General features: G+C 34.6%; 1 long non-coding RNA gene across 1 annotated transcript; it reads left to right on the forward strand.

The window, feature by feature from the left end:
* Window positions 1-21,335: 21,335 nt before the first annotated feature.
* On the forward strand, window positions 21,336-43,096 carry LOC124091386 (uncharacterized). Its single transcript, XR_006851346.2, has 3 exons — window positions 21,336-21,490; window positions 38,616-38,737; window positions 42,019-43,096. It is a non-coding gene; the product is annotated as an uncharacterized LOC124091386 (long non-coding RNA).
* The last annotated feature ends 28,993 nt before the right edge of the window (window positions 43,097-72,089 follow it).

The following is a 72,089-nucleotide window of genomic DNA, read 5'->3' on the forward strand; positions in this document are numbered from 1 at the left end:
CTCCAAGGAGACATTCATTTATTGTTGTTTTACCTAGTGTGACTAATGGAATCATTCCATGGTTAGTTTCAATAGACAGGAAAATGATATATATATATATATATATATATATATATATATATATTTACTGTCTTGGATTATTTAAATAGATAAAGGAATTTCTATTTCCTGTATTAATTCACTAAAATTTGTTTTTATTGTTCAACTTAGTGTCAATTTAGCAGGCCCCACCAAAATCGTCACTCAAACTAAATGGAACATGATAGAAGCACTCTTCTCATAGCCAGCAATCTGTGTCCCTACAATCTCTCTTCTGTTTAGAACTTGTAGCATTTCTTTTTTTTCTGGCCACCATGTCTATTGCAAAGGACATAACCTTTAACAGTTTTAAAGTTTGACAACTTCATTTGAATAAATAAGAATGTCATGTTAAAATGTTGTCATTTACTTAAAAACTGAAGTTATATCTCATCAGAATGAAAAAAAGAACTTTCAAGTGATTTCTATTTGCAAAAAAGCAACTGGAAAATGATACAAAATATTTTTTAAAAATATTTTTTTAGTTGTTGATGGACCTTTATTTTATTCATTTATTTATATGTGGTGCTGAGAATCAAACACAGTGCCTCATATATATGAGGCAAGTGCTCTACCACTGAGCCACAACCCCATCCCACAAAATGGGCATTAATCCATATGTTCATGCCCATGAAAACTGACAACAGTTCTTATGGTAAAAATAACAACTTTTCAAATTATTTTGAATTAAACTCCATTGCATTATATTCTTATATAAAAAAATTGATCACCTTTTGACAATAGTTTCCAAAGTGCACTCCCCCACCTCCTTTGGTACTGGGTATTGAACCAGGGGTGCTTAACCACTGAGCCACATCCCAAACCCTTTTTTGACACTTTTTTTAAAAAAAGACAGTCTGGCTGCGCTGTTTAGAGCCTCACTGAGTTGCTGAGGCAGGCTTTGAACTCTCAATCCTTCTGCCTCAACCTCCAGAGCTGCTGGGATTACAGGTAAGCATCACCACATCCAGCTCCAAAGTGCATTCTTAATGCTAACCAATAATAGAAAGTGGGAAAATAAAAAAAGATGAAAACAAAAACTTGAAACAATAAAGGATTTCACCATAAATATTTAAAAAAAGAGAATCTCATATAACATTGTTGGTGGCATTTTGTAATATATATTTATCATTTGGAAACTTTATTTAAACAAATATTTCCCTAGTTTGATTATGAGATCATGATTCTCTTTTGGAGGTAATATTTAATAATATTTTCATTAAATATTTTACAAAACATTTGCAGAAAAATTTTCAATTTTTCTATGTACACTAAAGGAAAAGAAAATTATATTGAAATATACCTAAGAAGTCTAACAGAAACTGAGAATATTAAAACGAATACAAAAACATGTATTTCAAAACACACTGATACAAGGATTTTTTTCTGCACCAGGGGCTGTGTAAGATCCGCCTTTCCAGATTATCTATTACTAGAATTGATCATATTTTAAAGAAATCATATTGACTTTTTGGAAAAGTATATTAAAGGTCACCTGACATTTGAAAAGCTTTGTCCACAATCAATTTAGATACCTTATTGAGTCATCTGAGACACAATCTAAAGGAAAGAAATTAATATTAAGAATATACCATGTGCCTCACACTACTTGAGCACTTGATAGTATTTTTTACCTTAAAAAATCAACCACCTTCTCCACTTCCTGGACACATCCACGTGACATGACTATTGTGTCTTCCCAAATGCTTGCAGTGTTGGGGGTTACATTCTAACAGTAAATATACACATACTTTATGAGAATTGCCAGGAGAGGTACAAAGTGCTCAATAATGTGAGGGTCAAGGGCGGTACTTAAGACCAGCATGTGTGATATGTGATAAATTTAAAGGTGAAGGAATGTTAGATTGTGAGGAATTTCAGTTGTGAGCAAGCTTGAAAGCTCTCTAGGGCTTCTGATATGATGTTGAAAAGTTATGATAAGGGAGACATGCTTGCCTTGCTCCTGATCCTAGGGAAAAGCTTAAAGTTTCTCACCATTGAATGTACCTTACTCTAGGGTTTTTCTAGATTTTTTTTTATCAAGATGAGGATGTTCCCCTCTATTCCTAGTCTACTGAGAGAGTTTTTATTGTGAATGGATGCTGAATGTTGTCAATTGCTTTTTTCTGCCTCTATTGATATGATCATGGAAGTTTACTCTTTTACTTTGTCATAGTGATGGATTATATGACTTCATTTTCTAATGTTGAACAAGTCTTGTATACCTGGAATAAATCCCATTTGGTTGTAGTGTATAATTATTCTCACAGGTTGTCAAATTCTGTTTGTTGAGGATGTGTGCATCCATACTCATGAGAAATATTGTTTGCCATTTTCTTTTGTTGTAATGTCTTTGTGTGGGTTTGGAATTAGGGTAATACTGGCCTCACAGCATGAGCTAGGAAGCACTCCCATTTTGAGGACTTCACAGAGAGTACTGATAGAGCTTGTGACATTTGATGTACCAGCTACTACCCCTTCTCTTCCTTTCCTTTCCCAAGGTGAGGAAAGAGTGACCAGGGCCAGGATAGCTAGTTAGCTCAGTTCTATATTCTATGTCATCTGCCTTTCTCATCCCTACATATTTCCATTTGGAAGCAGTGGGAAAGTTTCCAGACATGCATTCTACCACTGCGGTTTGGGCTACATTTGCTCTTCTGGAAGAGATCACTTCCTTTAATGTTTGGTAATACTCACTAGTGCTTGACCGAACCTGGATCTGGGGTTTTCTGTCCTAGAAGGTTATTAATTATTCATTTAATATACTTAATAGATTTAAGCCAATACAGATTGTTCATTCTTCTCTTGGTGGAGTTTTGACTGATTGTGTCTTTCAAGGAACTGGTCCCTTTTGTCTGTTAAAGTTCACAGTATCCATAATGATGTACCCTCTTTCATTTACGATATTAGTGATTTGTGACTTTTTGTTTGTTTGTTTTTTAATTAGCCTATTGAAAAGATTTTATTGTTTGGTTATTCAGAGAACCAGATTTTGTTTCTCTATTAATTTCCTGTTTTCAATTTCATAAACTAACTTCTACTCTAATTTTTACTATTTACTCTTTAGTTTTTTCCCTGCTTACTTTGAATTTAATTTGTGCTTTATTTTCTCATTTCTGGAGGTAGAAATTTAGATCATTGATATTCGATCTTTTTTATCTTCTAATATATGCATTTACAGAGCCTCTAAGCAGTGTGCATTTTCTTTGCATTCCACAGATTTTGATAAGTTACATTTTCATTTTGATTTATTTCAAACTATTTTTAACTTCTTAAAATTTCTTCTTCGATGCATGTGTTGCTGGGAGGTTTAGTGTTTTACCCCCAATACTTTCATATTGTTCAGCTCTATTTCTATTCTTGATTTCTAGTTTAATTCCATACGCTTTAAGAGCAGTATTGCATAATTTCTATTCTTGTAAATGTGGTAAGGTGTATCTTATGGACAGAATATGGTCTACCTTGGTCAATGCTCCAGTTGAATTCTGAGAAGATTGTGTAATCTACTGTTCTCAGAGGAACTGGTCTACAGATGTGCACTTCATCCATGTTGAGTTCAGCTACCCTCATTGCTCTCTGACTGCGGAGCCTGTCCATTCTGATGGGGGAGGGGGTGTTCCTGTTTCCAACGGCAATAGTGGATTTGTCTATTTCTCCTTTTGGTTTTATCAGTTTTTGCCTCACACATCTTTTTGGCTCCAATGTTAGCCCATATATTTGAAGAATTATCATGTTTCCTTAGATTAATCATCCCTTTATCATCTTGTAATGCCCTCCGGATCTCTGATAATTTCCTTTACTCTGTAGTCTTTCTGATATTTGACAATGTTAGCCTGGTAGATCATTCTCTGCCTTTTTGCTTTTAACTGATATTTGTCAAACATACGAAGGGGGAAGGTTCTTACAAAGAGTTTATATTCGCATATTGTTTTGGTAATCCACTTGCAATCTCTGTCTTTAATTGGAATTTTAGATCTTGAGGTTTAAAGTGATTGCAGGAATAGTTGGATTAACACCTTAAAGAACCATCAAGGCTTGCCATTGGAGAAAATGCCCGTTTATTGAGGAACAGCTCTCCATATTTATAGAGCCAGGGGCGGTTTGACAGTTATAACAGTTTAATGGTTGAATGGTTTGACAGTTGGCTGGGGTGCTTTCTGATTGGTGGGTAAGGATCAGGTGAGCCAGCAGGGCTAGTCTGATTGGTGGGGAAGGATCATGTGAGCCAGCAGGGCTCACCATTGGACGGCAGGATCATGTGAGCCAGCAGGGCTCACCATTGGATGGCTCTTCTTGGGGGATGGGGAAGTTAGTCTTTGGAGCCAGGTGACTCCCAACAATACCTATTGTACTTATTACTATTTTCTATTTGCTGCCCTTCTTATGTCCTTATTTTTGTCTTCAACACTTTCTGACTTTCATGGTTAATTGAGTCTTTTTATATGCCCTTGCTTTTTCTACTCTCTCAGCATAAGAATTATATTTCTTTTTATTTTTTATTGTATTTTTTAACTTTTCTAAATGGTTGCCTTAGTATATGCAATATATATTTACAGCTAATCTAAATTTGCTTCTAAATAACTCTATATACCACTTCATGGATAGTGTATGTACCATATAATAACAAAACATTCCTAATTCCTTCTCCCTATTCCTATATTATCATTGTCATTTATTTCAACTACATGAAGAATGTACAAATATATGTGTATCAAATCCAATCTATAATATGTAAATAAAATCAAATATATTATTGTTATTATTATTTTGATAAAACTGTTAACTGTTAGATTACTTAAGTCTTTTAGTTTACCTTTATTTATTTCTCCTCTCATCCTCTTCCTTCGTTCATGTAGATTAGAGTCAATTACTAATTTTATCAGATGATTTTTCTCCTCTCTGAAGAACTTCTTCCAACATTTTTTCTGAGGCAGGTCTTCTGGCAACAAATCCCCTCAATACATGTTGGTCTAAGAAAGTCTTTAACCCTCACTTTTAAAGGATAATTGCACAGAGTAGAGAATTCTAGGCCAGTGGGGATTTTTCTCTCAACACTGTTAAGTATTTCACGTGACTCTCCTCTGGTTTGCACTGTTTCTGAGGAGAAGTCAGACATAATTTTTATTTAAAAATACAGCATTTTTTTTTATTATTGGAGGTTTGAATACCACATTCTTAGCTGTAATTTCTTTTTATTTCTTGCACTTGTTCTCCTTTGTGTTCTCTGAGCTTGCTGGGTCCATTTTCTGGAGTCTATCATTAATAAGAAAATTTTCAGCATTATTGCTTCAAATTTTGCATTGAATTCTTTTTCCCTCTCCTTTTGATATTCCAATTACATAAATGTTTTATCTTTTGTAGTTCTTGGATATTATGTTTTATTTTATTAGGTCTTTTAAGCTACCTTTTAGCTTTAGAAATTCTTACTTTCGTATGTTGAAGATCAGTTTATTCTTTCCTCAGCTTTATCCAGTCTACCAATACTCCTGTCAAGGAACCTTTCATTTCTGTAACAATGTCTTTGCTCTCTAGCATTTTTTAATTCTTTCTCTCTTAAATTATCCATCTGTTCTTTCATGTTATCTAATCTTTTTTATTAAAGTCCTTAGCAAACTAATCATCACTTTGTTTTATTTTTATTTCAATTGCTAATTTGATCATTCCAACATTTCTATTATAATTAACTCTGGTTCTGATGTTTGTTTAGTCTTTTCAAATTCGATTTCTTTGCTTTTTAGTAAGTCTTGTTTTTTTTTTTTTTTTTTGTGTGTGTGTGTAGAAAGGTAGGCATGATATACTGGATGAAAGAAACAGCTAAAAATAGTCCTTCAGTAATGAGGTGGTAAGGTGTGGGGTAGGAGTATGCTGTAATCCTAAATGAACCTTTTAATGAGTCTGACCCCTGGAAAGTGAACTTCACAAGTGTTTCCCCTACTCCTTTAGCCAATAGGGATAGGACATTTGAATGGGGCTGGAGTTGTGTGCTCCCTTTCCTGCAGTTTAAAAGGGAGTGTAGTTGGGTATTTCTCTTCCCTCAGCTGTGTTAGGCTATGATAAAACCCCAGTGAATTAGGCTCTGGAGAAATGTTTCTCCTGAGGGTTGACCTTGTAGGAGAAAGAGAGCGCTCTAGAATGTTTCAAAATCCTGACTTTTCCTTTTCCCAGGCCAGAAGCATGAGGGGATCTTTCTCCTATTCTTACTGTGAAGACTGGATAAACTCCTGGAAATAAAACCCACACCACAAGTTCCCACCCTTTGCCCATTTTCTTACTGAGTTGTTTTCTTTTTTTCTGAAATTTTCATTTTTTTATGTTATAAATATAACATGAAATTTATGTTATATTTAAAATTTAGCAGATAAATGTTTTGCCCCTATTTCCTCTCATTCTATTGGTTTGTCTTTTCATGCTGTTGGGGAGAAAAATATCTTTCCCTTCTACTCATCTTAGGCTTATTGACTGGTGCTCCTCAGACAAAAATCAGAGAAACAAGGGAAATATGACAAAATTCTTTATTGTAAGTTTTGTTTGACACAGGAGGCTCCATGAGGAAATAAAGACCCTAAGAAGCAGTTGAACCTGAGTGTTTACATGCTAGATGTGAGGAAGTGTGAAGACTTATAGGAAGAATTATAGGACAAAAGAGTATGCAACAATTTTTGTAAATGTCAGGGGTCGGGGGTTGGGAGCGGGGCAAGGCCTATTCTGCCAGATTCTTCTCAGAGTTCTTGTATCCCCAGAGGTAGTAACGAATGCTTCTTTCCTCCACACTTAGGGGGAAAAGTGTACATTCAGGGTCTTATGATGCCTAGCTTCAAGGGAAGGGCAGAAAATCCTTCCTGCATATTTCCATAAATTCCTTCACCTTAAATATCAATATGCCAAGATACCATATTTTTGGAAGATATCATGAATGCCCCCAGGGCTCCAATGAAGTCTTCCAAAGTGCAGAAATGTTTAATTTTAATGAAGTTACAGTGAGTAAGACACCACAATGTTGATGTAAATATAGACAAATCGATAAATGGAACAGAATAGAGTCACACATGATTGGACCATTGATTTTTAAAAATTAAATGTTAATATTGTTGTATACATTTCTAGTTTAAAACATGGTATTTTGATGTACTTAGTGAAAGAATTACTACTGTCAAGCAAATTTACACAAATATCTTTTCATGTAGTCACCATTTTTCTTGTTTTATTTTTATTTTTTTTCAATAAAATTTCCAGTGTAGATTTAAGTATATAGTATGATGTTTGGGATATGTGTAGATAATAAAACCTTACTATCTTGAGGTAAATTAATATTTTTATTATCTCACATATTTAATATTTTTTGTGCATGTGACAAGAGAAGCTAAAGTCCACCCATTCACAGGACTCCCCAAATACCATACAATGTACTACAGTACAATTACCCATGGTCCTCTGGCTGTATGTCAGATATCTAGACTTGTTCATTCTACATGTTAGCTACTTTGTATCCTCTGATCTACATCTCCCCGTTTCCTCTTCCTATTCTCCTCCTATCTCGGGTAACCGCTATTGTTTTAATTTCTATCTATATCTTTGAGTTTTTTAAAAGACTTCCCATATAAATGATATCCTGCAGTATTTTCCTTTCCATGTTTGACTTATTTCAATTAGCATAAAGTTCCCCAAGTTCATTCATATAGTGGTTATAGCTACATGGATAAACAGATATAAATACACATCATCATCATCATCATCATCATAATAATCATAATAATTTAAGCAATAATGTGATACAATACAACTTATATAACATTGTAAAATACTTATAAATGAACATATAATTCTGAGTATATGTATTACAGCATTATAAGAACACAACATAGCTACAATCTTTTATCACTGAATAGTAACCTCAGGAAAGCTTTTGGAATGTTTTTCAGGAGCTCCAGTTGTCTTTAATATATAGTTTACATTTTTTTAATAAAATAGGACAGTTAAACTTTCTAAAACTGGATGGTAGATTCACAGATTTTTAAAATATTGCATAGTACAAGCATAGAAAAATAACATGATATTAAATATTTAATACAATTTAATTGCCATTGCTCAAGAAATTAACTGACATGCTTAATTATGTTCATAATAAAAATATAATTATAATATTCATAATTATGGTTTTGATAATTGCAGAGTAAATTATAGCATAATAGAGATGGAAATAAACTCATAAGTTATTTAGCTCAATTTCTTTCTTTTTTAGATGTTGTAACTAAATCCCTGGGGCTAAATGGACATACCAAAGACCAGCAGTCTACCTAGAAGAACACACAGTATTTTAATTATGACATTTGATGGCATTAAGAAAATAGTGATAAATCTTTCAATTGGTGAGGAAAGACTTCTCTGCTAACACTTTTATCTTGTAAGTTCATAACTGACTTTTGGTTCGTATTTTACCCCCACCAGTAAATAATCATTGAATTCTGGGTATGTTTTTAACTCCTCAATATCCTGTATTTTGTAACTTAAAAATAATAATTCATGACATTAGATTGGATTTCATGAGTATTGTAAAGGTAAATATAATTAGTCTAATGTAGCAAGTACTTCCAGAAAGGAAGGTTGTATTTTTATAAATTTTTTTTTAGTTGTAGATAGACAGAATGCCTTTATTTTATTTTTATGTGGTGCTGAGGATCAAACCCAATGCCTCACACATGCTAGGCAAGTGCTCTACCACTGAGCTACAACCCCAGCCCATGGTTTTATAGAAGGAAATTGGAATAGGAGAATAAGATACTTTCATTCCACATTTTCATCTTTTGTAAATGACTTGTAGTGATTGGTCAGTGTTGTTTTCATTGTATAAAACAACATCTCTTCATTTGCTGACATAAGTTGAAAAATATGCTCTGGATAGAATGTGGAAGAGTTTCTAAATCTCTTTACCAAAACAAAACTCAAAAAAAAAAAAAAAAAAAAAGGGAAAGAAAAGTTTTGTAGCAGAGATAGAATTAGAGCCTCTATTTTTTGAGTTCAGTTTAGCCCTGAATATGGACTTTGAGCCTATGTTCATTTCGCTCCTATAACTTATGAGTTTGCAGTAATGCAGAAGCACTGCTGAAATAAGGACAACATAGCATTGTAAATGACAAATTGGAAATAAAAGATGCAAGCTTGTTCAATATTACTGTTTCTTTCAGCTGTAATAATTCCTTGTAAATGAGTCATACATGACCATTCACTTTGAGATCTTGACTTCTTTTTGTCGTTCGGAATAAAAACAAAATTAAAAGAAGAGATTGGCACTTATTAAGAAGTTGCTCTTCAACCTATTTCAGTCATATTTCTTGAGAATTTCTTATGTGTGTTGTACTGCAAGAAAGTAAAATGAGAATGTGATTCTGTATCCTTTCACAGGCTGATGCATAAACACAGGACCTAGACTGCCATGGAGTGGGCATAGGATTTCTCCTGAGATGTTTACATTCTAAGAGAAAAAAACAAAATGTTTCCAAGGATCGGTATGTCATGAAATATAACTATTTAGAAAAATTACAGGTAGCTAACTTTTAACTTAAAAAAAAGGAAAGAAAGAAACCTGAATCTGCCCCTGAGAAGCTTAAAAAATCTCTGAAAATACTTTAAAGAAAAAATTATAAAAAATTTTGCAAGAAATTATCCTATGCCAAGTTTATTCATTGCTAAGAAAGTAATGTGCTTTTATGTGGTTTAATATTCAGAACAATACGGTAAGGTACATAATACTTCTCTCATTTTATAAAGAAGGAACCTAAAGCTCAGGGAGTTTAAATATATTTGTGAAGTTTAATGTCTTATCTAAAAGTAAAGGCCAATGAGTGGAAGAACTAAGATCTCAATATTGAGATCTAACTAAATCCTCAGTACCTCTTTTTCCCATGTCACTTTTTTTCTCCCAGAACACAGTGGCTTTCTTACTGAGTGTTCATCTATACACTCTTTCATAAGAGTAGTCAAATATCAAAAGTGTTAACTCATATAGAGCTAAAAGTTTAAGAGGTAAAATGTCTTTTTGTATGTGTTGTGGTTATATTTATGATATGCCTAGAACTTCTTTTAGATCTAAAATATGTGCCTTACTGTTATGGTGCAAGTTTAGAACACAGGTAAATAAATATGTTATGAGGGTCAATGACCCTTTGGGAAAAATTACTACCTCTGATACAACCCTTCTTACCTTAGCCCTTAATTCTCATAAAAACTCTTTGTTTTCTCCTTGCTGAACATTCTCTTGCCAGATTTCATAGGAGCAATGAGCATAGCTATTGAATTCCAAATTTTTTAGAAAAAATCTGAACCTTCCAGGCAAATAAGTTTCATAGTAAATTAAATTTGTAATAAGGTCATAAGATACTTTCATAAGACATTAATATGAATTAATTATTCCAGGAGTTTTTAAATTAAACATATGTTTACTTGAAAATTAGGATGTTCATATGCTGGAAACAAATTCAATACAATCAAATTTTATTTATTTTTAAAATGCATAAATCTCAGAAAATTCAAAACTTCCAACATTTATTATTTTTGACCCTGAAGCTTTTTATTTGAATCATGTCTGAATTTCATTTCATATTTGATTCTTTGTACCTGACATGGCAGAATTCAGTAAATCTTTATGAATAATTATGTATTTAATAAGTACAATGGAGATGCCATGCACGTTGTAATGCACCAAATCAGGAAAGAAAGATCTCCTTGTAACTTTACTGAAGTACAGAAATTCATGGGTAACTTAACTAGGGTTTGTTAAAGCAAACACACTGCTTTGTTCCTTGTGACCTAGTGTAGTCTCTGGCATGAAGTGAGGGCTGTATAACTGGCCAGTAGGCAATTCTGAGAGGTCTGTCCAGGGTGCTCTATGGAAATCTATGTTTTCATTTTTTAAACAATTCCACTGTATGTAATACTGTAGAAATGAAACTTTGCTTTCAGAACATTCCTTGGCTGATGGCTGGGGATGTGGCTCGGTGGTAGAGTGTTCTTCTGGCATATGTGAGGCCCCAGGTTCAAGGCCTAGCATTTTGGGGGAAAAAATAAGGGGAAAAAAGAATATTCCTTAGTTGATGGGCTTCCACTTTTACCCTCCTCCATTTTTAAAAAAAAATAGTCATATATAAATAATGAAATAATGTTAATTATTTCACTTTTAGTTTCCAATACTAGAATTGTTCTAAGTAATTTCTGATACCATGAAAAGAAATGATAGTATCTTATTAACAATCTAAGTCATTTAAGATTTTTAAAATTAAAAACATCTATATGTATATTCATGTGTATTTTATGTATGCACACATATGCATATCTTTTGTAATATATATTCTGAAATATATTAGAACAGTGATTCTGAGACTGAGAGTTCAACATCTAACAGGCATTACACTGCTCAGCTACAGTCTGGTGCATCCCTAGAAATCCATAAGAGCTGCAGGAGGAGAGATCAGTTTCCTAGGATCCCCAATCTCAAAGGATATGCTGCCTCTGGTTGAAGATCAGCTTTAGGTAAAGAGTCAAGATCAGGATCTTGTTCATGTCTGAGGTTCAGTACAGGTTAATGGGCAAGTTTAATGTCAAGTTAATAGCCAAGGCCAGTTCAAGGGCAAGTTCAGGTTTAAGTTCAGATTCCACTACCCAGAATCCTTGTGGGTCTCAGCTCCCAGCACCCTCTGTAGTCAACGCTATGCTGGTAGAATGGACTATACTACCCAGAATCACCCCCATTGACCCTGGCAGTCTTGTGACATCAGATCCTAGAGGTCACTGAGGAATTTGCTTCTGAGCCACTGATTTTCCTTACCTTGACAGTGGCCACAATGGTGCTAGTATTTCAATTTCATAAAACTATATTCAACTTTTTAAAACCCATGGTCCTAAATAGGGCTGTCCCTGGAAAAGTCATCTCCTTTCGAAGACTATACTTCCCAGAGACTTTCATGGTGACTTCTATTTTCAGCCTATGGCCCAGCACTTGGACACATGGATAACATGTCAGGAAAGCTCTTTTGAGTATGTGGCTGCACATGGCCATCTTAGTCCTGGCTTGTTCATGTTTATGCTGTGCCTGGTCCCCCAGTGACTGCAGCACTTGGAGTGGTTGAGTGCGGAGGTTAGAGTCTTAGCAAAGTGGTTTCCTTCACTCCTTTTGCTTGTCTGCTGAACTTCCTTTTCTGGTGATTTCAAAGATAAATACAACAAGATATCAGTTAAAGCAGTGGGAACAGATTTTGTTTAGTAATTACTGACAGGAGAGGAAAGATCTGACTTCCATTCTGATTGCTCAGAGTTCGCAAAAGAAGACAGCCTGCTGCTCTTTGGGCCACTCACAGAGTTAACCAGAATGCACATCACCAGAAACATTCAAACTGCAAGCCAAGAAATCTGTTGGATTATCACCATCATCATTGAACCCAGCATCAAGAAATTACAGTGGGCTTCATTTGAGACCCAGAACCTAGAACCTGGGTTTCCAACTACAGTTGGAACTACAGTTCCAACTACATTTTTATTCTTTTTATAGAAATTCCTCCTCATTAATGCCTGATTGCTAGCACTATCCTGAAAATATCTTCTATTACCAAGACCCAACAGATGAACTGGTCTTTGATAAACAAAAGCAACCAAATGAGAAAATTAACATATTATTCAAAGGAAAAAAAAAAGATCTCTTCTTTTACAAGAGGGGAAAATGACAAAGATTCTCTGTTTATCCTCTCCTAGGCCTGTTTCTGACTTCTTTAAAAAAATCCTTGTTAGTGAAGAACCCTGCTACATCAATTTAATAAGAATATGTTTCTCCCTAATACTTGATCACCCTATTTTTTTTGATCATGTTCCACAAGACTTTCTTCCCATGCTTATAAAAACTGTTCCTAAGTAGCAAAGTTATAAATATTTCTGATTTTCATACATATCTGACAGTTACATAAGCATTTTTATCCTTTCTCTGTATCTCTCTTTATTAAAAAAAAAGTCTCTCTCCACATCAGGGAACAACAGAGACAGATATATAAGAAAGGAATATATCAAGGTATGTAAGAAAGTACTATATCACATCTCCTATGTTTACTCCCAATACTGGTGAATAAATTCTGAAGAATAAGCATTTGTTTTTGCTGTATGTGCATTACATACATACATAAGCCATATGAAGGTATAATTTCTATATGTTAAAATGAGAAGTATACTTAAGTTCATGTGGTCCAACCAATAGAGCACAGATCTCTTTCCAAGGGTGTTCTATAATGATAAAATTGTTTCATCTTTTTTCTTGTTCATGGAACTATACTCATTATATACTGAGTTTTTTAGAGTTACAAAGCTGATTAGTGTTCTTTTTCCTGGTTTGGTTATCTCAATCATAAAAGGCATGATGTTCCTGAGCAAGTGAATTATTAAAATAAATAAATAAATAAAAATAAACTACAAATGTAGGTTATTATACAACGAGGAACAGGTAAAGGGACTGGGCTGGTCAGGTCCTTTAGTACCCAAGGTTAATTTCTCTTATAACAACTTCATGTCTATTAGCTTCCTAGTCTCTCAAAATATTCATGTTTACCTCTCTCCATATCTCAGTGTTTGTTAGAGCAATGAATGTTTAGGAAAAGAATTTAAGTGGTCTATCAGTTTGCACTGTTAGGGCCTTTTTGCAAACGCAAGTTAAGATATTGCGTGTGCATATGTTGTTAAAATAAATGAAATTCTTCATTTAAATGAAATTCTTAAGATGTTTTATCATAGCACTTCTTATATTTTTCATCTATTATTATAAATCAGGCATATTAATGTTTATGCCAAAATCTAAGTATGATGCCAGTCAGCCCCATCATGCACACACACACACACACACACACAATTTTATATGTCTCCTTTGTGGTACCTGTTACACTTCTAATTAAATACTTATTTTTAAAAATATTTTAAAGTTTCTATATAGTAAATTTTCTGAGAGAAAAAAATATGCATCCATTAATATACTTATATATTAATTATTAATTATTGTTTGTCACTTCAGATATAGAACCTATTACAGTGCCAGGCACATAATAGGTGCTTTTACTTTTGGGCAAAATGACTGAATAATTGAATTAGAATAATATAATTAAAAAATGCAAAAACCATATGATTATGATTTTTTGGACAGATGACAATATGGACCTGTGACTTAAACAATGAAATTGTTGTTCAACAAGCCGCTAGCCGTTCAAACCTCACTAATACCATTTATCAGTCTGATAAGAGAAAGCATGATTCTAAATATCACTTGTAGATATCTTTTGTAAATGTGCATAATAGTACTACCTATAACATATCATAGGATCATCAGTAGAATTCATTGTAATTATGAACAGTGCCAATTTTTTTGAGCAGGTAAAATCCAGAGAAAAATTTACACAAAGTTAATAATCATAAGGGAAAAGGTACAGCTAACTCATCACTAAAGGAATGCAAATTTAAGAAAAAATGTCATTTTTATTCATCAAATTGGTAAAGATTAACGTGGTTGATACAGTCTACCACTGGTAAGGATGTGGTAAAATGTTTACACTCGTATACCCTTCATGGCAACAAAGATTAGTGCATATTTAAGAGAAACTTGCCATATCTTAATATTTCAAAGTTTCTATCCAGTGATTCAGCAAACACAATCCAGACATTTTTCCTATTAACTTATTAGCACAAGCAAAGAGTCATGCTTATGCCAGTTTATTTATTGTAACATTTTATAAAATGAAAGACTGAAAACATTTTCCACACTTTTCTAATACTTAAGAAAATTTCAAAGGTTCACGTTAAATGGAAGTCAGTTAGTATAATTGAACTAATATACTCTCATGTGTATTGAAGGGCAAGATCTTGGGAATGAGAGAGGATTTTATTTTTCTAAACTCCCTGTATGTGCTTCCTCCTTACATTAAACAATGCTGATAGATTTATTATTATAGATAATTGATCATTCTTTATTGAACTTTTTAAATCATAAAATGTATTCTCCTTACAGAGAAATGTGCAAACCAGAAAAACAGTAAAAGATTTCATGGGTTGAAGCACAGAATCTTTTGTCAGTTACAATTTTCTATTTTGAACATAAACCTCACAGTGAAACCATATACTTTAATAATCCTAGAAGGAGATGTGCAAATCAATACAACCTCCTCTCTCACTCAGGTAAAAGTTTAAGGAAAACACAGATGAATCATACATTTCTGTATAATCTGTGCTTTTGTCAAAAGGGTGCCATGACTCATTTATGACTTTCCATAGTTTTAAAACTAGTGTTTTTAACCATAGAAGATCTACTTCATGGTCCTTTTATGATGACTCTTGAATCAATAATATACTCTTTAGTTTATGTATGAGTGGTTTGGTAGAAATAAACCAAATACAGTTTTGGCCCTTGCTATAACTTCATAAAACAAACTCCTGTATGCAGGAGGGGAGAGATTATAAAATCAAGTGAGTGCCCTTGAATGTCTGTACTGTGTGAGATGCCACAGAGACCCTTCAATCCTCATAACTCCCTATGAGATCAACCAACACTCAAAGGTCAACTAGGAAGGACTAGGACTGAAATTTGAACCCAAGTTTATATCACTCCAAATCGCACCAAAAGAACCATATTACCAAGTAGCCTTGAACCATATTACCAAGTAGTTCTCAGCTGAAAAAATAATCCTAGTTTTCAGAAGCAAGTCTTGGGACAGTATATTTTGAGGCAAATGCTTTGTTATTTAATTATTAACTGATAAACTCTGGCAATGAGAAAGGAAAAAAGAATATCTAGGAATGATTCTAAATTATCATTTCAACCAGTGGTTTTATCCTTCTTCCCTATAAGATTGATGGAAACACAAATGAAATTAGTCCACTTCAATACCTGTAATAATATCCAGTACCTGAATCAATGAATGTTGTTTGTTTGATGGCATCTTTTTAAATCATCCTTCTCTAGAAGGATCCCTTTCAATAAATTCACTTCTACCTGATCATGAAGAGAGATCAGGTTGTTTCAACAATTTAAAATATGTTAGGAGCTTGATATTTCTTAAGGAATATATTTTATTTGCCCCATCTTTCCTTTCAGAACTCCTTTGGGTAGGCTACATTATTTTAGTTCTAATTTCATTTCTCTCTCTGTGAAAGAATAGCAATATTAGGGGAGAAAAATAGATGGTGCAGAACCTTGAAGATAATCCAGCTGTTTCCATTACCCTAGGACTTTGTAGTTCTTTAAAAACAACAAAAGACTTATAATCATGGAAAATAGCTGAGGATGAAATCTCATCTCTTAGCCAAATGCCACATCTCATTGTACTGTAGCAGTTATTTAAAAGTCATGTCCTTGTTTTCTTGAAACTATTTAATCTGAAATCTCTGAGTCAAGAAAACATACCCTAACATTTAAAAAAAAATTATGGTGTAGCTTACACAGTTTGTGTGTGCCAGCAAAAACTATTTTGTCATTTTAGTTTACTAAATTTCAACTCATATTTTATTGTCTCGTGTAAGTGACTGTATTTGAAGGAGGAAGTTAGGTGTGGTCACCATACAGTTTCTATCTTTAATAAATACCTAAGTAAGTACCTAGTATCTTCTTTATCATCTCAAACATTATAGATCCTGGAATTCTTAGAAAGATAAAAGTAAACAATTTTGGCATAAAATTGAAATTAATTACAACTTTACAATTTGGGCACACTGAGTTTCCTTTTCCTTTTTCTTTATTTAACATGCATGCTGTAGACGTACACTGAGAGATTTGTTCAAATGCAGCTTGCTTTCTGGAACTCATACACTGAGAATATTTTGAAGGCAACTTAGGGCCCAAATTTATCTCACTGAGAGTTCTGACAAGATTTGATTTGCCTACATAATGAGAAAAGTGAATGAATGATTAGAGATCTACTAAATTTTTCAGCTAGTCCCATCAGGTTGCAGCATTAGCAGTAATTGTTCATAGCTAAAAACTTGAGCAAGTGAAAAAGCCATGTAGTCAAGGCATGTGTCATTATGGTGCCATCTTGAACCCTTCCCACGGGCACTTTGTCGAATTACTAAATTTGTGACGGGAACAATTAAATTTTCTGCTGAAGATCCCAGAGAGCATCCATTCAACCACATGGTGCTAAAAATACCATGCCAACTAGAAATTCCTAAGCATAGGATAATACAAAGTATTCATGTATAAGAGGTGTATTAAGGAAGCCAATCATAGAAAGAAGGCAGAGCAGAGGGAGGAAGAAAATCAAAAGGAATCGTGATGACATTAAATCAAGTATGAAGTTCCTGAAATTCCAATTTGTATTCGTTCTTAAGCAAAGCAATTTATTCTGATTTAACTAAAGAAAAAATACAAATATCTCATGGTTAACAGTTTTTCACTGTTTTCTAGCTTTTCCTCCTACCTTTTAGAGTCAAGGATGATCTGTCCTTGGCTCCTCTTTCTGCATAGCACTCCTTGCAAGGCTCCATCATCCATGTTCATGGAGTCAGCTAGCATCTCTGGATCATAGAAGTCCCCATCCAGGACCTTTGATTTCCTTTTCTTTCCTTCCCCCTGTTCCTGCATTTCTAAATTCTTACTGCATATGTATCTAATTAAACTCATTCTCTATCTTTAATAAATACCTAAGTAAGTACCTAGTATCTTCTTTATCCCAAACATTATAGATCGTGGAATTCTTAGAAAGATAAGAATTGTACTTTGTAAAACCAATCATAATAGTAATTACATATTAACCAGCTACTATGTATTATATTATGAGCACTTCACATGAATTGCCATTTTAATTCTTCCAGCAAACTTCAAAGGACACATGGTATTGCTTGCTTTACAAAAAATAGAAACAGAGTTGGAGATTATCTAGCTGCAAAGCAAGACCAGTAACAAGTGAAGGAACTGGCATTTCAACCTAAGGTGGTTCTGACTCCAAAGCCTGTGTTCCGACCATACCATTAGAATGTTTTAAATCACTTTCGTCATCCAGCATTGAAACCTCAGACATGTCTTTGATGTTATCATATACTTTTTACCGGCACAATTATTTATCTTGCTTGTCTGAAGATAAACCAATGATAAAATTTTTGAGCCTCATGAGGATTGATTGTACTGTGATATACTTGTATATGTCATATACAAGTATATATATATATATATATATATATATATATATATATATATATATATATATATATATATATCATAGTGCCTTGTAGAGTCCTGAGAGTTAGGTTGAAAAATCAAACATGTTTGTTGAGCAAATGAATGTCATTTGAATCCCATATTCAGATTTATTTCCTACATCTACTCTCTTTGTTCATTCCCTGCAGTTTACATATATTTCAGTCCTTTCCACACCTGGAGCTTGGTTTTTCCAAAAACCTGAATGGTTTTCCTTGTTGTAGCCTCTTTTTTTGGCTTCAGTTGATCACAGCCTGTGTCTTCTCAGGCACATTCTCAACTTAAATCTTCAACAATACCCCTTTGCCTATGGAATCAAGTCTCCCTCCTAGCATTCATGACCTCTTGAATAATATCACTTCATTCTCCTAATGTCCCAGGAAAGCGAAAGCACAGCATTGTGGCTTTAACACTCATAACTCATTCCTGTCTTCACTTGGTTCCCATACTTGTGAATCAGAGGATTATTTTCACAGCATGACAAAATTTTCCTGAACCTTCTAGGTCCAGCACCTCCATAGAAATTGCTAATTTATCCAGTAACAAAGTGATTCATTGTGTACCTTTCCTAAGCAATTATCACTATATTCTCAGCATTTTAAATATACACTTTATAAATAGGAAGTTGGTGTACACGCAAGCAAACCCAATCCGTGGCAGCCTCTGCTTTCTGCATAGGGCCATAATGGCATTCAGAAGAGTCATGAGGATTGGGGGAATATCGCAACAAATATATGTTCCTTGGAGACCAGTCTGGTGCTCAGACTTTATATTCATTGTAAGTTGCGACTGCCAAGAGAAGGCCAAGGGTAACTTGTCAATATAAAGTGCAATAGCATAAAAGACTGATGTTAAAAATATCTATGAAGTGAGAGAAAGAAAGAGAGATCTGCTCATCCAATCATCTTTAGCGAATGAGGCCCACTGGCATCATGGTCTTGTCTGTTAAGTTTTCATTTTCTATCTCTCACTGTTTTTTATCCGATTAGATGCACAATAAACCAGACTGAATAAATGAATTAGTGAGAGGATGACTAGATGGGCAGATGGGTGCATGGAGATGGATGGAGAAAATGGATACATTTTCAAAAGAACACAGCATGTGGATGGTTCTAGGTGCTTATTAAATCCTTGGCTTCACAAAGTAGAAACTTGTAAAAAGAAAAGAAGTGCAACAGTATTTATTATTCACTCTACAGACATTTAATGGATCTTTCTACATGACAGGGACTCCGCTGAGTCCTTTGTAACCATGCCTGTGCTCACTGGCAAATATATCTTACCTCGCAGAAAAATTCTGCACATTTCAGACACAAAAGAGTAATAAACTGTGGGGTAGGTGAGCTGCCACATAACAGCTCTATCAATGCAATATATTTACCTCCTAGCGTTTAAAATGCAAACACACCTTTAACTTCCAAGATCAATTATACCTATAGAAGAAGGCTTGCTGGGAACAGCGTTCTGTCTTGTCAAGGACTCCTTATCATGGAGGAAGAATAAACACTCTAATTAATTTTTTTTTTTTTACTTTTTTGTTTGTTTTCTAATTGGATCATTCATTACTCCTTAGAATTCAAATCAACATCAGATTTATAGTTGGAGGCTATTGAAATATTGATTTGGTTATAGAAATGTCAGGCTTGGCAGGTAAGCTGTCTTGCTGCAGGAAAATGACTTTGCTTTAGCAAACTTGTTTTAAAAGCCTCTTAGAATGTAATGAGCAAGCAGTTTGCATGTGTACCAGGCACAGGTGGAACTTTTTAAATTTTATTGTCTCTTAAGCATTCTAGTAAATTGCTGGAATGAAGGCAGCAAATCTGAACCATAACATACAAATCTGAGTTATCAAAAAGCTGATGTTTTCCTTCTACTTGCCCAGGTTACACTTGAAGTGAGATACAGGGTCACTAAATCGTACAAGGTGCCATTATTAAGACAGAGAGTGATGGTCCTGCAGATAGATATGGGTTCTACATGGTTCTGCAGTTTCTAGCCCTATAAACTCCACAAGCCATGTCATCACTCCATAGATCTTAGACACCTTTAATGTGAAAGTAACAGACCTAGCATGCTTATCTCAGTATGGTGGTAAGAAGAATGACTCGGCATTTTAAAGTACCATCCTCTGTACTTTTAAAACACATTTTTCCTTGGGGAATGACTGTGTAAATCTTATACATATGTGCTTCTCTACAGAAAAAAAAAATCATTTATTGTATTTCCAATAAGCCAATCAGAAAAAAAGTGGGGGTGATAAAGGAAAAGAGGACATAAAATAATTCTATCAATGGAAAGAATGCTATATAGTGGCTAACTTAGAAGAGTATTCTGGTATATAGGAGATTATTTTCAGAACTAACAATTGAAGCAAATCTTTTCATACACAGACCTCTCTCTCCTCCAAAGACCTATACAACATATTCTTATGCTTAACAACCAAGTTTTCCTCCCCCCTAGTAAATGAGAACTACCTACTGGAAACCAAAAGAAAGCTTCTACCTACTCTTCTCATATAAGGTCAAACAGATTAATTATCCTTGTCCATTCACACAGTCAGAGATGGGGGTTTCCTGGAAGAATAACCCTTTGCCCATCCATCCATAGAGCATCTCACTTCTCCATCTTATAGGCAGGGGCAATAGCTAAACCATGATGAATTGGCCCAGCCAAGGCCAAGTTCTCTGCTACTAAAAGACTTGAGCAGGTTATCAATTGTAGAGTAGCATATTGTGAATTTTATATCAAACTCAATGGAGAAAATGATAACAAATTCACTGTGATTGCCATCTCTGTTGTTCACTTTCCTCCTATCCAATAAAGAGCTTCTGCAAAGAAGAGTATTATATCGGGATGAAAGAGCAACATCATTGTTTTCAATGCTGGGAGCTCAGTACCTAAGCAAGGTACTCTGCTCTCTCCCTTGTTCACCTCGATCTGATGATTCAGAAAAGAAACATTTAATCTCACCTAACTGATCAGCTTAGATATTTTAATGTTTTAGCTATAAACAAAGATACTCTTTGAGAGTATCTTTGCACTTCAGTGGCCGAGACTCTAGAATGAGCACTGGAAAAATTAGCCCAGGGCCTCTGTCTCTGCCCACGGTTTTCAAATTAAGAAGGATGCCCTTGTTCTCAGTGAAACAACCTTAAATTGTGCTTCAGGAGGACTCAGGACATCAGCTCTCCAGGCCCCTGGCAGTGCAGTGTAAGTACCATATGTAGTCCTTCCAAACTAACCAATGCTTTTCCCACTGGGATCAAAATTTGGGGAATTCCCCTTTTAATCTGCTTTTCAGTCCAAAATAGCATTTTTACAAAAGGTGAAATGATAACTGAATTTTTTTTTCTATACTTTTGTGGAACTCTTCCAAAAATTAGAAATACCTTCAGTCAGGGGAATCTTAAGTCATCAAGCCACACGATGTTAAAACTGTATGTGGTTTACTTTGAGAACATAGTTAGTGAGGGCTTGACACATATATTTTGTGGTACCATTGTGGAAATACCAATCATATAAAGAAAATTAGTTTATGGTCCCATGACCATATTGGGTTGTCTGAAAAACCGGGGGTATCAATGAGGCATTTCCTGATGTATACTCATACTATTTATAAAAGATTAGAAGAGATATAATTCCCAATGTGGAGCTTAGATTGTTCAATCACTTACTCAAAGAAACAGTGGGAGAGGTGAGTAAGTTAGAATCTGCAACTCCCAAAGCAGAAAATCAAGCTGATTTCTTCTTAAATTATCATACTTGGTTTGGTTCAGATTCCCAGAAGTAGAAAAAAAGGGGGGGGGGTGGTAATTTCAAAATTTTTTTATTTGTTGTTGTTTTCAAATTCAAAAAACCATTTTGGCCAATTCAATGTTTTCCAAGAACAAAAGCACAGCAAGAAAACAAGTTTTCCGAATATTTCACTAATGTATTAATGGTAATAATCTCTTTAATTTGCCAACTGAGGGTGGAAATATACTTGAATTTAGTTTTAAATCTCAGATGCCTCAATATCCCTATTTTTGTACCAGAGCAATACATTGTGTAATTATCCATTGGAAACTGTAAGGCAATTTCCTTGAAAGGAGAAAAACACAGATGGTATTACATGTGAGTTGTTACAGAGTTATTTCAATCCTTTTGGAGTTCCTTTCCTACAAAGCAACTAAAATTTAATCTTTCAATTGTAGAGGGGATGAAAAATTATATAGCAAATAGTTAAGTAGTTGGCCAGCATTTTAGTTTACCCTGAAAATAACTCTAGAGATACCTCAAGATCTAAAATATATTGACTTTTTTTCTGATATACTAGGTTTCCCTAATTGGTTAACCAGATTTTTTAGATGTTATGAAAATGGGGAGAAACAAATATGAATAGAAGTCAATATTTCTTGATTATTCATCATAATCCAGATATATATAACCCAGAAATACTCTAAAGGAATTAAAATTCTCTTGTACCTGCTCATTGCTTACTTTAAATAAAAAAAAGTGGATGTGTAACCGATGTGATTCTGCAATCTTTATAAAAGGGAAAAATGGGAGTTCATAACCCACTTGAATCAAATGTATAAAATATGATATGTCAAGAGCTTTGTAATGTTTTGAACAACTAATAAAAAAGTGAATTCTTTTTTTAGGAAAGAAGTTATAGATCTTTTAAAATAAATCATTAATCCATTGTCAAAAAAAATCAGTGTTCATCTAAGTTTCCTGGGGCCCAAAGAAGTGTCAGAAGATGAGTTTTCCAGGCTGGGGATATAGCTCAGTTGGTAGAGTGCTTGCCTTGCATGCACAAGACTCTGGGTTCAATCTCCAGCACTACCAAAAAAAAAAAAAAATGAGTTTTCCATGGAGATTCAATCAATGTAAAATGTACTATAGTATTTAAATTGGCAGGAAATTAGAAAAGGGCAGATTCGGTATATCTAAAGGCTTGTTGGGGGTAAGCAGTTCACTCCATTCATGAACATCATTTCCCTTCTTGTATTTATATCATACTCTACAGTATACATTATATATTAAATTGTAGGACTTAAAATTCTCATAGTAACCATGAAACTGCAAACTTCATAGTGCAAATGAGAAAAGAGAGTTTCAGTTGTTTTCCAAATAACCTATATCTGAGATTCATCCCAGTTCTTCTGGTGAAAAATTCACACCCTCTTCATTTGCAGGCCAATATGACTATTTCACTTCTCTCAAATCCTGGCCCTTGGATGCCTCACAAAAGCCAAATCTGCCATCTCGCTAATTTCCAGGCCACCATCAGTGACACTACTCACTTGACACCCTACATTAGAGAATAATTGCCATGAAATGCCTTCTTACTTTCATTTTAAAAAATATCTTTTGAAGTGTGAATATTTAAGCAATTATTTTTTTAAATGAGTTAGAAACAGACACTCACATTGTCTCATTTGAAACTGTAATAATTTACATTTTTATTTACATTTACATTTACTTTTCATTTACTACTTACATTTACTTTTAAAAGTGTTACAATTTACACTTGAAAGAACCAGGCTTTGAATTCCGACATACTGTCAAAGGACTATGCAACCCCAGACACATGATCTTTTTGGACCTCATCTTCCTAGTCAAATGGGAGTCTGGAGTAAGGGACCTCTAAGGATATGCTCTGCTCTGTGATTCTTACAACTTTTTTTTTTTTTTATCATAGATAAATGCCAATCAGACTCATGAATGCAAATGTCACTGAATTATCTTAGACCATTTGGCTCACCCACAATTTCAATTTTCTCTACGTTGTGTCCACAGCATTGAACATGACACCTTGTAGAAAGTATTTGACAAAAATATAAAATAAACAAGTAATGATCTAGTAGTAAGCATCTCAATAGATCCAACCTCCAATGTTATAAAATGAGGAATTTTTTTCCTGGTTATACAAAAAACCCACTTGATCATTATACCATTGTTATATATATCAATCCAGATTTGTGCATCAGAGGTAAATTTCCACTGGCATCAGGTAAAAATGTAGAGAAGACGAGAGAGAGAGAGAGAGAGAGAGAGAGAGAGAGAAAGCGAAAGAAAGAAATAAGTTTATATATAGTTTTAAAATGTGGTGTTGGTATATATTCTTTGCTTGGGTAAAAAAATAAGCATGGAAACTATTTTCTTTTAAAATCACTTGCTTAGTGGTGCACAATTTAAATGCTAGACTTCCCCAAATAAATGTCTTTACTTAGCTTCTAATAGTAGATTACACTGATGTAAGGCCATTTAACTATGTCTAATATATTATAGAAATAGCAAATGTAGACTCAAAGGCTATTTTCCAGAATCAGTTAAATTCATTTAAATTAAACATCACATATTTATATTCAACTCTAATCGTGCAGCAAAAATAACTGCACTTTCTGCCATACCTCCGTTTTCCTCTTCTCTTTTGTTGAACAAAGTTAGTTCCAACTCTGTCCCATCTTCCTAGATTCACCTGGTTCTTACCATCAAACTGTTAAAGGATGTCAGGGTTGACTAAATTGCTCTATGAATATTTATTTCTTTATTTGACACATTTATATCTAAAGAAATCCCCTATAAATAATTTTGTCTGACATATGCTCAATCTTTTAAAATAGTCTCCACAATTCTGAGTGACAAACTCAGTTTCTAAAACCACCTTTTGAAACTCTCAGAGGCAGATAAATCATAATGGCTACAAAACAACTACAAGTTTTAAAAGATTCTTATTATTCTAAGAAAATAACAGCTCTGTTTGATTTCCATTACAGTACCCAGGAAAGGAAAATAAGGGCTTTCAAAAGAAGTGAAACTATTTTTTAAATGATTAGGGGACTTCTGACAGTGTTTGACAATTCCGGATGATTATTACCTAGAGTGAATTGATTAATACCTCTGACAAAATTAATAAATAGACATGTTAGGGTTTTAATTGAACACAGTTTTGTAAAAAACATGTCTCTCCAATCTCCTTAATATACATATATACAAATATATAATATATGTAAATATATGTATATATAAATATATAAATATATTCATATATATTTAATTTAATCAATGAAATAAACAGAAAAAATACCTATGTGTCTGTAAGCCATACCATGGTTTATAAATTTGAATTTCATTTGATCCTTCCCAGATCATTGCATTGCCCTCAAGATGATTTTTCTTCATTAAAATCTGCAGTGGAGTGATTCATTTAGGGAGATAAAAGGGGAGCCCTAGGGTCAGTAGAATGACATAGTGTCCAGTGTCAACTCTTGTCCTCTTTTGTTTTCAAAGTTTGGAGTCAACCATTTCCTGGTTTGTTTCTGCCCACAGATCTCCCATATAAATTCAGAGGAAATAATGAATCCTATGAGTGTCTCCAAAGGAGACTATGTCCCCAGAGAGTGGTTTAGTTTGATAGTGTTGACTTTTACATCATTTACATCTTCCTCTTCAAAATACTTAGCTACTTGGCCAAAATTAATTCACTTCATGTTATGAGAACAAATCACAAAAATAGATCCTTTTTTGTTGTTGTTGTTGATAACAGAAAAGAATGGAAAAACAGTTATGATAGAGAGGAAACTGCTCAAATAAATACGTGTTGAGACAGTCTTTAGGGCTTTGAGTAGGAACAGTTTCACTTGCATTTGAGCCCCAAATTATAACCTCAAGTAGTAAAAGAATACTTATTTTTCAGCAAACCAGCAACTCAAGGGTTAGAGATTAATATATAACTGATGGTGGAAAAGAGAAAAACAAACTCTTCAAAGATACTTCTGAAGTTTAAATAGTGTCAGGCTAAACAAAATAAATGGATATTAGCTGCAAAAATTCCATATTTCAGAACCAAAAGACTAAACTGGGTTTAGGGGTTATTCACCTCCAGAATGATCACACAAGGCCCACTAAGTTCTTGAACAATAGTTACTTATACTGGGAAATTATCTCACCTTACCATCTTAACACTGGTACTATTAAATGATAAGGTCCAAGGATGGCATGAAAATAGCTCCTCAATTTTAAAGGATTATATCTTATTCTTCCAGCACAGTTAATCAAATCTGTATTGGTCTACATTTTTGAAAAATCATTTAAATACTTTTAAATTTTTAATTCATCCAAATAGCATTGTAAGAAATCTATGATAGTTCAACTCCTGTGATAACAAAGAAAGACAGACATGCAGGACAGATTCACATGTTTACAAGGTTGAATTTTATCTGAAAGGAAAATGACTATTTCACGGCTTGCATCATCAGCTGATAAATTAAAATGTCTGTGGTAAGAAACAGCGTATATAAGGTTTCAAAATGACTTTCATTATCCCTCTATTCTCTTGGTCACTTGCAGTTTTCTGAAAACCTTGTCTATGTTTCAAGTATGCATAGGTTAAATTCTACACAGACCTTTGGAGGTAAATAAATTCAGCTATTTCAAGTCACACCAAAGAGGAGGGAAGGCTTTTGTTTAAGCTTATTTTCTCTATTATACACCTATAGATTTTTTTAAATCCCCAGAATTTTAAAATAAAACTTCTTTCTTAAAAAGAGGGAATTAGAAAGTTAAGTATGAGTAAAAAAAAAAAAGTGTTAAAAAAACCCACAATGTCAGACAAAAGGGAGCATATAAATGCAAATACCTAAAAATTTTATCTCATATATGTTGCCACGTGTAACAGCAAAACAACAGTTTTGAGCTTAAAGAGAGATTATGGTGATGCAGTTGTGAATGATAAATTTGTTTTATTTATATTACAACTATAACAACAGATATGCAATCATGTACAATTTATAAAATATTTTTGTTAAGATAATTCAATGCAAATTATTTTATGTGACATTGGAGAATCAGATTTTCATATTGCTCTTAGATGAAAACAGGAAGATAGTGGAAGATAGAGAAAGGTTTAGTAATTCTGAATCTAGAAAGTTGGATAGTGATTTTTTTTAATAAGGGTATGTTAATCTTCTGAATCTGTTTTATCTGTTCTTGGAAATTCATGTATATTTTCTTGTATAATTAAATGAGATTTCTCTATTTACTTGGACCTGAAAAGAGTCAGTTAGCCAATTTCTAACCTCTGGATTAAAAACACCACTCTAGGGTGAAAAGTCTCCAGAAGGCCTGCTTTTTTTTTTTTTTAAGAGAAAGAGAGAAATCTTTTTGTAGATGGACACAACACAATGCCTTTATTTTTATGTGGTGCTGAGAATCGAGCCTGGGTCCTACCCATGCTAGGTGAGCGCTCTACCACTGAGCCACAATCCCAGCCCCAGTCCTGCTTTTAAAGTGAAAGGGTAACTAGAGAAAGACAATTGGAAAGACCAACCAACACTCATTGCAACATTCGAAGTGGAAATTGGTGCTTGTAACAATGGAAACTGAGAAAGTAAACATTTGAAACATATAGAACTGGAAAGATTCTCATAACCTTCTTCTCTCCAGCTCACCCTGTGTTCACATTGTAGGAAACTGGTACATTTTCTGGTACAGGTCAAAATTGCAGAATGTTCTAGACAATATATACCATTTTTAATGTTTGGAATTATTCTGGTGTGATTACTAGTTTACCTGATAAATTTGAAATCCCCATTGAAATGATTAAAGCCAAGAACACTGGGCAAGAGCAAAGCAGAGGCTGATGACCCAATGAGGTTATTGGCACAGCCTAAGTGGTGGTGGACTGCTAAGGTATTTATAGTACTGACTTCAGAAAGTCTTGACTTTAATGACCCTTGTGAAGTTTATCTAGACAAAGACCCAATTATACTAAAATATGTATATCACTGAGTTTTTAGGCAGTTATCTATATAGGACCATCAATGTAGGTTAAAATCAACATTCATAGTAAGACTTTTGTTTTTCCATTGGTAAGATGTGCCTTATGTAGGATTTTGTAAAATATCCTAGTGCCAAAAATGGCAAAATTCTCAAGACACCTTGAGACATATTTCTTCATTAAATATTCTGACATAGTCTCTGTGCATTACCAATTCCCCAAACATTTGAATACAACTTAAAGCACTTAACTACCTGATGCATTATATCCACATCTTTCCAAACATGTTTCTCCCAAACATGAATTCCTCAAGTTCTGATGTTGCATGTTTAATAGTCACTGTAGCATTTACTATAAAACCATGCGACAACAGATCTCTGTGTTCTCAAGAAAGTATACAGACCACCTGGAATTCCTACATTTAAAGATAGACAAATTAACTCCAAACACCATCTGATGACTTTTGATACCCTCATTTATGAAGATGACTACAGTAAAAATATATTGCAGATGTTTAGAAGAAAAACATAAGCCATACCACTTATTTCTTGTAGTCATGCATTTTATTCCTTCTTTCTTTTTTTTTTAATTGTTTAGAGGATTATTAGAATGTGTCTTGCTTCCAAATCTTTGAAGAATACAACATGTTATGCTGCTTGATGGAAATTTTAGAAAACTAGAAGATGATCATGTGGGATGATGGATACTTTTAAATATATTTTTTCCCGGCATTGTTTAAGCCAAAATAGATGAGTTCTCTTTAAGCGACTGACTTCTTTTTAATCAAAGATGTAAAGTTGAAACTGGGAATAAATTACCGATATCTACTTCTCAAATTACCAATATCTACTTCTGTCATAAAAAATATTGTATCTATAAGTTTAGGGAAATAAAATTGTAGTTATTAAAAGGACATTAAGTAATAGAGGCCACTACTGATTATTGAAGGTAAATTTCTTCCTAAATACTGATATAGTTAAGAAAAACCTCTCAAATAAGTTAAAATCAAATGGAATTTCAAGGGGACAAAAATACCATTTAATCAAATTAGGAAACAGGAAAGAAGGATAGAATAGCATATGAATAAAAGATATAGAATTTGGGCTGAAATTCTCCTATCTGAGCTCTCAAATAGAAACAGAAGTAGGTTTTAGGAAAAAAATCTACATTCAGTTTTCATTTCTCTGTTGTACTTTTTCTTTTTCATACTAAATCATACCCAGGAAAATATTTACTTGTTTGAGTTTTTTGGTTACTTACAAACTCAGGGGGCAGTAAAATAAGGTGTCATTAACAAAAAGCATGTTAGATACTTTTGTTTACTATATAAATTATGTGTATTTAAGCTTATTTAATACATTCAGCTTGAAGATATTTTCAGAGCCATTAGCAAATTACACAGTCTTAAAATTCATAAATATACTTTAAACTAAGAAGAAGCCTTCACTGTGGCTCAGGACTCCCCACTCAGCTGATATCAGAGCACGTTGCTCTGCCCCTCCTGTGGTTTTTTTTCTGGTGTAGTTGGAGTTATAGCTGTATGTGGACTTGCCACGTTCCTGCCCAATAACATACTATGCTACTTATGGGTGAAAATTGCCTTATTATCATGTAAACTGTGAAATGAATTGCCTTGAATATGTACTTCAGAAGCAATTGAATAAACATGCTTCCAGATTTATTCAGACATTTCTAAATTCAGCAAAACCACAAAATTTCAAAGACTCAAAAATATTGGAGCTTAAAGGAATACTGCTCTGCTTGATTTTTGTCTACAATAATTCAAATCGTAGATTTTGTTTTGGGAAAATATAATCATAAAATTTTGATTGTTTTAAAGCTATATATCATACTAATTATTAGGAATATGACTATTTATATATCAAAAGTAAATAAATATAAAGTTCTCCCTTTTAGCTTTTTGGATGTAGATTGAGTAGGCTTACTAAACATCATTATCACTAGGGGCATTCTAGGTATTTATTAATTTCCACTGATCGGGTGATATTGTCCTATTCAAAAAGTATGCCTGGTGCATAGTTTTTGGATGAATTGATTCAAAGGGAAAAATCCAACCAGAGCCAGAATCAGACTAGATATCAAACTAGACTGCAATATCAAAACAGTACTGGTTTCAGAGAGGACAAAAAACAGTTATTGAAGGTCCAACCTCTGTGTATCATTTAAAACAAAATAAAGCTGAGAACCAGGAAGATACACTTGGTAGCACTGCTTCATAGCAGGAAGTGGAAACATGGCTGAGATTGTTATAAAACAGTACTGTGTGTGTTTCACTTTTCTCTTTGAGGGCTAAGTGGTAAAATGCCACAACCTTTTTTTTTTGTTAACTTCCCTTACAGAGCATAGAAAAAAACTAAAAAAAAAAAAAATTGAAAGCTTGGTAGATGTTCAGCTGTGTATCATTGTATTAAAAAAAAAAAAAAAGAATAAAATTGCTGACCTTAAGAAAAACAGTACTTTTTAAGCCCAGAATGAAAAGAATGCTTCCACAAGCATTACATACACACAAAAATTCCTAAAACGGTTTATTAAAATGAAGAAATGAGCTGGTTTTTTTTTCAAAATTCTTATTATTAAGGAACCATATTCTTAATGTTTCTTCCCAAAATTCAAAGAACAACATCCTCCAAAATCAATTATTCAACAGAAAAACTGAGGTTTCATTGCTGTTTGCTTGATTTAAAAAATATTGATACTACTTACAGAAGTGGAATGAAAAAGATGGAAGAATTCTCCAAAGAGAAACTAGTTCTAAAATTGAACATTTTTTTCTTATTGGCTCGTTCTTAGATTTTCTTTCCCTCGGTCATTCTTTCAATGGTATATGTAACATAAGATAAACTAAAAAACTACACAGGCTACTTTTCTGAACATCAGGGAGTCTCACAGATGATTTGTTTTCAGGACAGGAAAAAGCAATAGTTTCACAAGACAGGTGGGTTTACCCAGTAGTTCACCATCTGTATCTTGAGTTTCAAGATAGTTTTCTCAAAATCCAATGAATGGCCTCACTTTCTTTTCTTTTTTTGGGGGTGGGGGTGGGGTGGATAACCAGGATTTGCACTCAGGGGCACTCAAACACTAAGCCACATTCCCAGCACTATTTTGTGTTTTATTCAGAGACAGGGTCTCATTGAGTTGCTGAGCTCATAGTTGCTAAGGCTGGCTTTTAACGTGCAATCTTCCTGCCTCAGCCTTCCAAGCCACTGGGATTACAAATGTGTGCCACTGCACCCTGCTCACCTTATTTTCTTTGTGTCCTCCCTCATCCTAAACGGAGTTTTATTTTGTAATGTTAACATAATTTCTAGAAAGAGATTATGGTGACTCTGGTAGTTTATTTTCTATTATTGACATTTTACTCATCTGATCTGAGCCAGATTTCTAAGTATTTCAGTCTGCTTCTCAATCCTAGAAAAAGCACCCTAGGGAAATCACATATTTAGACACCTAACTTCTTGTTTCCTTTCTCCCTGTTGAAGCATTACTGTTACCCATAGATTCACTGAAGCTAACCACAGATCCCTTTTCTGCTCTGGATGGTAGAGAAAAATGGTGTTGTCATTCACTGTTTTCCTTGATCACTAAGAATTGACAATTCAATTGGATTATGCAGGAGGTGTCTTTGCCTTCACAGGCATCTCTTCTTCTAATTTCCTTAATGCTGAAAAGAGGAAGAATTTTCACGAAGGAGAAGCCTGAGGTCAAAAATACATCAAAGCTTGTCATTCTGTTTGTACTGGCTTTGCATTTACTAGGAATCCTTTAAGAATACTTGATACTGATAAGAATTTGGGGGGGGGGTGTTCCTTTAAAGAGCATAGTACACTTTCTTTGCATAATTAAAGATTTAATGAAGACTTGGGGAGCTAATATTCTGTCCCTCTTTCTGTGAAGAGTAAACAACTGTGTCATATAATTGTCGCAAGCTGGACAGTCTCAAGGAATCTGATAGTGTAACAGATTTGATGTTGGTCTGCCTATAGAAGATGGTTGGCAGTATATTTCTGGTTCTAGGACCACCTCATCTATTTTCCAAAGAAATATTATTGGTTAGAGAAGATATGTACTTTTCAAAATATAAGGGGAAATGTTCTTATCCTTTTTACATCTTTTCACTAGGATGCTGAGAACACCTGAGAAGCTTCTCTGAGTAATTGAATACATAGAAATCTCACATCCAACAAAATCTATATACAGAGAAGAATGTAAGAGTCTCACTACAACACCTTCAAGGCTGACTTCATGTGGAGCTTACAGGTAGCCTTGGAGTATCTCTGGCATTAGATATTCCTAAAATACATTGCTGGAGCAATATAGACTTGGTAACCAAATACCGGGGAATCTTGAGTGTCACAAACCTGATTATAGCACTGAGAAAGCAAGGGAAAGGGTAGGGCTGGTCTAGACAGGAAGGGGGTTTGGTAAAGTTAAAAGGTAAAGACAGAGTGAATATGTCTGTGTTTGACTTTTCATTATGTCAACGACTGGTAAATGGTAAATTGACTGTTATTTACCATTCTACAGGGTAAGTAACAGTCAATAATAAGTGCTCATACTCACTGCTTTTCACATGTGCCAGGCACTATCCAGTGTGCTTGTACAAGTGTTAACTTTGTTCTATTGTGAGGACAATAGGAAGTGAGTACTAATGTCACCCCAATTTCACAGATAAAGAAACTGAAATAGATTTTAACTTACTTTATGCAAATGAAACACAGGTGGAGATTATAGGTTCTCAGGTTCACATAAGCCTGAAAGAGGCAGAAGCAAGTTCAAATCCAGAAAGGTACTTCTGGGTTGTTCTAAACCAGTACACTCGACTTTCTTTCCAGTAAATACAGCTGTCATCTACCTCTCAGCCCAGCAAAAAGGCCATTTGATTGTAACCTTGCCTTAATCGTTCCTCTCCAATGAAACACAAGAAAGGAGCCCAAATTCCCACATCTCTGAATTGCCATTTTTCTCCCAGTCAGTAGCCACAATCACTCATATTGCTAGTTACTTTGGAAAGTGAAAGGATGTTTTAAAAACCATTTTTTTTTTGTAAGAATAATCGGTGGCCACTGAGGAAAATATGGAAAGTGGAAAGATGTAATCGAGTGGGAGGGAAAAATAACATGGTATTTCTTTCCCCTACGTAACAATTAAATTTGAGAGACATTTTCCTCTAATTCTTTCCTTTACCATTAATTAATTTCTGATAATATTTGTTGTTTTCTCATTTAGCATTGAAGCATAAAAAAATACCCTCCTAAACCTTCTCTAGTGTTCAACTGCACACCGAATCTGTCACACGGATACTTTCATTTATTCATTCAGTAATGATTTTGTGCTTATTATTTGATAACAAATGTGTCATAAGAGTAAAAGCAGATGGAACAAAACATAGTTCTTGTCCTTCTGAAACTGAACTTCCAGTGAGCTGTGCTGATGATAAACATTTCACTAAACATAATCTAGTTATGTAATAAGAGTTCTCTCAGTTCTGAATAATATTAGCAGGGTTTAAGTTTTCAGAAATTTCTTTCTCTGAATAACGAGAGTGAAATGAAATTATTCTGTTTTACTAGTTTTAGTATTAGGTAAGAATATTAAGTTTGAATTTTATTTTTACTTTTTTTTCACAAGTAAAAGATACTTTCCAATATTAAATAAACTGTGACATTGACAACAAATTAAGGATTATCCCAAAATAATCAGTCTACTGATGGACTAAGGTTTTTAGAGTAAGAGTATTTATGTTTAAAACTGGTCAAGATTAAAAGAAGACTCATTTTAAGTCACATTTGTGCATAGCTTAATTCAGTCACACTTTGTTACTTTTAATGTTTCATATTACTGAAATATTTTGTTCCTAAGACAGATACTTCTGATACATCAATCAGGCTTTGTCTCAGTTCTTAAGTACTATGCCTAAACATATATAATAATTTCACTAGAATGGATTGGGTTGAATTAAATTGAATAATTAAAACTAAATTCCAAGAAAGAATTTTTAAAGGGCAAAAATGGCAAAAAGAATTTAAAGAATTCAGCTACCATTTTATAAACAGTCACATTTTGGTTTTTATTCTTTCAGAAATTCAAAAATATCAATATTGTATTAAATTATTCAATTATATTTACCTCCAGTCCACAAAAAGAAATATTTATTGCTATAGGTATCTGCAATAACTGAATTATGTCCAAGAGAAGAAAAAAGAACATGGCTTATTTTTTATAGCACTTGATCAAAATTTTTGAAATAATTAATTTTGTACTAGAAATTATCACAGCGATAGCAAAAATTACTTTATTACAGTATTAATAGAAGGTCACCTAATTATGTTAATCTCCCTTTGATCAAAGGTGTCTGTTAGTTACATGTAATGAGCATGAATTTATAAAGCAAATCTGTTAAATGTAGTGTTGATTTCAATGATTTTTCATCTTAACCAATTATGTTTGTTTATTCTCACATGCATAGAGGTACAGATTGAATAAAATTTTCAGGGTGTCTATAAATATCTTACTGCATTAGAAAACTTGCCCAGCATATTCACCTCAATGTATTCTCCTGTAGCACACCTCCTACTAAGGCATTGTATGTTACACACATACACACTTTGCCATGTGTATGTATTTCTGTAGGTAATATACAATCACAATTTGTACCAATGTATTTTAATTTCTATTAATTTTTGTATCTGTATAAATACATCCATGGGTCAATAAACTGGAAATCAATTGTAAACCAAATACAGGCATAGACGTGTAGTTGCCATCAACCTTTGTGTGACTTTTTGGTTTGTCGCCTTGCTTTATTTGCCATTAACCATTCAGCATTTTCATCCTGTGCCAGTTTATCATTTTCTGTCAAACTCTTATACTCTGTTCTCCTTTATGCCTTCACACTTTGCTATGGTAGGCACAGGAAGTCCATGTGTTCCTGGTCCAACAGCAACACCATCACTTGAAAGTATATTAGAAACAGAATCTCCAGCTTAAACAGTAGACCTGACTCCAAGATCCCCAGCAATTTGCTTTGCATGTTAAATTTAGCAAAGCATACTTACATTCTAACCATCCTGCTGCCTGTACCTTGCACAGTGGAGCTGTGTTGAAGTGAACATACCCTGGATATCAGTGAGCAGGTGATTTGGTTTCATTGCCTTCAGTGTTCCCATTAAAGTATGTCACAGATAAAACCAAGCACCATAATTCAGGGAATTTAGACCCCGGTAGGACTCTGTAAGACCTTGTGTTGGAATCTAACCTGATTTTCCATGCAGAGCGCACTGCATGTTTCTTAGAAGGGTGATTATAAACTAATGAAATGAATTTTATACATACTCTACCATGGAGTGTTGATTGCTTCCATGTTATACCACAGAAGCTGGCACCCAGTGATATCCGGGCTTGTTGGCAGAGTCTTTGCCCGTCACCATAGAGCTGGATAATATTGCATGCTGGTTGCCCCACTAGATATAAATGTCCATTTGCCAGTGATCACATGGAATTTCCTGTAGCAGGTCAAAATATAGTCATTCTTTAGAAAAACCATGAAAAAAGTGAAACCTCCTAGAACTTCTTCTTTTTGTTCTTTCCCCCACTTTGATCCTCTGGTGAATTTTCCTATTTGCTCACTTTACCCACATCTTTAGGATCAATTTCTTACGAACTCTCTTGAATTGGTTATTAGAAGCCGAGGAATCAGACCCAGCTAGCCCCTTATAGTTTATAAGTGCCATCATCTCTATGAGCTTCTTGAAATCACTGATGTTCAAATCCCTATTTTACAGATGAGGAAGCTGAAATTTGGACCTAAGGCACTGGCAGTAGTGGCCTGAGGGAGAAGTGACCTTATATCTTTCACCCTAAATGCTTTCATTTTTTCCTGTTTAACTATCTGCTTCTCAGAAAAAAAAATTACCTGCTCTCCAAGGCCCTTTGCTTCCCTTTGTAAATTTAAATTACCCACTGCTTCTCTGAGCCATATGATTTTTCACCCTTAGTTGATTTGGGGTTTTATTTTTATTTTTTGGGGTGGAGTTTATTAGTTCATTATCCCTGTATGTGACAGTTGGGTGCATTTTGAGAAAGTCATATGTACATGGAATTTAATTTTATATTGTTTCAGTTCCCAGTGTCCAACTTTCCCTCCATTCATCCCTCTCTTCTTCTTCTTCTCTATTGCTCTACCTTTCACTCATTTATTTATTTTTAATTGGTAGAATCCACTGTGATATAATTTAAACATGCATATAGCACTTCCATTCTTTCTCCGTCCCTCTCAATCTCCTTTCTCTGCTCCGCTCTTCTTTGCTGTGTCTTTATGAGACTGACCACACTTTCCCCCACCCCTTTACTTTGCTCGACGCTTCCACATATGAGAGAAAACATTCAACTCTTGATTTTATAAGTCTGGTTTATTTCACTTGCATGATGTTCTCCTGTTCCATCCATTTATGGCAAATACCATAATTTCTTTCTTCGTTATTGCTGGGTTAAACTACACTGTGTGTACCTGCCATGTTTTCTTTATCCATTCACCTGTTGATGGGCACCTAAGATGGTTCATAGCTTTGCTGTTGTGAATTAGGCCACTATAAACATTGATGTCCCACTTCAGTATGCTAATTCTTTTGGATAAATAACAAGGATTGAGATCACTGGGTCATATGATGGTTTCATGAAGATTTTGTGAGAATAAGTGTCACATAAGAAACCAAATGTAGTGACAGTTCAATTCCAGAGCCTCCTCCCAGGTCTTGCCATCATTCTGCTCAGGTGTGCTAGCAGCACTCCTGAGGAGACAACCTTAGTTACTGGGTGGTGAGGAAAGACACTGAACCAGTTTAGAAAAACAAGAGTCTGGGCTCAGTGCATTTGCTCACATGAATATATGTGAAATGGGATAGTTCAAGTATTCTACAGGTAAATATGATACTTTGACCAGTCAGCATTTTAGAACTGAGAAATGACAAAGATTGGCACATCTGTCATGTAGTAAAGACTGCTTTCTATTAAAAAGCAGTAATGCAGCACATTTGTGTGTTCCATGTTATCTCTCAATATCCTGCAAGATAGGACACTTCAATATAAAAGAAACATGTAATAGTCATAGGCTTAATTTAGCAAAACCCAGAGCATAATAGCATTGTGCTGCAAAAGCATTTCTCATTCTCTTGAACATTATATTCTCTGTGCATTTTCAGAAGCTGTATAAACATAATTAGCAGTTATAGGGATTTTCTGGAAAGTTCCCACATATCGTTACCTCACCAAGTGGGATATTTGTAAGAACTCATGATGAAAAGTTTTAATAGAACTCCATAGGTACAAACATGTGACTCCTATTGAAAAAGTGATATCTTACTGAACACATGACTTTAGAAAATGATCATGATATTCACCTATACTAACTACTTCACAACACAAATACTTTTAATAATTTTCTTTATGGGAAAATGTGGTTTTATTATTCTATCTTCATTTTTCTAACAATTTATTGCTCTAACACTTTAATGTTATTTAGTTAAGATATGACAATTGAGATTAGGAGTAAGGAGTTATAGATAAACACTCAGTTAGGTAGGTAAATGCTGAATAGATAAAATAAAACTAAAGAGCAAAGAAAATTATTTATATATGGAACATACATTAGCATGAATCAAATTAGCTAAGTATACAACCAAATGTAAATATATTTTTATGAAACAAAAATTTATGCTTTCATAAATCTGGATAAGCAAAATAATCTGTAAACAATACTTTTAATTACTTTATGAGTTTGGTACTTGTTCAATGAAAATAACAACTGTGTGGAACTGGAACATACCATTCCAACTGGTAGAGACTACTATACAATGCAGCTATAATTTAGCTGCTGCTTAAAATAAGTTCACACATCATTGTTATTAACTTTTGTATACATTGATGTTTAAGCAAAATGAAAATACTAGAATAATTTTCTTCATTTTATAATTTTCATGATATTATGGATATTTTCACATGGAATCTTTGTGCTTATTTTTCACATGGAGTCTTTGTGATTTTGTAAATTGTTTGGCAATAAAATTATGTATTTCATTTCAGCACAGATGTATGGGGAATGAAGAATATGCAAGATTAATGACTATGTAAAATCTTCATGTCTATTATATAAAAACTTATATATCCAATATATAAAACCTAGAGATCCTGAGTTTTCTTTTTACATATTAGATATAAAATTAAGGAAATAAAATATGGACAAATCTGTGTTGAAAAGCAAAGCAAGTCACGTGGTTTAGGTAGAAACTACTTCAAATGCTAAATATTTTGTGAAGGAAAACATGTTTGTGGGAACTGAATGGGAGACACTGTAATTTGGGTAGCAGTTGATTCCAGAGCAGTTTTTCACTTTCTGGTTTGCTGCAGGCTGTTCTCCTCCCCACTTTCCACTGCCTAGGATGATTCTTTGATTTGCAGTTTACTCTGTCTTTGAGTTATTTAGAAATAACACACTTCACAACACACTCAAAGAGAAAATTAAAATTACCTCTTTTAATTTTGCATCCTCAGACAAGAAGGAAGAAGAATGGAAGAGAGACAGAGAATGGGAAAGAAGAGGCAGGGTACCACGTCCTCAGAGGCACAAGTACTGTTGCTGCTGCAGTGGTCTCTACTCATCCTCCAGTCCTCAGGTAGTAGTTCCAATAAAACGACTTCTTAGATGTCTTAAGAGATTTTCTGTATTCAATCTCTGTCAAAATACCCATTTGAATTTAATTTAGAATTAGTCAATATTTCATTCCCAAAACAAAACAAGAGCAACAACAATAAGAATTTAAAGCAACAAGTTGTGATTGGAACCCTGTACTGATGAATTAGATTAGAACAGAGAACAAAAGAAATACCCAACCTTTTCTGATATACACACATAGACACTCATACATGTGCACATTCTCTTTGTGTGTGTATGTGTGGGGGGGTGGTGTTCATAGCAGTCTAATGGAACAACTGCCATTAGAGTTATTATATAGTTGTTGGGGTGGAACAGTATGAAACTTTTCTGTGCAACTGCAAAATTTATACATTCTTTGGGAGGCTCTGAAATATAGGTGTGTAATGCTTTTTAATTCATGTATATACTTACTCACTAATTTTTTTTCTGCAATGCTAGGGGTTGAACCCAGGCCTTGTGCATGCAAGACCAGTGTTCTACCAATTAACTGCATCCCCACTCACTAATTCTTAATTTTAGGACATCTAGTCAGGCTAAGAATTATACAAAGTTCTCTGAGAACTTTAAATTAAATAAATCCTTATTCAGTCTCTCCTTAGTAGATTTTGAATCAAGTTATTGTAAATAAGGGAATTAACAAATTTAAAATGTGTTAAAATATAGAGAATCAGAACATATAGTCATTACACTACAGTATGGGAAATGGAACTCACATGAGGTTTCTCACTGGGACCTTGTGCAATCTACTTAATATCTCTCAAGATCAATTGTTTTGATAAAATGAGGGTCATAAATTTTCTCTCACAAAATTATGCATCACATGATAACAAAAGCATCTAGAGCATAGAATAGGTGTTTGATAAATATCTATTTTCTTTTATCACCCTCTGGCCACTTTCCTAAACATCTGACATATAATCTACTTGTTAACTGATAGGTGCCTTCCAAGCACTTGACCAAAGGATGGAGTTCTTATCAAAAAATAGTGCATGGCTTGAGACAAAGCAACTCTTATTAGCAATACATTAGCTAAAGAGATTTCAACATAATGACAAATGGTTCAAGGTTTAGGATGGCATAAATGGTGATTAATGTCTACACCAATAATTTATTAGGCACACACACCCTTCTCTTTCACAAATGCTGTAAGCTCAAAGTGCTATGACAACCTTGGATAATGAACTGTGAAAAAATATCTCCAGAATCATCTAAGGAAAACAAACATCTAGGTACTAACTGGGTGACAATGTATTGGCTACTTAAGGTATATCTCAACATTCAAGAAACACAGGCTTTGTTTTTTACCAGGGGGATTGCAGAAGTAAGGGAGAGTTTTTCTTGTTGTTGTTCGGTTTTTTATTTTATTTTTATTATAAGAATGCAGGTTGATTCTTGGGCCAAATATAAAAGAACTTTGCAAATATTATCCTTAAATGCATTCGGATATATCTTGCTGATTTCCAAGACAAGGATCTCAAATGTATTATGACTTGTGAATAAAATATGGATGGTAAAGAATGGGGAAGGTCATCTGGGAAAACTAAGTTTACCTTAGAAACTAGGTAAGCAGAAGACTCATGTGTGTCCATATACAGAGAGCTTTTTATTTGTAGGTAATAACGAAACATATTTACAACAATCGTAGTTATTTACTTGAAGACCTATAATCAAGTGAAATGTGACTGACTTGAACAAGAGACAACAATATCATCCTTACTGGATAATTCTAATGAATGGCAACTTCTTTGTTATGAATGAAAATGAAACCCAGTCAGATAGGATATTCTCCTCTAGTTATTTTCCAGTAGTTCTCACATCCCTCTAGAGCTTGTTATTTTCTTGAACTTGCTCATTTTTCTTCTTGCATGAGGTGGTGTGTGGAGTCCACTGTGATTGAGTATAATTTTCCCAGATGAAGTCATAAAGAATGTAATGAACACAATGTTAGAGCATGATCTGAACAGTATGGAGTGCTGCCCAGACACTTTAATTCTTTATTCGATTCAAGACAAAAGTACTTTTTATGGCTATAATACCACATGATAGACTTATATTGGGTTCTTAATTAACTAAAATCCTAAATTTTGTTTTGTTTTTCACATTTGCTGCTAAGTTATATCTTTTTGATCCTGAGCTTAGTTAGCATTTTTTCAGCTGATTACATTTAGTTCATCACCTCAAGTTAATTGATCAAACAGATCCAATTCTTCTCACATCCAATTCTTCTCCCTAACCCTAACCCTAACCTTAACCCTAACCCTAACCCTAACCCTAACCCTAATTATGGATGGTAAATTCTCACATTTTTAAATTTAATATTTTCTATCCAAACCAATCCACTTTGAATTGGATTTTCAAGGTAGAAGTTTATTTCTTTGTAGAGATTGTATTTTAGACCTTTTAAATGAAGGGTTAATATGTTCCTATAGGAAAATAGATAACGTAATCTACAGAAATCTCAGACTTAACAAACTTGGAAAGATTTGTTATTTTAATGTTTCAGTGTTTCTGGGTATTTGGGGTTCAGTAGAAAACCTCAGTCATACTTTGCCCAAAGCAATTCTTAAATTTTTAATTATGCGTAATAAATCCAGGCATATTTAATCCGTATATTTCATGATTCATTTACACTTCAATCACTACGTTGTTATTTTGAAGAACTATTTGATGTCTGTAAGCCCTTTGAGCCTTTAATATATGCTTATAAAACCCAATACCTCCTCATACATACACACACACACACACATTCGCTCACACACACATTATTTGAAAATGGATCATTATATTTTGCTCAGGGGGAAAAAATCAAATGCTTATACTTGGGGTGTGGTTTTGGCCTCTATACTACACTTGGCTAGATATTATACTCAACTAAAAATCATTCCTCTCTGAATTCTTTTTTTTAAAGCACATTAAATTTTAAATATCTAAAATAATATTTTGGAGATTTGTTGCTAACCAAATAGATGAAAAATGTAATTGAAGGTCTAGAAGATAATTTATAAACCTTGCATCTCCATTCATATCAAGTTTCATAAAAAAAACATTGCAAAAACCCATCCATAGTCCTTATTTCTTTCCTGATATTTAGACCAAAATATCCAGCTGGTTCTGTACTTTTCTGTTCCAGTGTGGATAGTATGACCCTGTAGAAAACTGATTTGATTCTAGTTTCATCTCCTTTTTCCTCCAGAAAATCTCACACCTTTCTCTCAACCCTTTCCATTGTTTCTTTTGCAGATTTCTCACCTGGGAAATGCTATTAACCATCCACCCAGCTGCCTGCTTCAAAGCTGACAGAGTTATGAACCATGGAAGAAGAATTCCCATTTCTTCTGGACATCACCCACACTGTGGAATCTTAGGATTTCTATCTCCCAAATAGAGCTTGAATCTATCAAGGATCTACCCAATATGTATGTCTGAATGATTTTAATAACTGCCAAATTTTTGCTTTGTTTCTAGTCTTAATTTCATGTAGTCTGCTTTTCCCATGGCTATCCAAATAATCATTCAAAAATGGCTCTAATCACTCCCCTATGGCCTTCAGAGTAAATTCAAGTCCTGAACATGGCTCACAGGTATCTCCAGGATTATCTCTCCCCCTCACTGTCCACCATTCCTTTTATCTTTTTCTGTGCACTTCATGGGAACATAATGTCCTTTAATTTCCTTCTCTCACCTCCAACCTAGCTAAAATCCTCTCTTTTGCCTAGAATATTTCTTTTTTCCCCCTACCTTACTGAGGAATTTTTCATACATCAAAAGAATAAAGTTTCTCTCTGAGCATGCAATGTGGAGAGAGGAGAGGAAGGGAGAGAAGATGGGAGGAGAAACAAAGAGAAAGGATGAGTGAGGGGACATATAGGCTTTCTGTGGATCAATTCATAAAACCACTGTCCTCTGGAAAATGTTAATTCTCCATTTTTTCATAATGATAAATCAATGGTCAATATAAAAATTATGAGAAGGGATAGAATATACATAATAAGAGTGAGCACTGTATCTGGTTTGAAGAACATCATTAAATGTCCTTCCAACCCTTAGAGTGTCATCAAACATAATAATAAAGCCAAAAAATCACCTTAGGTGGCTCCCAGATGAGTACCTTTTTTTCCTAGAAGAATAAATAAAGATTTATGAGGTGATTATTCATCTCCTTTCCTCCCTTTCTCCTTTGCCAAAACATAAGAAAATGTTCCATTATCAACTTTGTCAGAAAGGTTGAGAATTATGGGAATTTTAACTAAATTGTATATTAGGATCTTGCTTCAGTATGACCTAGACATTCAAAATCCAAGTAATTTCCAATAGGTTGATTGACACAGCTGGATGAGCAGACCTACTGCACAGTTTGGTGACCATGTGGGTCTCATGCATTCTTCTTCTGGGGGAGGTGTTGCTGAGTACACCACTGGTGAGAGCACAGGGAACCCTGAAGCTTGATGAGTCAGATCCTTTTGTTTCCCTTACCTAATGAGAAAGATAAAGCATCCTACGGACATGAAATACCAAGAGGAAAGGCACTGAAAATGGGAAGGAAGGACCACTTGTTCTGGAAGAAAAGGACTTATACAACAGAGATAGAGAGAAATGTGACAATTACTTAAAGAGAGAGACAGAGAGAGAGAGAGAGAGAGAGAGAGAGAGAGAGAGAGAGAAAGTGCAATTGAGTCCTGCTAAGCACTTAGCAATAGTGTGACCCATCAAGTGAGCTAAAAGGATTTTAGGACTCAATTTCCTAATCTGCACCTAAGAATTTTAAATTTTGACCTAAACATTTGGATAAATGACTAAACTCAAAATTAATAATGCATACAATTTTTAAAAATTGTTTATGTGTAAACAATGGTATCCTGTAATGCAATTCTCCCTAAGTCCGCTCCTGAGAATGGGTGATTATAACTGATTATAAAATATGCAAATACAGGTATTTTGATGGCCAGGTAAATGAACCAGGTTCCAAATTTTAAAATGAAAAAGATGAGAGCAATTTTAGAACATATCTAAAAGAGAAAATTTCTCTATAGAACATCATTATTTCCCAAATATTCCTGAAGTAAATAACAGGAGTTTTGGAAAATATACACTTAAAGAGTTGTAATATTTTCTGTTATATATTCATGAAATTTCTCTAGAAATGGGGAACTTTTCTCACTAACTTCTTGTCTCCATAACAATGAAAAGTCAAATATGATTCCAAGAGCAATGAATTAACTCATGTGCTTATCAGCAGCTTCTTAGCTTTAAACATCAACAAAACAAGGGTATGGTTTGGGGATTCAAGTGAAGTAAAGAATTAAACTTTTATTTAATCAGCTTTACAGGAATTTCATTTCAGAGTAAAAAGGTGAAATTGTGTGCTTATCTTTACCAAGTAAAGCAGTTTTGGAAATGCATCTCTACATTACAGACACCATGATCATGAAGGTATTTGCTTCTTACCCCCATTGTAGAGTCTTAAATTAATTTGTATAATAGGCTATTCAATAACATGGAAAAATACCAGTTTTTGCCTCCATGAGATCAATGAAAAAATATTCTCCCAATGTTGTAATCTATTTACAGTAATAAGTGGAAAGAAAAAATTATTCTTCTTCCTCTTTTTATTAATTTTATGGAGCCATTTGGAGCAACAAACAACAGACAGATTAAGGCTGTTGGAGTCACAACAAGACCATCAGAAGCTGGTTTTTTTGTTTTGTTTTGTTTTGTTTTTTTGTCTGTCTCATAGCTGGAAATCAGGAACCACAGCTCTGAATTATTGATTCATTTTGGTCACTGAATTTGGTCTCTATATTGTGGCTTTTCCTGGTAGTTCCCCAGGGCCAGCGACTATAGAGGAGTCCCCCAGGGTATCTTCACTAGTAACCCTTTGACTCACATGAGAGTATTCACAGGGACCCCCCAGTGGGTGTGTGAGAAAGGGTTCACCTGCCTAGTGTTCAAGGCCAAAGTCTTGATTTAATGAGTGCTTGCTTGTCTTCCAGTTCTACCCTCTAGGAGCCACACAGTCCCAAAGGCATTACAGATGTTGCTATTGAAATACGATGCACCAGGGACATCATCGTGTCTTGCAGCTGATGCTACCTTCTCCCTCACAACTGGGTTCATCCAAAGTTTTGGAGAACAATGCATTTTAGAAGTGCCTAGCCAATGTTCCCTCTGAAAAAGAAAAAGAGCAAGCACCGGGATAGGACCTCTGTTCCAAGGTGCATGCCTATTAGTTGTCTATGAAGTAAGTAAAATGACAATATAATTTATCATTCAAACTAGGTAGTTCAAGAATGAAATGAAGCACTAATAATACAGACATAGGAAAATGATTGAAGAAAGCAAGGCTTTCTTCCCCAAACTGGGTTCTTCTAACACTATCTGGTAGGGAAAAGAAAAGTGATTTGTGAGTGAGGAGTATTTTAGAGAGGGGCATCGCTTGGGCTAGGTGGAAGTTTGTTGTCATTGCCATCATATTTAAATATGTAATCAGCTCCTGTTATTTGTGCTGGTCCTGTTTTATGAAGTTTACCATGAACAATAAATTAGTGAATACCAATGTATTTCTCTTAGGAGAACTACAGGACAGCTTCCTGTGAGCCCTTGATCACATTTTCATCAACCAATCCGCACAAATCCTTATTTTATGTGTGTTTCTATATATGACACCTCATTTAATATTTACTGATTTCTTACCATCAGATTTATGGCTGACAGCTCGCTAATGCCTGAACAAAGCAAAGACACATACTTTCTTCATCAGATACATCACAGCCTTCTTGTGAATACCAGGTGGTATGCTATCCTGTATGTAGGGGACAGTTTAAATAGTGAAATTAGCAACCAAAAGCACAAAGTGAGGAAAATGTGGCACTAAATGGACCACCAAAATGACACACATGTTTACAGTTTGCAAGAGCAAGGAGACATTCTGCCTTGTTCAACCTCAGCTGGGAACTTGCATTTTGGATGACACTAGTGAAATGAAGTTTTCTCCTGCCTTGCATATGTTGTTGAATAAGCTTAGAAGCATGGTGACTACTGATTGGGATTTATAAAAAAAATTTTGGAAAGTAAGCAAATGTATAACTGTGAAATTCATAAATAATGAGAATTGACTATAAGTCTTTTTTGTTGATTCCAACGTACATCTTTAGTTAAAACTAGATTCAGCGAGTAGCTTCCAAGTGGCATCCAAGAGGTAGATTTGAAATGGAGAACCATGGGTCTCAGGAAATACACATAAAAGATGATTGTTCAAGCTGTTTACCAATCAGTAATGAGCAAGAGATGCAGGTTCTCTGCATCCTCACCATACTTGGGATTCTCATTATTTGGACCTTTCTGATGGGAATGTGGTGACATCTCACAGAGGTTTTAATTTGCACCCTAATCATTAACAGTTTGCATTTTTTAAAACAATGAAATATACAACTGCCATGTGATCCAGGAATTGTACCCCTGAGCATGTACCCAGAGAAATGAAAACTTACATTCAAAAAAACAACTGTACATAAATGTCCGTAACAGTTTCATTGTAATAGACTCAAACTGGAAACAACCCAAATGCTCCTTAGTGGGTAAATGGTTAAACAAACTGTGATATAATATACCATGATTTATTACTTACTGAAAAGGAACAAACGGGACTGGGAATGTGGCTCAGTGGTAGAGTGCTTGCCCAACATGCACAGTCTCTGGGTTTCATCTCTAGCACCACAAAAATAAAATAAAATAGGAACAAACTACTGATATTCAGTAGTTTGATATTCAGTAGATTCAACAATCTGTATAAATTTCCAGCGAATAATGCTAACTGAAAAAATCCAGCTTCATAAAGGAACATGCTTTTTCATTCCCTTTATATAATGTCCCTGAAGTAGAAAATTATAGACTTGGGAAACAGGGCTGAGGTGCGAATGCAGACAGGAAGGAAGTAGGTGTAGCTATAAAAGGTAATAGAAGGCATCCTACAGTGGTGGAAAGGTCTGCATCTTGGAGTACCAGTGTCAATGTCCTGCTTGTGTACTACTGTTCTGCAAGATGTGACCATTGGGGGAGGCTGGTTACATGGTACATGTTCCCTCTCTATTACTGAGAATATTGACAACTCTGGCAAAGGTCATTGCTTTTCAGTAGGAACACATCATTTAAACGTGTACATATCAAGATTTACGGGAAGCTTATATGCTTGTAGCCAAGCAGACTCTGTATCTGTATTATACAAAATTATAATCAAATTGATGAAAAAAAAATGAATCCAAGTGAGTGGTTTAAAACTGTGTAGACCAATGAGTTCAGTGACTTTAAGGGTTTTTCCCCACTTTTGAAGTAGATATGCTGACATCCTGTATACAAATCCTGAAATGATTATTTAAAGTGCAAATTAATGTCACACCCCACACATTCAAACCTCTTCTGACTTTGGTTCTTTTGCCCTCTCACTCATGCGTACATCAAAGTCATTTTGTAATGGGAGTAATGGAACTTTGGTACCTAGGGAAGATGAATGAACATTCTGCAGAATACTACTTTTTACCTATAGAAAAAGAATTAAAAACAGGTGGGTGGCTTCGAATGTAAGTAGGGGGAAAAACAAATTCTAAGAAATCAGAAGGTTTGGTACCCATTTGGAAAGACATGAGCTAATTTTAGATGTGAAGAGGATGTGGTGGTTAACATAAAGCCTGAAGCCATATAAATCCAAATGCAGCACTTTTAAAGTATCAAGATGCACTGTTGTGTGTTACCATGCTACCATCAAAATATGGAGAGGTAAAGGAAATTATTTTCCATTTTTTTAACTGAAAATGTCAAATGTAAGTAAAGATACAATATATTAAGGAGATAGAGAAAATGATCTCAAATTTTATTGATAAAATTATTTAATAAGTGAAATGTTAAAAAAATTACAAAAATCATGTGTGTCAAACATTGAGAGGCAGACTTCTTCTAAACGTCAAACTGGTTTAATGGAAATAGAATTATTTTTTGAGTCTTAGTAGTTTCAAAGGAATCTGCCAACTCACAGCCATTCACTTATCACAGATGAGACTCTGGAGCTGTCGACTCAAGTAATTGTTTTCTTAAAAGTATCGTGACAACTCACAAAAACCTCTCGGTATGTGCCCACCTTGTGGCAGTGATGGGTCCCCAAGCTTGGCTTTCACGCCTTTAACCTCTTTTCATCCTCTCCCAACACTAACCAGCTCAAGGTTACAGTCTAACTTTGCTATGCTTTCAGTTCATTTAAACAGATTTCAATCAGATAAAAAAAAATTAAGAGATATTTATATACTTTTAGATAAAAGGAACATAAAAAAGATAATTTAATAACTGCATAATGAGACAGACCTAGATTTTCAACTGCAAATGCTCTTAGGCTCTTGTTCACCTGTAAAATATGTAAAATAGTTAGCATTCAAAATTGTTTTGAGAATTAAATAACATTAGATATAAAGAGTTTGGTGAATATTAAAAATAATAACATTGTACATATGTGATTCTGGGTCTATGAGACTATTATTGTTGGTCTATGATGGTACTTTGGTGCTGATTAAAATCACAGATTAGCTTTTCATAAATCATAGGTTAAAAGTTACAGAAAAGCAAAGCACTTAGTACCTTACCCAACAAATACTTCCCATGTCTTCAACTGAGATTCTTCTTGGCAGAAATTGGTTCTCAAACCTGAGTGCTTCTTTGACCATAAATTGCTTGTGGCTGACTTTTTAAAGTCACTTCATTTCACTTATGAAGTTATGTGGTCAACATATTAAAAATATTAACATATTCACTATATTCACAAAAGTGATCATTTTATGGCAGTATCTAGCTAATTTATTATCATGACATGGGAAATGAAAACTTTTATTTCTTTATTCTCCTGTTTTTCTTAATATCCTATAGGGAAATATTCTACCAATAATCCTTTTCTTGGGAGCATTTCAAACAATTAATAGGAAAATGAAAAATATCACATTTGTAGTGAAAGATTGGACTCACCCTCAAAGCATCTGCCCAGAAGGGTCTGTGATTCAGTCAAAAATATGCAACTTGAGTCTTACTTCCTCTGTTTGATCTGTAGCATAAATAATCATTTTACATTTGTATTTATAAAATACATTTTCTTCATAATTATGTTAAGTCTTAATGTCATTAGATAAGTAAACCTTTTTTACTAAGACACTTAGCTTAAATTGTTCACTTTAATGTCTCCCCTAACCTCTCTTCACATCTCTCACTCTCTTTCATTCTTCATAGATGTGTAACTGTCCATCTTAAAAATCAGCTTCCCCACCATATTCCTTATTGAAGTGTTGACCCGGCAACCAGGACTGTTCGAAACCAGGCTGACCCTCCATGAGAAGCAATGTCCTCTTTCAATTATCTCTGTTAAAACAGATAATTACTTAAATCTGTCCAGAGGAATAGGAAGTGAATTATATATTAAGTATATTTCCCTTTGGGAAAAAAGATTGAGTGGAAAAGGAAATATTTTTGATTCGTGATTCTGATTTTTCCCGATTATTATCTTCCTGAGAAAGCCAATGGACAAGTTATTTTACAGTAAAAGCCTGTAAATTGGGGCTGGAGTTGTGGCTCAGTGGTAGAGCACTTTCCTACCATGTGTGAGGCACTGGGTTTGATTCTTAGCACCACATATAAACAATAAAATAAAGATCCATCAACTAAATAAAAATTAAAAAACAACAACAGCAACTTGTAACTTGTAAAGCATGAGAACTGAAAAAAAGAGGAAGAATAGTTCAAAATTAAAATTAGGAATCAAAGGAATGACAATTTAATGGAAAAGCAAAAATAAAAGAGCTTGACTCCAGCCCATCACAGCAAATGGCACCATACAGCCAATAAATTAGCTTCTGGGTTTTGAGAATGGAATTCTTGACCATTTCATTTGAAGACCAGCAGGATAGTTTCTTAGGTACTTTTCTTAGGTTCTTAAAAGTGTGCAGAGGTTACTTCTTCTGCCAGATATTCCACATGAGATACTTTAATGCTCTTTTCGGTACTCTTTCAGTATACCCATTTAACTAAATGAATCACTAAGCCCTTGGGAACCAGAAACATGGGAGTATTATTCTGAAACAACTTTATGTCATTGCTATTCATTTTTAAATGTTATCATTAGTCTGTTGCTCCATGTTTTATCATACTTTTAATGGATGAAGAATAATTTCTTGGAGATCATTCTACAAAACTGATTGGATGATGAGATAATTTATATAACCATCATTTTACTGGCAGGATGAATTCCCAAGCAGAGGGAATCTATTTGATAAAAGGCTCATGGCAGTCCAAAGTACTGTCCCTCAACAGCAGATTAATATTAAATCCTATTCCAAACTTGAGTACAAACGGTTAGAACTTGAATATTGAGAACACATGCCATGCAAAGGTTTGATGTTCAACATTTCAACAGTTTCTGAGAGTGAGTCACCTTTCATTTTTGAGGAAATACCTTCTCTGCTAAATTAGAAGTCAGGTTTTCACATGTTTTTCTTTTCTTTTCTTCTTTTCATAATACTTCTGTAAAGGTAACACCAATTTGTTGTAATACCCTTTACAACTTTTCTTTGGGGGCCCTCTTCTTTCAATGAAATGACCTGTTGACTAAAAGACACTCTGTGCCTTTGTTTACCCTTAGAAAAGATAGTTGTCGCTTATGAAGTGCTTTGACAGTCTTTCTTTATAAAGTGTAAAGCCTTCTCATTTGTACTTTCTACTGTGGGGGTGAGGTAATATGTCCAGGTATTGAGTTTACCGTGGTAATGGGAACTCAGTTCTTTTCTAAACTCGAGAGAGACACTCAATCACGAAGTGGCAGAGTGACTCCACTGGAATAAAACAGAGTTATCAGGATACTCTGTCTGGGCATTTCAATGCCTCTGCTGGTGACAGCTTGTCTGCTGCCTGGCGGTGTCGAGAAAAAGCACTTTTTCTGGGGGAATCACTGTACTGTATTGCTTTCATGTGATCTGCCAAAGCCTATATCCTGTTAAGGAGAGTCACTTCACACTTGACTACAGACAAAGGGACCTTGGGAAAGAGTTTTACAGTACTGGTATTTTTATTTTTATTTTTGAGAGGAACATTTTAATCATTTAAAATGTTCCATCCAAAGAAAACCCACAATAGCCATTTACATCTTTTAACTTAACTGTGGCCAGATCTCTTCTATTCCCACGTGGGTGCTCACAAAGCACATATGTTTGAAATGGACAGGACTAAAATATATCTTCAGGACCTAATAAACATGACTAGTAATAAGTTCAGGTATGTCAGTTTCAATAGACAAACTTGAGAGATCTGAGGTGCCAGGTTGGGAACTTGGGAGGGAGTCTCAGGAACGAATCACTTTAAAAGGCTTCTTTTGCATGGAGGAAATGAAATTTCATTTGATTCAGAAACAGTGACCAGATTCAATTTTATCTGAGGTGCAAAACAGCTTATTTCATTTGTTTTTGACAATTGGCACATTTTGTTATCCAACAAGGTTAATGAGAGGAAGTCAACGTTATAATGAGAATTACAGATGATAAATACCACAATAAAGTCTTTTTTGTTTTTTGTTGTGATTTGACCTGAAAAAGATTCAGAATTTTCATAAAAATTTATGCTTAATGAGATCATAAGATCTATCAATGGTAGTTATGAGAAAAGCTAGTTTCTGAAGAGTTTCTTCATTACTATAGCAGAGAGATTGGGTGAGTTAGGTAATCCACCCTGAAAACAGACTTTTAAATTTTTACTCAATGTAAAAGAAATCCCAGAGTAATTAAATTCTTTCTACACACCATATTCAAATAGGAGATAAAATAAGGAGAGTAGAAAGAAAGAGAATAAGGGACATGAGATATTCTGATCTTGGAAGCTCATTTATTTATTTAAGGGGTGAGGATGATTCTTTTGATTTCTTCATGTGATTAATTTGATAGCAAATATTTTGCTGAGTAATGTCTGTTCAGTTAACCTAAAATCCCAGTTCACAAGCAGCGACATGGAAGCAAGCAATACCTGAAGCTACCAGAAGGTGACGTTTTCATGGGGCCACAGCAGGAGTGAGAGAAGCCACATAGCTAACAGCACTCAATACAAGTCCTCAAGACCATTCACAAAAGCTGTAGGGTTTCTACCTCTGACAGTTTGTGGGTGGAAAGATTTCTCAGTATTCCAAAATATTCTGTAAACATTTGAAAAGAGAAGAGGGGGCAATATATACATTGCCCTAATCTGCATAGAGAAGCATTAGTTTTATTCTTCTTAACTCCTATCTCATTTCTCTCTTTCATTGTGTGAAAGGAACAAACCATGACCAAGTCCTAGAAGGAAAACTGAACCTGGCTTTGTGGGATCAGACGAAGAAAGCTGTGAGGAGCAGCAGAAATGGGGAATCTGGCTGAACATTCTTTCTTGGAATCTCATAAAGATGCCCTTGTTTTAAATGAAAGTTGGCCACAATGTTGTTATACTCTAATATATTTTTAAAAAACAGAATTATTCAGAATATGTTGCTCTATGATGCTAATAATGACTACCTTCTTGTCCACGAGAGAGAGGATGTATTCAAGGGAGTGATAAATTGGATTATAAACAATAAAGTGAATAAAGGTATAAATGAATCTATCACATATCTTGCATTTATGAGAAAATGCTATTATTAATTGAAAGCTTAATCAAGGAGAGCAAGGGTGAGCAAAGAAGGAAGTCAGCTTGCATAATATTTAAAAGAAAAAAGAAAAAGAAAAATTTAAGTCACCAACAAACACCTCACCAAGTCAGACTCCGATTTATCTGGAAATAAAATATCCAAGTCCAACTACGTCACGTAATTCCAAGGATCAGCTTAAAATTAAACCATCCCAAAGTGCATCAAATATATCCTAAGTATATGTGTTGGATTCGTACCTTTCAAGAAGGCAAAATTTATTTGTGTACTTGTATTTTTCTTTTGCTTTTCTTTTTCTTTTTTTATTGTTAGTTGTTCAAAACATTACAAAGCTCTTGACATCTCATATTTCATACATTTGATTCAAGTGGATTATGAACTCCCATTTTTACCCCATATGCAGATTGCAGAATCACATCGGTTACACATCCACGTTTTTACATACTGCCATACTAGTGTCTGCTGTATTCTGCTGCCCTTCCTATCCCCTTCCTATCCCCCCACCTCTCCCCTCCCCTCCCCTCTCTCTACCCCATCTATCATAACTCATTTCTCTCTCTTGTTTTTTTTTCCCTTTCCCCTCACTTCCTCTTATATGTAATTTTGTATAACCCTGAGGGTCTCCCTCCATTTCCATGTAATTTCCCTTCTCTCTCCCTTTCCCTCCCACCTCTCATCCCTGTTTAATGGTAATCTTCTCATGCTCTTCCTCCCTGCTCTGTTCTTAGTTGCCCTCCTTATATCAAAGAAGACATTTGGCATTTGTTTTTTAGGGATTGGCTAGCTTCACTTAGCATAATCTCCTCTAATGCCATCCATTTCCCTGCAAATGCCATGATTTTGTCATTTTTTAGTGCTGAGTAATACTCCATTGTATATAAATGCCACATTTTTTTTTTATCCATTCATCTATTGAAGGGCATCTAGGTTGGTTCCACAGTCTAGCTATTGTGAATTGTGCTACTATGAACATCGATGAAGCTGTATCCCTATAATATGCTCTTTTAAGGTCTTTGGGGAATAGTCTGAGAAGGGGACTTGTATTTTTACATGCCCTTCTTACTGTGGTTTATTTTAGTAGAACATTGAACTAATATTCAAGATTGTTTCAGTGACAAACCAAAGCAAATTTATCAGAAGAAGAATCTGTGCTAAATAGTCCTTAGTTTAAGCAAACAACAACAACAAAATATTCTAGTAGACAATTCTTCTATTGATTTCCAATTTTGTAACCCCTTTTATTTCCATGCTATACATTACTGAACTATTCAACCAATTTACTTTTATGTTTGGTCTTTCATTCATTATTATTATAGTTTTCAAGTCTCAAATGTATCTACTTAAATTGAGATTTTTATTGAGATGTGCAGGGTTATAGAGAATTTATAATATATGCCTATGTACATATATGCTTGCTTATTTAAACATATTAAATTATGTATATACATATTAGAACTATTATCCCAAAATAACAAAATCATAGCATTTAGTAATGATGTTACAATATTTAATACCAATTTGATATCTTAGTACAGTTCTTACTGTTTGGAAAGAAGGCATGAAAAATACATTTTAGTAATTTTCAGTGCAATTTCAAATCTATTGAAAAGAAGAGAGTCTCCATAATGCTACATGTGTTGAATACTGAAATATATGGATAGAAATAAATTCTGATACACAGGTATAGAAAACACAAGGAAACTGGATTCTCAGCAGCAGATATCAGATATGGATGACATTCTTTACCTGGGTTAAGTGAATTCAGATTAAATACATACACACCCATATTCACAAAAGTACAGCATTAGAAATACATTTTTATATTTGTGGCATTTGTTAATTTTTTGTTTCAAAACTCTGGTAGCACACAAATGTTTCAGGAGGTACCTCCAAAGGAGAATTATTAAATACTTCCTGGGCACTTACTGTAGGCCAGGCAAATTACAAAGATCTGAGTTAAAATCCTACCATTTGGTGCAGTGTACAAAATCATAAAACGTTTGAGTATGTGATGAAAACTACTTAACAGTAGGTAAAATGTTCAGAAGACAACAGTAAAACCTCACTCCACCATGACTAACTCTCTGTTAAAATTTATACCAAAAAAAAAAGGATACAAACAACCCACAACCTGAAATGAACACTGACAACAAGCACAAATTTCACACAAATGTCTATGTAAACATTTAGAGACAGTGTGGGGAGGAAGGAGAATACTGGGAAAACTAAATGCCTGGTCAATTACTTGTAAATACTAATGCATTTTGTTCTTGTGAATATCTAGGATCAGCAGAATGTCCAGGACCACCCATTTCTTAGTTGGGAAAACATGGAAACTCTGCTTTCCCACTTGGAGAGGCATAGATATAGTCGATGTGGGAAACGGCTAAGCCAGTCCTCCTGGTACTTTAAAACAGGGAATTCTTAACTGAATATTGAAGACCTATGAGACTCGATTCATAAGGGGCCAGTGTGAACATACCAAGTGTGGACAGAATTAAGAAATAGGCAGGCATACCTCTTAATGACAGCGTGAACAGGTGAGAGAAGCCCTAGGCGATGTGAAAGGGAAGAAAGAAAGTAGAATGGAAGTACGTGGTCTACCCAAGGGAGGCTGTTGCTGGAGCTTCATCGACTGTTCTATTGTCAATTCCCATGGTAAAATCCCAGCATTATCAGCTGTGGTGATTGTTCAACTGTGGAACTTCTGTTCTTATGGAAACAGAAGTCTTTCCCCTAAACTGTTCTGTGCCCACCTAATCAGTTCATCATTCAAAGAAAAAAGTGACAGTCCAGATTCGTAGCTGTGGCCCACTCTGCTGGTCAACGAGATTGTTCAATTCTGACTTGAATGGGAGTCTTTTCTGTAAGTGATTCCACCAACAGGTGATGTTCAGTCAAGTTCCCTCTATCCAAACGGGAATAAATTGCCTCTAAGGAATTCCTGATGTTCCTAAGACAGGTAAGATACTTTTAGTAATGATTATCTGAAGCTATAAGAAACATTAAGATAATTGCAAATGGAGCCAGAATGGGTGAGGTTTTTCTTGTTTATCATGTTTCTCTCTTGATATCAGGAATGCTTGAATGAATTAAGGTTAGCAAAGGAATTAAGGAAAATTAAGGGAAATGACAAGAAAAAGAAAATGAAACATTAAATACAGCAGAATTATGATATATGGCACAGGATCACAGGTGTAAAGACTTAGAACTGAGTAGAGCTTAAGCATTTTGTTAATTTTATTGTAAATAACAAGTCTATCATGCAAAGATGTATTTACACTAAAGACCCCCCAGAAAAAAGAAGGGGGGAAAAAGCATATAAATATACCACTAAGCCCTGTCAAGTTGGAAAACATCTACTGGAGCCATTATCTTTTTTTAACATGAAGATTCTGTCTACCTATCTAGCTACCAAACTACCTCCCTGTCTACCTGATAATGTCAGATGTGAATTCACAATAAATAAAAATAAATTAGAAATGTGTGTAGGATTTCAAATCAAGGTAGTCCTTAACTTTTATTTGATGTTATTATCAACTTTAAAACAATCTAACTAAGGACTTCTACTTTTAAAAGGAGAAAAGAATCACAGAGAAAAAAGAAATACTTAACAACAAAGTCCAGAAAAGTGATCTAACTTCCTCTGGGGCAGTTTTTTTTCTGAAGATCATTACTGGAATTTTCATGGTCAGACACTGAGATATCTAACATGTGAACATTTATTGGTAAGGTTGGAGTTATTTTTTAAAACTCTTCTCTATCCTAGGTCACATACACAGTTTCACTGGGTAACTGCATATGGGCCTCATTCTTTAGACTTGTCTATTTGCAGAGAAAGTTTATTTAATAGTAAATTGGAATGATTTTGATAACTATATAGTTATCAATATTCCATTTATTTATATCAAATTTTCCCCCAAAGCAATATTATGTAGAATAGTTCCAGTAACATTGCTCTTCTACCTTTGGGAATCTCTGTTGCATCCAATTAATAAAAAAAGGTCTCTAGCTGACTGACATGTTTTCAGATTATGCAATGCACTTCTAGATTACTATGTTTGCTTATGCATGCACAAACTTGGCTTCTGTTCTTTTCCAGCCCCACCCTTTTTCTTCTTTGAAGTCCTTGCCTTCTTAATCAAGTAAAGTAAGAATGCTTCTAAAAGTAGGACATCATGGATGCACTAGCTATTTGCCACTTTTTGTTTGTTTGTTTTTGGTGTGCTCTGAATGGCAGAAAGAGCTTCCTAAAACAGAGGAACATCACTCCCTCATGCTTTAGGTTCGTTTCTGCATCCCACACAGCTTGTTGTCCTTATTTTATGGGAGAGCTGTTAGCTGCTAAGTCTCCTGGAATCTCTGTAACATTACCCACATGAACACTGGGTCCATGCCTCTGAGAGCCTATCTGTCTATTCATTGCACTAACTCCTACTGTACACCTTGTACACAGTGATTGCTGTGCAGATGGCCAGTGATGAAGAAAACCTAACACAAAAATAAACAAGCTACAGTCCCTGTCTTCCAGAAGTTCACGGGCTAGTGAAGGCAGACACCCAACTAGTGGAACCATGTTTAATAGCTAAAGAATTGAAATTGTCTACTAGCTGCATAACTATGGGCCAACTCTTTTACCTCTCTGCACATAGATTCTTCATCTGTAAAATCAAGGTAATATAGGTTCCCATCTTGTGTGTTTGCTGTAAGGATTTATCTAGGTCATGCAATTAGCATAGTTCATGGCACTGAATTGGCTCTCAGCAATGATGTAATGCTGTGATGTAATGGGCAGTCACACAGGTAATTCACATGTAACTGCAAGGCCAAAGGAGGGAGATTCCCTTTCATAAAGACATTGAGAGGTTACCTCTAGCAGAAGACCTGGGGTTGTACTATTTAATTTGCAAAAAAGAATGACTAGAACTGAATATATACTTGCTAAAGAAACCATTAGCCACCTGATTTAAACTGATGAAGTTGATGAAGTTAAGTGCCCAGGATTACCCAGCATGCCATTTTATTAGGACCCCAGAAGCAGGAGAGTCCAGATTAGAGAACGATGCTAATACATCTTTTGTCATTGGCTCCTACTCACAGGTGCCTCCTCTACCATTCAATCATATACGATACTTCGAAAGATAAATGAACTCAAGAAAAGCAGAGAACAAGACTGCAGTTTTTTAATCTGTCACCGTTCTTCCCCCACTTCAAAGTTGATTTGACAACTGCATTTATTTCGAATTCCAATTGCTACAGGTTAATAATATTGTTTTATCAGGAAACATTTATCTTGAGGAAGAAAGTTATCCTAATACAACAGATAACTTATCCAAGGACAAACAGAAAGGGAGCTGTGTCTAGAGGGTAATGCTAATGCCTGGTGTGCTATAAAAATAAATGAAATCTGATTAACACGATTGCAGGGAAGAATAAGTCACCATTTCTATGAAATATTATTTTCCTGATTGGAACCATTTCCATTTTTTGTCAGCTTAAAACATTGTATTAAAGATGAGATGACTTTAAAACTGTGACAGATATCTCCAGCCCTATGATTATAAATGGTGTTATAGGCTTGTAATCCTGAGGGTTTAGTCTAAAGTATTTTCTCCATAAATTGAAAGAGAAACACACTACGAATTCAGAAGATTTTAATTAAAGTTGTTCGAAAAAATTAATAGGAATTTTAAAAGCTGGCTCACTAAGTATTTTTGATAATGAATTTAATTTATAGAAGAAATTTCTTAGAGAATTTGTCCATTCCAAAAGAAACTACATATGCACAATATATATTTTCTTGGAAGCATTGTAATTAATTATCCTGCTTTTCCTAATTCACAAAGGTCAGTTCCTTTTCAGCTCCATTCAAATATGCATTATTAAATCATCATCTAAAAAATGGTAACAACTACTGTTTTTTTGTGAGGGGGAGTGTCAGGAATTGAACTCGGGGGCACTCAACCACTGAGCCATATCCCCAGCACAATTATATATTTTATTAGAGACAGGGTCTCACGGAGTCGCTTAGCGCCTCATTATTGCTGAGGCGGGCTTTGAACTCACCATCCTCCTGTCTCAGCCTCTGAGCTGCTGGGATTACATGCGTGCCCCATGGCACAACTGATCTTTAAAGGAGAAAAACAAGCCACAGAGGGTTAGCCAGCATTGTTTATTGTCTTACCCATACTCTAATTTCATTTTTAAAAATTAATTAGTGTATTAAGTGAAAGTAGTTTGAGTCTCAAGTTAAGAAGGAATGTCGGGGCAGGATTTATTTTGAATTAGACAGTTGAAACATGCAGTATAAAATCACTCATTCTTGTTTTTCCATAAAGTTGCCTGTGGCATTGGACAGCATCTCTTAAAATGTTACTCAGCTCAGCAGCACCAAAGCTGAGCAATGCAGAAGAGGGCCTGAGAATGGATTGCAAAAAAAAAAAAAATGAAAAAAGTAGGTAGATTGTTTATAGTAATGATGCAGGTGTGGAATCAGTAATAAATCAAACTACTAATAATGATAATGGCTTGTGTTTATGCAGATCCTTTCTTTAGGAAGCCCAATGTGTTTTAAAAATATGATTCTGTTCATTCGAAACACATCCCTGTGATTAGAAAGGGTGCAGGTTTAATTAACTCTCTTTTATGGATGAGGAAACTCACAATGCTCTCTGTTGACAGGCAAGGATTGCAATATGCTGCATTCAATATCCTTTTCTACTATTTAATAAGGCCTAGGTAAGACGACAGTAGATCCCAACTGGTGACCAAGAGATGTCTGAAAGGGGGCCAGTGAATGGAGGGCAAAGAAAATCATGACAGAAGGGGCATTGTGGTCGAAGCATCCCTGCTGCTGGGCTTCTGAGGCAATCTTCCAACACTCACAAAAACGTTGGCATTTTGCATTGGAAAAGCCTAAAGAATGTATTTAAGAAAAAAAGTGAATCAAGAAGTAAATACCTGGGTTATTTAAGATGTTCTCAAGCTTCCCTGTGCATAAACCAACAGGGAAGAGTTATATTGTTATAAATCTCAAGTTGTAGTTTTTGCCATCCAGAAGGAGATGTATACATGGTGAATACTGGATATTCTGTTCACTAATTCTCCAAGTGCCCCGTAAGTTTCTTAACAAAGTGGAAAAGGATAAAACAGACCCAGAAGGTGGAATAAAGAAGGGATGCCCTACCTATGGGCCCCCTTTTCTCATTCTGAGGAATTCATACTGTCATCCTCAATAAATGCGGTCCTTTGTGACAGCCATTCAACAAGAGACCACTGTATTAGTTGGTTTTGGTTTTGCTTCCTCTTTTTTCTGTGCTTACAAGATAGGATTATTTCTGAAAGTTCTGTTGATAATATACAATTTATATCGCTATGTGTCTGTGGAGTTGGAGGAGAGAGACATGCAGAGGTAAATTGACAACTCTTTTGAAGTAGAAGGTGAAGAAAGACAACTTCCAAACTGTAGTGTCCAGGTGGCTGCCATCAGCCACCAATAGTGAGGTTCAGAATTGATTCGTCAGTTCAACTTATGTATTTATTTTTATTGAGTAGCTCCTATGCAGATGTGGCCTCTGACTTTTGGTTTTAGAGTCTGGGTTATGATATAACATGTTGCCAATATGATGACTCCTAAACTCAAAAGGTCATCAGCTCTCATTCTGAATATCTGGAATGGCCTATAAGTTGCACAACTAATTTTAATAAATTGTTTTTTATTATAACAAGGTAGATTCCAAGCCATATTAAGAAAGCGTCGCAGTGAAAGATGGCTTCTTTCTCATATTCTATTGTGAAGACAATCAATATGACATTAGCCAGAGAAAATTTACCATTGAAAAAATGGACACTCATATTTTTAAGTGACAGCCTTTTAGTTCTGTAGAAAATATAAAAATTATTCCACCAAATTTGGGGGAATCAGACCCATACCTTTCTGTGTTATACAAATATGGTGACACTTTTGCAGAAAAATGCTGAGGTTGCAAGAAAAAGACACTGGTGACACCTCTACCACAGTCCCCACCACTTCCTTCACTGTCACTCATGGCACTGCTCTCGTAAAAGTCCTTGTAGGTAATCACAATAAATCTCCTATTTTTAGGTAGCAGTCGGTTTAGAAACTTTTTTTTTTCTTCAATAACTAAAGAGGAAAAGGAAGCAGAAGTTGGGAGGAGAGGAGGGATTCAGTGGAGGACTAATCAGGAAACAGAATCGACTTGGGAGTTTAAAATGGATATTAGGCTGAGGAATTTTTTACATGGTGATAGGAAAGCTAAAAAGCAAAGCTGAATAGTGAGGCAGTGACCATTACCCACAAGCTACAAGGACAAAAGGAGGGTGTGCTGTTGGTGAAGCCAGGGCCTTAGGGGCTGGCCTAGGGGGCTGGCACCATGGTGAACCTGCTAGGCAAGAGGTGGAGTCACGGAAGAGGCACAAACACTGTCCCATTGTCCTGGGAAGCAGAGGGGAAGAAGTGCATAGATCAGCTTCTCCTCCTCTTTATCCCCTTTCCCCAAGAGTTCCCAGTTGAAGGGAGTTGATAGATGGGAATCCCATTTGGGACATGCGGCAGAACACGGGAAGAACAAGTCATGGATCTAAGGGCAGACAAGCTCCGAACTGTCACACAAAGAGCAAAACAGACTCCTCAGTGTTAGAGACATCTGCACAGACAGCTGAGAAAAGTAGCTGACGTATTCTTTAAAATACTTCAGGAGAGGCTGGGGTGAGTGGGCATCGGGAAGGTGGGAAATCTCTGTAGTTTCTATTCATTTTAGTTCTGTAAATAATACAAAATTATTCCACTTCAACCACTCTAAAAAATAAAGTTTATTACAAATCTTATTTTAAAATTTGACAAATGTTCTTAAAATTAACTGGCAAGTTCACAGAATAAACTAAGGATAGATAATATGAATATATAAAAACATCAACAGTTCTGCACACCAGAAAATAAGTCAGAAACTATGTTATTTTAAAAAAAATTACAGTTTGGAAATTAAAAGAAAGACTTTTCACATTACCTTTACAACACTTTTTTCCCACTTTTAAAATACACAGAGATATAAACAACAAGAAAAACACTATAAAATACTTATGAGGAAGCATGAAAACAGACTTTAATGAATGCAGATAAACATGTAGTTTCTGGATGGTAACAGTCCAGATGTGATAAATATGCTTTTCTTCACAAATGATCGTGAATTAATACATATCTGAAGGAAAATGCCAACACTGGCATCATTTCTTTAGTTTGAACTTTTGTTATGTTTGTAGAACTTATAAAATTAGTTTATGAATCATGTGGAAGAAATAAGAAGAGAGAACAGATAGGTCATGTTTATAAATATCAGAGGGATAAAGTATAGCAAAATAAAACCTTAACAAATGTCCCAAAGCTACGGTCAATCATGTAGTAAGATTTTCTTGCAAGAGTAAATTGGTACATCAATGGAACCAAATGAAAAATTGTAGGCACACACCTATATACACACAGGCACGCGTAACATTGAATAATTTAAAACAGGATGACATATTACTAAAAAGGTAAACTCTCACTCCATAAATGGCATTAAACATAACAGAATTTTGAACATAACATCAGGATGCCAAATTATATTGTAAGTGTTTATCTATGCACTTTTAAAAACAATTATGTATATGAAAAATTGAAAAAAAATGTAATTAGCCTTTAATATTGTTAGCTCCTTTTCTCGATTTTCACGTTTATTTAGTCTAATCACAGGTACAGTTGTATAGCTTAAATAGATATGGGACAGTTCTTAACATAGACACACATGTCAGATCCAGGGTTTGGATTTCAGAGCCCACTCCAGCATCTGGACACCCAAACACTGTAATAAAGTCCTGCTTCAATCGGTAAGATGGCATGCATGTCCATTGAGGAATTTTAGCTCTTACAAGGTTCTATAAATTGCATTTTTTTCGTCCTGGCCTTTGAACTTAATCGGCTATGTAAAGTAGTTTGATAGGTGCTCACATTATTTTTCTGATTCAGGGAAAGTCTTTTCAAGCAGTAGGTTTTCAGCATAGAGGTCAGTAATTTTCCCCAGCCCAGGTATGCTTCTCCAGCCTTCCACTTGTCCTTGAGCTCTTGCTAGCTATCACCCTTGCTTCCAGAAAGTTGAGTTATTTGTGTGCTGTAGACTGTGAAATCAGAGACAGTCCGTTTCTATGGGAACCAGCTTTATTTAATCCAAGAGGGCAGTGAAGAGTAATCTGTGAATGTTACAGAGGGAGGAAAAAGTTAGCCACACATCATAGCCTCAGTCTGAAACGCCAATTCTTTCACTTCCTTTTTCCCCTTCAGAAACTCCTTTTAATCTTGTGTAGCTCCAGGAATGGCAACATCTTTACCTGACAGACTTCATAAACTCTCTCCTTATCCATCCTCACAGTATCTAAAACCACAGAACAATTTCTCCTTACAGAAAGCAGGTAGGTACGTGCTACAGTCTTCCTTGTCCCTCCAAGTAGAAATTTCAATACTGGAATATATAGAATGTATTACTTCTACAGAGGGCCTTGATGCTTTGGAGACAAATGGGAAGAAATGAGAATTGGTCATTATGAAAGCTCATATTATTCTTCTTGCCTTTATTTCTGGATGTCTGTGTTTACTGAGTTACCCGATTTCAATTGTAACTTAAGAATTAGGAAGAAAAATCATATATTTTATCCTAACTTTATATAATCCTATTCACTGTTGAGCTTTTAAAATAATATTAATAGCAATATTTTCTTTCTGGCCTGCATTTTTTCCACCTAAACTGATCAGTGTCTTTTTAATTTTAAAATTAGAAAGTGGTTTTTAATTTGAATTGTTTATTAGAAAAGTTCAAAACTTAAAAGAAATATCATTTTCTATAGAAACTAATACTTCACAAAATATTTCAGTATAACTCCAAAACAATATTTTATGTGTACTTATTATAAAAAGATTTATTTTTGAAAAATAACATAAGCATCTGCCCTATCAAAGAAAGAACAACAAGGGGTTATCATAATCTAGACATTTCCTGAAATTATGGGGATTTGTGAGTATGTGTAATTGCCTTCCAAATGCTTGTTTCAGAAATCAAAAACAACATCAAAAATGTATAAGAAATGTTTTTTTAAGAAAAATCCTTTCCCAAATATGCTTCCTGTAAATTTTATTTAATTTACCTTAATGACATTTAAAAGAAGTATAAATTGTTTCATCATGACATGAAATTAGAGTACAAATTATTTTATTATGAGATGAAATTAAATCTTAGAATAATAGAATAATAGAAAAGAGCAAAAATGTGTCAGCTGATTCATAAATGGAATTAAATGTGAAAATTTTAATATTAAGAACTATATAAGTAGAAAAAAGTTATGGGAAAAACCTTGAAACTACCATGTTTATTACCGTAAACACACACATATATTTTGCTTCAAGATTTTCTGAAACTACTTACAGAATTAGTGATCATCCCCAATATATAAAACTTTCCAAATCTATTTTTCTGTGATATGTTTTATAATTGTTGAAAAGTATGAGTAAATCAATCTAATTTTACATAAATCCATACCTAAAGTATCAGAGAGTTGTATGTATTTATCAAATTTTCTCTTTTTCTGATAAAAAAAAGTGGAAAGATAACTGGCTTCAGAACAAATCAGGCTGTAATATAGTGCCATCCTGTTTGGACATTGTCCCAAGGGATTTAATTACTGAAAAGCCTCAAGCATATTTGCTTTTACATTATTGGTTTGGCAAATGAGTAGCACCATGTTTTAATAAACTAGATTGCAATTCTTTTGGTTCATCATTTTAGGACTTGAGACGGCAAAATATGATTTTCAGGTCCAAGTGTATGCTAATATTTCATAAATCAATAATACTTGCCAATGTTCTATACAGTGACAGCACAGAGCCTGGCAGGCATTAAACAATCATAAAAGTCAACCAATACTCAATAATGGTCATTTGTTAGAAATTTAAGAAATATTATTTGAGAAAGAATGACTATTTATGAAATATATCCCCAAAGATTTCAAATCGTGGCATTTGCAGTAACTTGTAATAAGCTCAATTATGTTCAGTAGGACCAATTTTAGATTTTCTTGACTTTTTTTAGCATTGTTTTTATGTGGCTCTTGCTTTGTAGCATTTGTATTCCTAGATTGTATGCATTTTTAATTAGCCTTGCTATCTAGCCACATTTAATGTGGTCTATGGCTATCCTTCTCATTATCTTCTTACAACCATTATCAGCCTTTTAAATTTTCTTTGATGTCAGTTTGAAAAGTGACAATACATTTAGGGTTAACTAATATTTTAGCCATTTTGATTACACACTTTGCCTTTTAACCTTCTAGAAATCACATGACCCTCACTTAAGACCTTTGCATAATTACCTATCCAATTTTCTTATCTCCCTCTTCCTTCATATGTTTTTTTTTTCCTTCCCTTAAAGTTCCTGAGTGCAATATAACTGTGGTCACTGACAAAGTCAGGGTAACCTTGTGAGGACTCTGCTCATAGTCTTCACAAGATAACCAATTAATGACTTATTGCTTTCATCTCAGTGTCATGTCCTTCCTAAAACCATCATTATGCCCTTTTCATTCTTCAACTCTTAATTAATTTGGCCAAATTTGCTTTCATTCATTACTTAAGACAGAATAAGATCACATGAAGAATTTAATTCCTAACTTCTTTATGTAGATAGTTCATTGATATCTATAGGATAGTTTTCTATCTCATGAAAACATTATTAAATTCAGAAACTTTCCATTTTTTAAAAGAAGCATGATTGTATTTCTATGAAGAAAAGTTGACTTCCGTAGGAATAGGGAGAAATTTTAGACAATACAATTGGAAGTCTTTTCAAGTGTGCTTTTTATACTCATGAAAGCTCTAAAATTTTTTAGTTCAACCTATAAATCAGTGGTTCTGAAAATTATCGTCCTCTGAATCTTGAGATTCTCCAAGAACCTCTCAAATGTGCTCAAGTTCAAAAATGTTTTCATGGTAATGAAATATCATTTATCATTTTCATGGTTTTGATGTTTGTCCTAAAGTTGCACAGCAGTGGGGAATAACTGCTTGAGTTTAAGCCTGCACTGAACTAGGGTAGACATAGAATTCCTTTCAGATAGTCCTAGATAAAGCAGAAAACATTTTGATTTTATTAAAAATTCTTCCTGTATACATCTTTTTAATTGCATGTGTGACAAAATGGGTTCTATCCATTAAGCACTCTGCTAATTTGGAATAATATAGTAATATCACACAAAAGATTATGCATGATCACTTGAGTTGTGAGCTAAACTAACCATATTTTTTCATAGAAAACAATTTTTACTGGAGGAATGACTGATAAACAAAATGTGGTCTTAGAAATTTTCTCAAAATAAAACAATAGATCTAGCCTTCTACTTTAAGAAACCACTAACAATATTTATTGTAATAACAAAATATTAGCTTTCCAGTAAAATCTAGAATTTTAGAAACATTTCTGACACCAGTAGCTTATGTCTGATTCTTAATGTTTAGTAAATTTTCTGATAAAATTGGAGGCAAAAATGATATCATGTAACTTTTTGATATGAGTAATCACTTGGAGTATAACTCAGCAAAACAACATTTTCCAAATGGAATAATACTTCATATTACAAAATTATGAATAGGTAAAACTGAAAGGTAGACTAAGGAATTTCAATGTAATGGATATGATTTCATATTTCACACTCCAAATACTCTTCAATAACTTAGCACTTGTCTAGTGTGGAGGTTGTAGCACAAAATAGTATCCACAGTTATCTAAAGTTATCTATTAAAATCATGGCTTGTAATAGGAACAAATATAATACATACTTCTAATTGGAACAAATCAAAAACAAACACATTTTTTAAAGAAATCATTGTGCAGTTGGATTTTCTTCACATCTTTTAAAAATATTTCAGTTAAAACAGCATATCCTAAAATATTGAATGAAGAAACACATAAGAGAAATTCAGCTGTTTCTTAGTACACTGGACATTAAAGAGATTTGTCACATTTCAAAACAATGCCATAGTTTAGGTGGAATTTTGTTTGATTGAGATAATTGGTTTCTATAAGAAATATATATATTTAAAACTGTACCTTCAAATTCTATCCCATATCTGACCAAATACTACCACCAGAGCCCAAGGCAACATTACCTTTGGCCTGGATAATTTCCATTTAACTCTGAACTGACCTTCCTTTCTCCATGGCTGGCCCTCAGCCATTCAGAATAGGCCAGATTATACTGCAGCCACAAATATTGCCAAAGGTTCTCATAAAATTGTGTGTGCATAATATAGTTATTTATACTACCTATAAATATATACAAATAAATATTATATATATATAGTTCTATACACACACACACACACACACACACACACATTGTTTTATCTTTTATCCTACATGCCCATCACAGATTAGCTGAGGATTCTCCTCCAGATCTCTTCACTTTGAGATCCAAGCTGCTGTAGCAGCCACAATCTCATAAACTAGTCTCCATAGAAAAGAGAATATTCTAATGAATCTCACAACAGAGATTAAATGCTTCAGCAAGAAGTAGCAGGCATAACTCTGCTCTCAAATTCTGGCCATAACTAGCAAAGGGACTCCATCCAATTGCATGTTAGCCAGGGCTACTCATCTTTACATATGCCCAGAAGGCGGAGAACCATACATTCTTGGAGAACAGTATAAGAATAAAAGTTTCCCAGTTTTAAATTCAAGAAAAGAAAGCTAAGTTGTTCTTTGGACATAACAACCAACCTTTTCAAATGGTTTTAAGCTTTTTCTATTACATCAATCCACTCTAAATAGTTTATTTTCTTGTTCCAAATAATTCTTTTGTCTTTTGAATGCATAGCTTTAAACAATCATAAAGTAACATATTTTCTTAAATGTGTAAGGTTACATAAGTGTCACTGAAATTTACTGGAAGAGGTGCTGTATTTTTTGAAATTTATTTTAAGATTGTACAATTATAACATAGTTATAGGACACCTCAGTCTTTCTTAGCATTCTTGTTTAAGGTATGTGTATGTGTTTGTGTGTAGACACCATGATTAAGAAATATGTAGCATAAAATTCACCCATTGTATTTACACAGTTTAATGAATTTTAGTAAATTTATACAATTGTCTAAACCATTAGCACAATCGAGTTTTAGAACACTTCTATAACCTTATAGAAGTTTTATCTGAACCTTTGCATTCACTCTCTGCTCATGTTCTAAGCAGCAGCCAGTCACTGATCTGCTTTCTGTTTCAATAATGTTGTTTTTCCCCCCTAGGAATTTTAGATATCTTGGCATCTCTCATGCATATAGAAATATAAAATAATGGGTTCCCCAACATTTACAAACATACTTCAAAGAAACATAAATAGTTGTTCTCAGTATCAATTGAGAACAAAATAAAGAGAAATAAGCTTACCCAGGTGGAATTTTTATTAAACATAAAAGAAACTTCCTAAACCCCTAGTGAAATCTTTAACCCCTAGGGAAAACTTTTAGAGGATTATGTAAGATAATTATGAAACTTCTGTGAAAAATATTGATTACATTTCAAGCAAGGCTGAAAAATAGTCATATCTGAAAAACAGGTATCCTTCAAAACTTTTAGCCATTGTATGACATCCAGAGTCACTTGGCACACAAGTTTTATGGCTTAAATTCTTGCTGGATAAGAAAAAAGCTATCATGTATCACCAAATCCATACCTGCTACCACACAGACTTTTAGTACTGTTTTTGTTTCCCAAGTTGTGAAATGAATGAGTAAAAGATACTTCTGACATTACCAAAATCCCTCCACTTGTTTTGACCACAGTATCTTCACTAGCTTTCTTTAGAGTCAAGAAGATTTTGAACTTCAGGTAATTTGAAGGTGTATTATTATCTGTCACTAATGTCTCCTCTTTCAAAAGTTATATTTTCTTATGTTATAGATGTATGGACCATAAAATACCGTTAATATGCTTATTTAGGTGGATAAGCATCACACAGTACATGGACTAGATTAGAAGAAATGCAAACTGTTACTGTGTTACTCTCATTTGATGTGCATTAGAGAACATGGATTCAGAGAGAGAGAGAGAAAGAGAGTGAGAGATCTGAGGGAAAAAGTAAGTTAAAGAGGGGAAAATGTGAAGTTCATTAAAATAAGTTTAGTGCAATCTTTAAGACAGTGTTATTTACTGTATGTTTTACAAAATGTCACTCGCAGATATTTGTAAGATGGAATTACTTAAATGAGAACAAAGGAAGAGCAGAAGCCCTTGGGGGGAGTGGTATTTCATTAATTCCATTATAAATGTTATAGCTCTTTGTTTATTTTAGTGGGCTATAAAATTCTCTCCCTCCTTCCTCCCCTGGTTCTTCCTTCCTCTCCCTCTCTTTTCTTCTCATTCATTCTCTTTTTACAATTTTCTCTCTTAAAGAAGATGACAGTTTTTTATCAGCAACTTGAGTAGCCAATGGGATGGTAAATTTTCATCAAATGGCACCAGCCAAGGAGCCCATGGAAGCACATGTGACCCTGTGCTGGATGAAGACATCCTCCTATGACTCAAAGTCATCTTTCTTAAAACTGACAGGTTCATGGTGAGCTGGTGCCAAGACAAATGCAAGCAGAACTATAGCCTGGAAATACTTAAACATATTATTTGAATTCTCAGAAGTATCGTTTTTACTTAAAGTAAACATTGGCATGCAAAGCCAATAGTCTGAGTAATCCGGTCTTGAAGTGTAACTTTATTTGTTATGGGGATTTGCTCAGGGAAGAGAAGGGGAAAAAAATAAACCCAACCCTTCTGCATCTAGTGCAGAGAGAAAATAGTTGTTTCTGCAACACCGGAGACATTATTTGAGGCCATGTAAGTGACACTGCCTCCAGCTACTTCTAAAAATTCGCAACTAACATTTGATTTAATTGTTTTTAGCAAAATTCTCCGTTGGCACAGGCATCCAGGATGATTATTGCTGTCTCTTTATTAGCAGATGGATACCAAGCTAGAGCATCAAGAATCCCCACTCAACATCCTGACAGCTGAGCCAGAGTGGATCCCAATTCAGAACAATGAGCTTCCCCTAATTCTCTGATCAATCTCTTGATTGATGGGGTGATGAGCCAATTTTAATCCAGATGTTATTCATTTGGGGTCTGTGGCGTAACAGTTGTGTAAACCCTCTGTAATTTGTAAATGAAATTGTTTGTGAATGCATGTATAACTTTACTGTTGGGGGATCTGAAGCATTCTTAAACTTTAAAAGATCCACAAAGAAATTATTGACCCAAAGTTAGTTTTATGGGAAAGAATCATATCAGGTACCTCTACCCTTGTATCAACTGGATACAACTCATGGCTCCCTGTAGCCTATGGGACAGTCCCAAAGCACTAATCGCACACTTCAGCCCTTAATACCTGTCTCATTCCCAGCCCCAGGTTCTTCTCCACTTACACCACACCTCTGGGATCCTCACTGTACCAAGAGCAGCTGGACATGGGGTTTGTTTTTCCATCATAGACATGCTATAAAGCTTTCCTAAAAATATTGTTATTCGTTTTTACTGTCTATATTCTTTTCATGATTCTTTAAGCTGATTTTGTTTTGAAGTTTCCTGATTTGGAGCAATCACTGATAAATGTGCTAGCTCATTATCTTTCTGAAGATAAGTCGCTGTTTTTTAGACTCGTGCTGTTTCTTTTTCTCATGTTCCTGACTTGAAACTTGTTAGTATCCAAGGTTTTAGTCCTCAGGCCTCTTCTCTTTTCTATCTGTAGTTTGTACCCAGAGATATTGTCCAGACTCATGGTTTCAAGTACTTTCTACAAGTTTGATTGATGGGGGTGATGAGCCAATTTTAATCCAGATGTTATTCATTTGGGGTCCATGGTTTAACTGTTGTGTAAACCCTCTGTAATTTGCTTCAACTTCCAGCCCAAACCTATCTTCTAAATGTAGAATTAAAATTCTTATTGCCATCATCTCTTAGATGCCTAGTCAGCATCTCAAACTCTCAATGTATTTTTTTCTATTTGCTCTGGCCAAACACTTTGTAGTTACTCTTGATGACTCTCATCCCCACATTGCATATCATGATAACTTTACTTTTAAAATACATCCCAGGTCACCTCCACTACTAAGCCTGGTTCAAACTACCATCATTTCGTGCCTGGGCTTCTAACTCGTGTCTGCTACTAATTTTGCCAATTTCAGTTTATTTTTGATAGAGCAGCCAGGTGATTAAGTCACATCACCTACTCCTGTTTAAAATATCTCATCACTGTCAACATAAAAGCTAAAGTCATTTGTGGAATCCATCGTGCGTGCATCACTTGATTTGGCCTTCCCCTTATTTTTTGACCCACCCGCTAGAACTTCTACCTTCTTGTGAGATCTCAGCAATTTTCTTTTTAAGATCAAATTATAGTAAACCATTTGTAGACTTTTAAAATATGTTATTCTAAAAATTTTAACTCAGAAAGGCAGTTATAAAACGTTTGAAACTCATATGCTGGCATCGATTACAGAGCTGTGATGACAGTATATAATTTTCTGCACTCAATAAGATCATTCCTTCACACAGTAGCAAATGTATCTGTAAGACACAATTCTTCCGCTATAATAATCAACTGCAGAGACAGATTGGAGCTGGTAAATGCCTCCGAGATGAAAAACTTCGGATAGTAGAAGCTCTGATAATGGTGCATTCCCATTTTCCATGCTACTGGTGGCAATTGGTTACTCTTGGAAATAATCCAACCATGAATAGAAGAATTTACATCATTCCATGAATGGAGTCCACAAGATAGAGGTGGAATAAAACAAGCCCTCCAAGTCCCTGAATTACGTGAGCTCCATTAGGTAAGCATCACATTAGAGAGTGCCTTCCTCTGATATTGTGCAATAGTAATCTTGCCTAACATGTTTGTTTTGTCATTGGCCAGCGTTGAAATAAATGCGAGAAAGTGAGTGACACATTTGTAGTATTGACTGCAGGCAACAGGCATGGTGATTCTGTGGCCAGAAAACCAAGCTTAGAGTCAGAGATCTAGGTTTATTCCAGGTGCAACTTACTGTGTGGTCTCAATGAGTTGCCTCTCCTCTCTGTACACCAATCTCCTCGTTTATTCTTTTTTATAAAAATCAAAAGGGAAAATGAACATATAGTGCTTTGCAAACTATAAATCATTGTACAAATGCCAATTGAGCCATGGTGGATGTTTTCTTAAAATCAAAACCAAATAGTTTTAAGAAATCTAGTTACATACTACATTGGCGTCTTAACCATTAATGATTGTAACTGAGACCACATATATTTGAATATTTAGTTTCATCACTTGAGTCCTCTGAAAGAAGACCCTATATTTCAATTCCTTAACTGATGGACTATGGACAATTCTCAAAGAGAAATCAGAGAAGTATAATACATTTTTGTCCTTAGTCCATTGAAGCTGACTCCTGATAATGAGTACTTTCATTTGATGTACTCACAAGTTATGAATCGATACTTCATTATACATTGTTTGCCCAAATTGACATCAAGCTTACTCATTTATGTTTTCTCCTTGTGTATCTTT

The sequence above is a fragment of the Marmota monax genome, unplaced genomic scaffold (assembly GCF_021218885.2).
Source record: "Marmota monax isolate L192 unplaced genomic scaffold, Marmota_monax_Labrador192_F-V1.1 WCK01_AAM20220418_F8-fsc00072, whole genome shotgun sequence".
Taxonomy (NCBI): Eukaryota; Metazoa; Chordata; class Mammalia; order Rodentia; family Sciuridae; genus Marmota; species Marmota monax.